The 72,089-nt window shown below is 36.2% G+C and overlaps 1 protein-coding gene across 3 annotated transcripts; it reads right to left on the bottom strand.

Moving 5' to 3' along the window:
- Positions 1-24,321: 24,321 nt before the first annotated feature.
- On the bottom strand, positions 24,322-43,025 carry TYRP1 (tyrosinase related protein 1). Of its 3 annotated transcripts, none has more exons than XM_039253679.1 (7): positions 42,613-43,025; positions 41,195-41,517; positions 38,005-38,209; positions 33,733-33,900; positions 31,258-31,437; positions 26,156-26,302; positions 24,322-24,791 (listed from the first exon to the last, which is right to left on the bottom strand). In XM_039253679.1, exons 1-7 carry the CDS (start codon positions 42,992-42,994, stop codon positions 24,586-24,588), a joined length of 1,611 nt encoding a protein of 536 aa, XP_039109610.1. In that variant the 5' UTR covers positions 42,995-43,025; the 3' UTR covers positions 24,322-24,585. The 3 variants fall into 3 exon arrangements, with proteins under 3 accessions (XP_039109610.1, XP_039109608.1, XP_039109609.1); XM_039253677.1 differs by having other exon boundaries at positions 24,558-24,791; positions 31,204-31,437; positions 42,613-42,994; XM_039253678.1 differs by having other exon boundaries at positions 24,558-24,791; positions 31,207-31,437; positions 42,613-42,994.
- Positions 43,026-72,089: the final 29,064 nt, after the last annotated feature.

The raw sequence follows: 72,089 nt of genomic DNA, 5'->3' as shown, positions 1-72,089 counted from the left end.
GATCCAGTTTCCAGCTGTGCAGCTGACCTTGAGCTGGAAGCACCCGCTTTCCCTGAGTCCCAGGCGATGCCAGGAAAAATGGCTCCTCTGCTCACCAGCTCCACCTGGAGAGGAAGTGGTGCTCCTGAAGTGGCTCTGCCCCTCTTCTAGCTCTGCTGGATCCCCAGTGTGGAGGAGACAGGCTTGAAACTGTTCAGAGGGACTAGGCCTGAGTGTTTGTTTCGTTCCCTATCAATGGGGTGAGCAGACTAAGATCTGGAAATGAGGCGTGGATTGGGACATAGAGGATGACCCACCTTGGCTATGACCATGAACAGGGATATCAGACCCAAAAGAGTGAGTTGCAATGCTTGGTTCGAGAAGGGACTGGGCGCTGCCATTTTTCTCTAAACAACCACCAAAGCGGGATCTCAGGGAGCGACCGGTGTGATGCAGTGGAGGCTAAGACCAGAACGACTACACCAAACCACCCCCATCCCAGCTAGAGAGCTGCCTTTTTTTTTTTTTTTTTTTTTTACTGGAACCTAAGGCAAGACCAACATGGATCCACTGCCGTGATTAATTCTAGATCAATTCTTTCTATTCAGATATATTTTCCCTTGTCTCATTTGTATCCCTCCCCTATGCTGGACTGGGCACTCTGGTCATTGGTTTGCTTAAACAGTCACATTTAATCCATTCACTAGATGTATATTCTACACCTCCACCACTACCTTTCTCTCTCTCTCTCTCTGGTGTAATCAGACTATATAGTTTCTCTGAGTAACATTAACTTCATTTTTTTACCCCTCGTCTCTTACCATATGCTCCTCTTTCTCTCTCTGAATTAAGCCTCTTAGTCTCTCTGTCTGGTCATCGTCCAATTTTGCTTCCTCCCTGCCCTGTCATTTCTCTCTTTGTATATGCTCTTCCATCAGCACTGCATACACTCTGCTCTTTATTTGTAGCTAGGAATTCTGGTTTTATGCTTTTAGACTGTCCTTTGTCTTTTGGGCTTCCTTCTTTTTTCTTTTCTTCTTTTTTTTTTTCATTTATTTATTTTCTCTTTATTATTTGTTATTACTCTTTCCTCTTTTTTCTTTTTTTCACTTATTTTTTTCTTTCTTCCTTTTGGTTTGTGTGTTTGTTGGATTTGTCTGTATATTTATGTGCCTTTGTGACCTGTGTGTTTGTCTGTTTTCTTTTCCAGGGCTACCCCAAGAAACAAGCCGAAGTACACATGATGGAGAGTCCCAAATACCACTGTGACAAGGGAAATAAAATAATCAAAGTTATTGGTTATTCATACCTCAACAAGAGAGATGAAGAGGCACCATTCAAAGAACACTCCCTGAAAGAACAGGCCCCGGACCGTCAAAGAGGCTTCTTTAATATGGCAGTACTCACAGGTGAGAGTGCATAACAAGCTTTTTAAAACTAACAAGAGACAGAAAGCTAGCCAAAATGTTGAAACAGAAGAACTTTCCTCTAAAGAAATACCAGGAAGAAATGACAGCTAAAGAACTGCTCAAAACAGATATAAGCAACATAACTGAACAAGAATTCAGAACAATAGTCATAAACTTAATCACTGGGCTTGAAAAAGACGTGGAAGACATCAGAGAAACTATTGCTATAGAGACCATGGAGCTTAAAAATAGTGATGAATTAAAAAATGCTATATATGAGATGCATAATAAAATGGAGGCTTCCAGTGAAGGGATTGGAGAGGCAGAGAGGAGAATAAGTGATTTAGAAGACACAATTATAGAAAAACAGGAAGCCAAGGAAAAGAGAGATAAACTGATCCAGGAACATGAAAGGAGAGATCCAGATCTGAGCAATACAGTCAAAGGGAACAATATCTGTATCATAGCAATTCCAGAAGAAGAAGACAGAAGGAAAGGCGCTGAAGGAGTCCTTGAACAAGTTATACCAGACAACTTCCCCAATCTGGGAAAGGAAGCAGACATTGAAATCCAAGAGGCACAGAGAACTCCCTCCAGACGAAACTTGAATCGATCTTCTGCACGACATATACAGTGAAACTGGAAAAATATAAGGACAAAGAGAGAATTCTGAAAGTAGCTAGGGATAAAAGGGCCCTAACATACAAAGGGAAACCTATCAGAGTGGTGACAGACCTATCTACTGAACCTTGGCAGGTCAGAAAGCAATGGCAGGAAATCTTCAATGTAATGAACAGAAAAAATATGCAGCCAAGATCCTCTATCCAGCAAGCAAAAGAAAGCTGGAGTAGCCATACTTATATCAGACAAACTGGACTTTAAAGTAAAGGCAGTAACAAGGGATGTAGAAGGGCATTCTATAATAATTACAGGGTCTATCCATCAGGAAGAGCTAACAATTATAAATGTCTACGCACCGAATACGGAAGCACCCAAATACATTAAACAATTAATCACAAACAGAAATAATCTTATGGATAAGAATGTGCTAATAGCAGGGGACTTTAATATTCCACTTACAGCAATGGATAGATCAACCAGACTGATAATCACTAAAGAAACAATGGACTTGAATGACACATTGGACCAGATGGATTTGACAGATATATTTAGAATTCTACATCCTAAGGCCATGGAATTCACTTTCTTCTCAAGTGCACATGGCACATTCTCCAAGATAGGTCATATACTGGGACATAAAGCTGCCCTCAATAAATATAAAAGAATTGAGATCATACCATCCACACTTTCAGATCACACTGCTATGAAACTTGAAATCAACCACAGGAATAAGTCTGGAAAGCCTCCAAAAACATGGAGGTTAAAGAACACCCTACTAAAGAACGAATGGGCCATCAGACAATTGGAGAAGAAATTTAAAAATATATGGAAACAAATGAAAATACAACAATCCAAAATCTATGGGATGCGGCAAAGGCAGTCCTAAGAGGAAAGTACATTGGACTCTAGGCCTATTTCAAGAAATTAGAAAAAGCACAAGTGCAAAATCTAACAGCACACCTAAAGGAACTAGAGGGAGAGCAACAAGAGCACCCCAAGCCCAGTAGGAGAAAAGAAATAATAAAGATCAGGGTAGAAATAAACAACATACAATCCAAAAGAATAGTTGAACAGATCAATGAAACCAAGAGTTGGGTTTTTTTAATATAAACAAAATTGACAATCATCTAGCCAGGCTTCTCAAAAAGAAAATAGAGAGCACCCAAATAGACAAAATCATGAATGAAAATCGATTTATTACAACCAACCCCTCAGAAATACAAGCAATTTTCAGGGAACATTATGAAAAATTATATGCCAACAAACTGGACCACCTAGAAGAAATGGACAAATTCCTAAACACAGACTCTCTACCAAAATTCACATGGGAATAGATAGAAAATCTGAACAGACCCATAACTAGTGAAGAAATTGAATCAGTTATCAAAAATCTCCCAACAAATAAGAGCTCTGGGCCAGATGGTTTCCCTGGGGAATGCTACCAGACATTTAAAACAGAATTAATACCCATTCTTCTCAAGCTATTCCAAAAAAGAAATGGAAGAAAACTTATGGACTCATTCTACAAAGTGAGCATTGCTTTGATTCCCAAGCCAGACAGAGACCCAGCAAAAAAAAAAAAAAAAAGCAAAAAAAAAATTACAGGCAAGTATTCCTAATAAATACGGATGCAAAGATCCTCAACAAGATACTTGCAAATCTAATGCAACAGCATATAAAAAGAATTATCCACCATATCAAGTGTGATTCATTCCTGGGTTACAAGACTGGTTCAATATTTGCAAATCAATCAATGTGATACATCACATTAACAAAAGAAAAGATAAAAACCATATGATCCTGTCGATAGATAAAGAAAAAACATGTGACAAAGTACAGCATCCCTTCTTGATAAAGACCTTCAAGAAAGTGGGGATAGAAGGAACATACTTAAACATCATAGAAGCCATCTATGAGAAGCCTTCAGCTAACATCATCCTCAACGGGGAAAAACTGAGAGCCTTCCCCCCTGAGATCAGGAACACGACAGAGATGTCCACTCTAACCACTGTTGTTTAACATAGTGCTGGAAGTCCCAGCATCAACAATCAAACAACAAAAGGAAATAAAAGGCATCAGAATTGGCAAAGAAGAAGTCAAACTTTCACTTTTTGCAGATGACATGATACTCTACATAGAAAACCGTACAGAGTCCACCAGAAGCCTACTAGACCTGATCCATGAATTTAGCAAAGTTGCAGGGTACAAAATCAATGTACAGAAATCGGTTGCATTTTTATACACCAACAATGAAGCAACAGAAAGAGAAATCAAGAAACTGATCCCATTCCCAATTGCACAAAAAAACCCAGAAAATACCTAGGAACAAACCTAACCAAAGATATAGGAGATATGTATGATGAAAACTATAGAAAACTTATGAAGGAAATTGAAGAAGACACAAAGAAATGGAAAATCATTTCATGCTCATGGATCAGAAGAATAAGTATTGTTAAAATGTCATTATTACCCAAAGCAATCTACACATTCAGTGTAGTTCCAATCAAAATTGCACCAGTATTCTTCTCAAAGCTAGAACAAACTATCCTAAAATTTGTATGGAACCACAAAAGACCCCAAAAAGCCAAAGTCATATTGAAGAAGAAAACCAAAACGGGAGGCATCACCATCCCAGACGTTAGCCTCTACTACAAAGCTGTAGTCATCAAAGCAGTATCGTATTGGCACAAAAACAGACACATAGACCAATGGAGTTGAATAGAGAACTCAGAATTGGACCCACAAATGTATGGCCAATTAATCTTTGACAAAGCAGGAAAGAGTATCCAATGGAAAAAAGACAGCCTCTTTAACAGATGGTGCTGGGAGAACTGGACAGCAAAATGCAAAGAATGAAACTAGATCATTCTATCACACCATACACAAAAAGAAACTCAAAATGGATAAAGGACCTGAACGTGAGACAGAAAACCACCAAAACCCTAGAGAAGAAAGCAGGAAACAATCTCCTTCACCTCAACCACAGCAATTTCTTACTTGACACATCCCCAGAGGCAAGGGAATCAAGAGCAAAAATGAACTTTTGGGGCCTAATCAAGATAAAAAGTTTCTGCACAGCAAAGGAAACAATCAATAAAACTAATCGGCAACTGACTGAATGGGAAAAGATAGTTGCAAAAGACATATCAGATAAAGGGTTAATATCCAAAATCTATAAGGAACTCACTAAATTCCACACCCAAGAAACAAATAATCCAGTGAAGAAGTGGGTAGGAGACATCAACAGACACTTCTCCAAAGAGGACATCCAGATGGCCAACAGACACATGAAACGATGCTCAGCATCCCTCATCATCAGGGAAATATAAATCAAAACCACACTGAGATACCACCTCAAGTCAGTCAGAGTGGATAAAATGAACAAATCAGGAGACTATAGATGCTGACAAGGATGTGGTGAAATGGCCACCCTCCTACACTGTTGGTGGGAATGCAAACTGGTGCAGCCCCTCTGGAAAACAGTGTGGAGGTTCTTCAAAAAATTAACAATAGAACTCCCCTAATGACCCAGCAATAGCACTGCTAGTAATTTACCCAAGGGAGTCAAAAGTGCTGATGCATAGGGGCACATGTATCCCAATGTTCACAGCAGCACTCTCAACAATAGCCAAAACATGGAAAGAGCCTAAGTGTCCATCAACTGACCAATGGATCAAGAAGATGTTGTTTATGTATACAATGGAATACTACATGACAATGAGAAGGAATGAAATCTGTCCATGTGTAGCAACATGGATGGAACTTGAGGGTGTTATGCTGAGCGAAATAAGGCAGGCAGAGGACAGATACCATATGTTTGCACATATAGGTGGATCAGGAGGAACCTAATGGAGGACCATGGGGGAAGAAGAGGGGGAAAATAATTGGGGAGAGGGAGGGAGGCAAACCATGAGAGACTCTTGATTGCTGAGAACAAACTGAGGGCTGATGGGGGTGGGGGAGAGCGGAAGAGGGTGATGGGCATGGAGGAGGGCACTTGTGGGGATGAGCACTGGGTGTTATCTGGAAACCACTTGACAATAAACTATTTTAGAAAAAAAATCTGATAAAACCCCCACCTATTTGCTTCTTAAAAGCATTTCCAGCTGATTTCTTATTCTTCACACATTTGCTTCCATTTGAAATACGTATTTTCCCTACTATCTTTTGAAAAGTTTATTTCTTCTTCAAGACACAACTAAAATACTGCCTTTAGCATATATAGCCTTTCCAGACCATGCTGATCAGATGTGGTTCCCTGCTCTTTTGAAAACTATATATAGAGAATTTCCATGCTGATTTTTTTCTTTTGCGTTTTTTTTTGTATATATGTATTTATTTGAACTTCTATATATTTTTTAAATCTGTAGGCAATACAAATTAAATATTGGGAGATTTCCTCATAAGCATCTGGATATTCTTTTGAAAAATAGTTAAGACCTGATAGTCTCACACCTGCATGATTGTAGGACCACAGTCAGCAGAGATGGGCCAGGGCAGCCCTTTGAAAGCGCAAATGATCCCTGAAGCATCAGGTTCCTTTGAATGACCTCCTGACTCCTAACATAGTGTGGTGGGACTGTAGCACTTGCAAGGTTATAGTGTTACTTACTTGCATATCCTAAAAACAGCATGGCTGTTTTTCATATGTAGATATCCTAAGTTGTAAATTTCTTAGAGCTCAAATGCATGCCTTTCCCATATTTGTTAACTCATAGTGCTGCATGCCCAGTGGGCTTATAATTTATTACTTGCTCAATGAACCAGTGAACAAATAAATGAAACCTTTGCCACATCTTACAGAATTTTAACTGAAAAAGTTGCAGTTACTTTGATTAGTCAACTGGAGAAAGCCACATTTGTAGACAAATAAGAACATTGTGTCATGGATCATGATTCCTGAACATCCCTCGTATCGTTGAATTTCAACGAAGTGGTTGCTTTTTATAGGTGATATATGGGATCTTATCTACTATTGAGCTTACAAATATTTGCTTACAAAGGTTTGGATGAATTCACTTGTGTTCCTTTGCTGGAAGAAATGTGTTTACCACCTGGAAAACAAGACAGTGACAGAAATGCTGAAAACTCCAGCATAGCACCATCGCTTTTGGAAAATGCCGTTAGTTCTATCAAACTGTGTCACAACGGTGAACTTGGGGGAAAGAATCTTAATACCATACCAGTCAATTTCCACTTCTATATTTAATTTTGTGAAGGAAGGCAGTGTAGTATCATTTTAGGTTCTCTTACAACATCTCTTATAATTGTAGTTGCTTTAAGTTGGGGAAGATAAGGATGGAGAGCAAGTGACATAATGTTTGGTTGTGGGGAAAAGTTCATAAAGTAACTCCTGGTTATGATATTCTGTGAATACTCATAGCCCCCAGAAAGATAGCCTAGAATTTGTAACATATGCTTCAAGATTCTTACATATATGAAATTAAGCTTATTAACATGTGTGGAAGGACAAGGGAGAAAGATCTAGATGTATGGGTAAGAGCTATAAAGTTGAGGTTGCCATTTTAACAAAGGGTTCCTTATTTAGAGAGTTCCTTTTCTTTGAACTGTTCATAGTCTGACAGCTTTCTGGCACTATGAGATGGGACAGGCAGTGACTGCATCTAACACTGGACTGTGGCATTGATAAAGTCAGTCTTGTCTTGATCTCATAGTCTGAATTTTGGATATATATAATTTAGAGATAGAGATTTTCATCTGAATACAACTCTGCTACTTGGTGTTTCATGACCTCTCTGAGCTTTATTTTATCTGTAAGATGTCAATAAATATCTTAAAAATATGAACATCATAACGTGGTTGGGAGTATTTAAAATCATGTAATTAGTGTGCCTCAAACAGCTCCTCAACTGTCTTCCAGGTTTTAGAAACTTTTTGCTTCCTTTACCTTCATGTTTTCAAAGTCTGCTTAGTAGGGGAAGGGATCTGATAAGATCACTCATCTTTAAATGCAAATATTTGATAAGGCCTGAAGAGTCATCTGCCCTTAGATATGTTTACCAGAGGTCAAAGGTTTTAAGTCAAAAGAATGAGTCTTAACTGTGGAATTTTAGGAATTAACTACTGATTGAGGGAGATAGTCATTGCTCAGATGTTCACTTCCCCATGCTTTCTTGTTCCAATCATGGAAATGGTAGGCAGTCTTCATCGTTCAACTAGCCATTACCCAAGCGGGCACTGGTGATGAATAAGGGATATGAAAAATATTATTTAAAAATATAAAACATTAGGGCACCTGGGTGGCTCAGTTAGTTGAGTGTCTGGCTATGGCTTAGGTCATGATTTCAAGTTTTGGTTTGTGAGTTTGAGCCCCACATTGTAATCACCACTGTCAGCTTGTCAACGTAGAGAGTGCTTTGGATCCTCTGTCCCCCTCTCTCTGCCCTTCCCTCATTTGTGCTCTCTCAAAAATAAATTTAAAAAACATAAAAAATTTAAATAAAATAAAAAATTAAAATAATGTTAGCTATTGATATTAAATATTAAATATTTTAAAGTATTAAAATATTTCTAATGTTTCTATTTTAAAGACACCAGGTTTCTTCTTTTTCTTCTATGGTTGCCTGATATTTAAGAAATAAGTGCCTAATCTCTGTTGAAGAAGGAAGAAACTCCCAAATAAAATATTATTGGTAACAATGACATTATCAAACATTTTTCACTCAGCTAGGGGAAGCACCAGCATGAAAACAAGGCAGCATCTGTAGGACGGAATTTGCCAGGTAAATACACTAGGCAAAGGACTTGGTTTCCTTAAAGGGAAAGAACACCTTGCAGGTAGGAGAGATTACAAAATATACATTAAGTTTTATTTTAAAGTCCATTGAAAGATCCTAAACATTATTTTTAAAATCTGGAATCATTAGTGGGATCAGCATTCTTTTCTTCTCATTAAACATTTTTAAAGTTTATTTATTTATAGTTTGAGAGAGAGTGAGACAGTGTGAGTGGGGGAGAGGCAGAGAGATGGAGAGAGGGAGAGAGGGAATCCCAAGCTGACTCTGCACAGACAGTACAGAGCCAATGTGAAGTTGGAACTCAGGAACTTTGAGATCATGACATGACCAAAACCAAGAGTCGGAGGCTTAACCCACTGAGCCACCTAAGCACCCCGGGGATCCGCATTCTGAACTGAAAGGTGAAGTTTGGACCATGATTTGGGACTAATGAATAGAGCTTTGGGCAAGTAGAGCTTTTGCTACATCCTATACTTCTACCCCTCCTGTTCCACTATTACCATTAGACTTGTAGCTGATTTTTAATTCAACCCCCCTAACAAGCAAATGAAGTAGAGATTTCCTTCAGGTCCATTTTATAGCCAAGAAAAATGAAGCGTAAATGACTTGTTACACATCAAAGTGGTTCAAATAGATTCCAGTCTAGCAGTCTGCCGAAATGAAAAAGCACTTTGATTCTTTAAACTTGTTAAGTTAATTAAACAAGGAGGCTTGATGTAGCTCAGTAGAGCCAAGTGGTCTCTATACCCACATTGATCTAAGCCTGTAAATGCCTCAAGGCTGTGAAATCAAAACACTAAAGACAACCAATCATTAACAGCCAACTAGGCTTTAAGCTGTAACCAATCAAATAATTTCCTTTCTTTGCTTCCTCACTTTCTTCACTTAAGCCTTTTCCCTGGTTTTGCAGGCAGTGTTCCTCGCCACTTCTTAATTTGGCACTCCCTGATTGCAAATACATTTTCGGCCAACCTCTTAAATTTTTTAACATCCATCAGTTTATCTATTAACAAATATCAAGGCCACATGAAATTTATAAATCTCCTGATCCATCTAACTTCCTCAAGTAATAATCATCGCATCCTCAATTTCTTCACTGTGACAATATTCTCAATGTCTTAAAGGTTGTGCAACGTTTAATTTTTTACATCAGAATTTAAAGTTAAGTGTTACTGCCCAGTTTTTATACTTGAGACTGTGAGTTAGAGTTAGAGTTGTACCCAGCAAAGGCTCTTTGCTCATCAGCCCCGTGCAGCCTTTCCATTCTGCGCCTCTATTTAGGAATACCTTGAATTATCGCAAGAGTGGCAATTCACTGTCATCTCTACTCTGAAAATCTTTGGGTGCTGAGGCTATAAAAGAAAAATATACCAGGTCGTTTCTGTTTAAGTCGATTGGCTACAATAACTGGCCAGTAATTTAATATTTTTTTTAAAACTCTGCTTTTGTAAAGATCAAAAAGGAGATACCAAAACTGACCGTCCATATTTCCCATTGATGTAAGTGGGTAGCAGTGAGGAGAGTTCCACTCTACACATGCAGATACTCCTGCGGGGGGAAGGGAGGGGGTCTATACAAATACACTGAGCACCACCCTTGCATTTCAGGTTTTTGTGATTTTGGTCTCTGCTGAAAATAGAATAGTGCCACCTGGTGGAAGTTAGGAGATGTGAGAGCAGCTCCTTTAAGTTCACTGCTCAATTTTGTTTCAGTTTAGTATGTATCTACTTACTTCTACCCTGCAGTAGGGAATCTGCAGAGTATCTGGTCATAAAATAAGTAAGACATAGTTTCTGTTCTCAAAGGTTTGCAAGGCTGCTAGCATGGAAACTGCCAAGAATAAGCCTTGGGCAAAGTGCAGTGAAAGGTAAAACTAGTCAGGTACAGATAAGGTGGAGCACAGAGAAGAGCATGAATGATATAGCCAGAAGGAAGAAAAAACTTTTTTTTTTTTTTTTTTTTTCAGAAAAGCAAGTAGGTTGCAGTCCTAGAACTTAATCTATGGGAAGAGGGTGAGACAGCCTGCAAAACTATTCCAGATTGGTTGCAGAGGCGCCGAAGGCACGTTAAGGAGATTGCATTTTTACTGACTATTTTCGGTGGGGCAGGGACAGAGTTAAGATTTAGCAGAATAGTTTGGTAGTAAGAAGAGGATCGATTTGAGAGGGGGAAGGAAAGTGTAGTTGATTAAACTGCAGGTCCTATCAATGAGGGAGAGGCAGGGCAGAAGGAGGTGTCATATCGGACTCACATTCACAAAGAACCTCAAATATAGATTTTCAATAATCATCTCCAAGCATTCAGGCTCAGGTAAACACAGAGAGGTTTGAAAGAATACATTATGAAGCAATTTTAAACTTGTGTTCCAACATTATATATATTTCTTATAGTCTCAATTTTTAGTTAAGTCCTATAATTTTCTCACAAATAGTACAGTATTACTTGTATTAAGAGCATTACTCAACCTATGTATTTAATGTACACTTTATGTTTTATAACTGATTTGGCTTTTTAACATTCTGAAAGTCTTACAAAATGAAAATATCTAAGGCCTTCTCTTATGTTCTGGAAAAATTTAGCTAGGCAGTGGTAAAAGGATTAAAGAAAGGGAAATGAAAAGTATTTTGGAGGACAAATGAACAGATATGGTGTGGACTAATTATAAAGATGATCGGTAGCCAGCTAGTAGATGAAGGAGAAAGGAGGAATCCATAATGGCTCCCAAGGTTCTAAGTGACTTGTGGATGGTGGCACGTTTACCTGAGGCAAAGGCTGAAGGAGGATGAAGCATTTTTATGTAGGAAAATGAAATAGTTCTATTTTGGAAACAAGCATTTGAAGTTCTTGAGAGCAAGTTGAATGAATTTGTCTAGCCTGCAGTTACATATGTGAAACTGAAGCTCATGGCAGGGGCTAAGGTTAATTATAGAGATTTGGGCATTAGCCACATTGAGAGGGAAATGAAAAGTCGGAGCAAGGTTAAGACCTCTAGGAGAGTTTGTTGTCTGCAAAGAGCAATGGAGTGAGGGTGCCCCTTGGGACATTTTTTAAGTCTGAAATATATTTTTACAAGGGCAAGTGGCTTACCTTTCTTGTGAAAATTGTGATATATAAAGCCATCTTGATTGCATGGAGGATTAAAGAAAAGGGGGCAAAAAAACCTAGGATTAAGATGAAGAATGCAAAATTTTCTGCTATGTGATTAAACCAAAATGTGTATTATTGAAGTATGAGAAAAGAAACATAGCAGAAAATGAGGATTCCAGGTAGAGTGGAGGGAAAAATCATTGGAGAGCAAGAAGTTTCGTGGAAGATTTATGAGGATATAGCAGAAATCCTCAGTCAGTTTTCCAGTCTTGATTCAGTGTCTTCTATCATTGTCGCAAGAGACGCTAAGGATAAAATTTTCATGGCAGTTTAATAAAGAAAAATGTAGAATTTGGAACTGGCTAAATTTTTCTCTATTGGTAGTAAGTAAGCCAATTTCTCAAAATGGTCACACAAAGAAAGTATTTACAGTCAGCTGGAAAATGGCCCCCAAAGATACTCAGGTCGTAATCCCTGGAAATTGTGAATATTACTCCATATGACAAAATGGGTTTTGCAGACTTGATTAAATTAAGGGTGTTAAGATGGAGAGATTATCCTAAGTTATCTAGGTGGTCCTTAAATGCCATCACAAGTATCCTAAGTGGAAGATTTGACCAAGAGAAGAAAAGGCCATATAACCAGGGAGAACCTTGGTGGTTTTGGAGATGGAAGCAGGGGCCATAAACCAAGGAATGCAAGGACTGATACTCTCTAGTAGCTGGAAAAGGTCAGGAAAAGGATTCTCCCTTAAAGCCTCTTGAAGAAGCACAATTCTGCCTACACCTTGATCTCAACCCAGAGAAGCTGATTTTGGACATCTGGCCCCCAGAACTGTAGGAAAATAAATTTGCATTGTTGTAAAGCATCAAGTTTATGGTAATTTGTTACAGTGGCAAGCAGGAAACTAAAACGGTATTTTAAACTTATAAAAGAGCTTCTCTAGAGATCTCCCAAAATATTCTTTTTTAAAAATGTTTAATGTTTTATTTATTTCTGAGAGAGAGAGGGAGACAGAGAGAGAGGAGACAGCGTGAGCAGGGGAGGGACAGAGAGAGATGGCGACACAGAGTCTGAAACAGGCTCCAGACTCTGAGCCAGCTGTCAGCACAGAGCCCGATGCGGGGCTCGAACCAGAACCACAAACCGTGAGATCATGACCTGAGGACCTGAGCCGAAGTCGGCCGCTTAACCGACTGAGCCACCCAGGCGCCCCAAAATATTCTCAAATAAGAAAAAAAAAATACTTTACTTAAGAAAGATAGAAATAATTTTTAAAATGTTCTAGGGGCACCTGGGTGCCTCAGTCGGTTAAGCGTCCGACTTTCGCTTAGGTCATGATCTCGCGGTTCGTGGGTTCGGGCCCAGCGTCGGGCTCTGTGCTGACTGCCAGCTCAGAGCCTGGAGCCTGTTTCAGTCTGTGACTCCCTCTTTCTCTGATCCTCCTTTGCTCACTCTGTCTCTGTCTCTCTCTGAAATAAATAAAACATTAAAAAATTTTTTTTAAATGTTTTGACAATGTACAAAAAAAAAAAACCCTCAAAAAAGTGGGCCTAGTTCCAATTTAATTCTCTGCAGAACTTGGATAAATGAACTTTAACTTTCAAGTATAAGAATAGCTTGATCAATAGAGTTGACCAAACGGCTATGGAAGCAAATTGAATACCCTAAGATTTGGTGTCCAGGATAGGGTAATAAGTTTTCAGCCATTCAAATGGACAAATTAATAAATATATATTCATTTATTTAGTAGACAGTGTCACTTCCATCATGGAGTTTCATTTATTTTCTCCATCCCTCTCTCCCTTTTTTCCTTCCCTTTTTTCTTCCTCTTTTCCTCCTCCTCCTCCCCCTCTTCCCTTCTCTTTTTCCTTTTTTTTTTTTAAATTTCTGTCACTGGGGACCTGGTTGGCTCAGTCACTTAAACGTCTAACTTCGGCTCAGGTCATGATCATGTGATTTGTGAGTTCAAGCTCCACGTCGGGCTCTGTGCTGACATCTCAGAGCCTGGGGCCTCCTTCAGATTCTGTGTCTCCCTCTCTCTCTGTCCCTCCCCCACTCGTGCTCTGTCTCTTTGTCTAATGAATAACTAATTTTTTTTAAAATTTCTGTCACATTTGATCAGAGAGGAACACTTTACATTTCACTGTAAATGAACGGAGTTGTCTTTGATGTCGTTAGAACCATATTTCTGAATTTTCTAGCAATTATAGTTTGGTAAAGCATGCCATCTAGCTTTCTCTATAATTGTCTCCCTCCTCAGATAATAAGATGATGTTAGCGATATAAGACACAAAGTGCCCTGGCTGTTTGGAAGAGATAGCGGTTGTGCTGGCTCTGTGCTGTGAGCTCTGGAAGGGACTGCAGAGATCCTATCATATTATTATTTCCAGACTGCCTTGTGTGTCATTATCTGCCAGATCCAGATCTTCAGGTTTTTCTTGCAGAGGGTGGGGGGAAGTGGCTACAAATCATACCACTGCAACTGGACACATACATACATTCATGAAGACTCCCTGTGTCATATAGTATAAGAATTGGACTGAGGACTAAATGCATGTTAGTATTCATGGTTTAGCTTTTCCAGTAATCTGAAGGCTTGATGTTTTTTCGAAAAAAAGTTTGAAGAAAAATTAAGAGGTAAGCTATGGTGAATTTCTGAAATGCATTAGATCTGTAAGTATAGAGATGTCACCATTACATCTCTGGCTTGATCCTTGGGACACATATAGATGACAGATACAGACTACTGAGAAACTAAATTTGGAGAGAAGAGAAAAAAAATAATCTGACTGAATTAATGGGTGTTTTCAGAGAGAGCATGTTTTGATACATATCAAATACATACTCATCTGAATCATTATATGTTGTTGTATTACTTTTTTTAGTGTAAAATATTTTATTTATTTATTTTTTATTTTTTATGTTAATTCCAGCATAGTTACCACACCATGCTATGTTAGTTTCCAGTGTACAATTTAGTGATTCAACAGTTCCATATATTAGTTGGTGCTCATGAAGATAAGGGTACTCTTGATCCCCTTCACGTTGTATTATGTTTTAAATTCTATGTTAGTCTAATTAAACAAATCTGCGCTATTGGTGATAAACATGTAATTTAAGGCTCTATGCCGATGGGGTTGTTGAATTGAGTCCAAATACTATAATAGATATCAATAATGATCTCAGATAAAGTTTAGTGCATTTTTAAATTATATGCCTAGAAAGGGGAAGATAATTTATGATACCTAAGAATGAATGATAGGGTCTTACAAAGCCAAAAAAGGTATGGAAAATGATGTGTGTTTGCAAAAATGTATCATTGCCACATTTTGTTCCTTCTAGTACAAAATCCATTCTGTCATCTGCAGATGAACATTCACGGTTGCAAATTTAGCTCAGTTTTCAAAAGAAAAATCTTTCAAATGTATAAATAGTATAGACTGGCATAAACATTTATTTTACTGTGCTCTTCTTTTTTCATTAGCACTGAAGTTTGTAAGTTCTGGGACTATACTGACACCTAGAGGAAGTCAGTCTTAAGCAACACTTATTTGCAGTGGTTTTCAGTCTCTTGTAGGTCAATTTCCCACCTTTGGGCTTGTGTTTAATGGTTCATTTTTTTTCCTTCGTTTCTAAGAAAACTTAGAATTTAGTTTCTGTAGAAGCATCTCATATCGTAAAGTATTGCATAAGACAGAGAAAAGAAAGGGGGAAAAATGAAGAAACCTAATCTATTAATGGAATAAAAAATTATACCAAAATTAAACTGTCTTTGGGGTGTCTGGGTGGCTCAGTCGGTTAAGAGTCTGACTTTGGCTCAGGTCATGATCTCACTGCTCATGGGTTCGAGCCCCGCATCGGGCTCTGTGCTGACAGCTAAGCTCAGAGCCTGGAGCCTGCTTCAGATTCTGTCTCCCTCTCTCTCTGATCCTCCCCTGCTCACGCTGTCTCTCTCTCTCTTTCTCTCTCTCTCTCATGCTTGTCTCTCTCTCTCTCTCAAAAATAAAAAAAAAAAACTGTATTCTTATTACTTAGTAATGTGCTATTGCAGATTCCATAGTGCTTTGAGAAGTTAGTAACTTGAAGATAATTTTAAAAATTTGAATCAAGTTAGTTTTATATTTTAAGTATTTTGCAGTGTATTTAGAAGCATAAAGTTTGTATTAGAACAAAATCATAGTATTATACATGTATGCCTAACCGTTTAAGATTCATCATTCTGTGTCTACACGTGCTTTAAGAATTTATTTATGTATTTTAAAACCCAATCGGGGAGTCAGTTAAGGAAATGCATTTCCCCTTAGTTTGTAGCTTTAGATATGCATAGTCTGATTCTGTCTTAAATAGATGTTCTTTTAGAGTTTAAACAGAAACATCACAGCCACTGAACAGGGTGTATTAAATGTACTGAGAAGAGTTTCAGTTTTTCCATGGCAAAGGGACATAAATACAACAAGAGTATGGGAAAGATCTATTTTGAGGTTGCCTCACAAAGCTGTGAAGGCACAAAAGAGGCAGACGGTGCCGCCACGAATGAGGCTTCTGAAAGGAAATGTTGCCAAACCCAGGAGCTCCCATTGCTATTTGCATAAGTGCTAGCAAAGTTCCTCAGCCGATCTGGTCCTGCACCCCAGACGCAGGAAAGCAGATGAGGCAGCAGATGACCGTTTACATTGCCAGGGTGTGTGAACCTGCGAACATCCCCCACATTACTCGCTAAGTAATGAGGAGGGGCCTCAGATATGTTCCACAATTCAGATGGGCCTGCCAGTTGGCCCCTGGGCTTCATTCTGTGTGATCCATACACAGCAGAGACACTCAGGAGGCGATGCAAATGAATCAACAGACAGCACAGAGGTCCCAGCAGCAGCAGGCAAGGTACCGCCTATGCAACAGGGCGTGATGACAGATAATTAGCTGTGACATGCCCCTCGATGGCAGTGGGATGAGAGCGTTCATTTGGAAACCAGTGTACAGCACGGCATTGTGAATCACGAGATTTAAGTTTCGGGTGTGAATTCTTTTTTGTCCAGACCTTTTTGTTTTTTACCAAGGTTGTTGGGAAAAGTTAAGTTTTCATGATTCTGGGGATGAAAGTTAAAATTTATTAAGCACATACTACATTCCAGGAATCAGGAGATGTACCTGCCATGCACTGCACTTTTAATGTTTTAAAAAATCCCTGTTTTGTAAGAACTGTCCTTATTTTACAGACAAGACAGCTGAGTCTTCAAGAAGCAATTGAACTTGTTCAACAACACATTGCTTAATAAAGAGACATGAAACCAGCCCAGGGCTGTTGGGCTGCAGTTTGTTGGTTCTCTCCTGTTGCCTATCACAAACAGATGTTGACTGCTTCTTCCTCTTTTTCCTCCTCCTCCTCCTCTGCTTCTTCCCCTTCCCCTCCTTCTCCTTCTTCTTTTCTCATTCTCCCCCTCCCCTTCCTCCTCCCCTCCCCCTCCCTCTCCCTCTCCTCCTCCTCCTCCTCCTCCTCCTCTTTCTTCTTCTTCTTCTTCTTCTTCTTCTTCTTCTTCTTCTTCTTCTTCTTCTTCTTCTTCTTCTTCAACTTCAGAATTCCACAGAAAGTCCTCATCTTTCTCCTTTACCCTCCTCTTTGGGTTTTCTTGGGGTTATCCAACTTAGGTGATATGTTTTTCTTATATTTTTATGTCATATTTTTTTATTTCTTCTTGAAAGAGTTGAAGTGGTTATGTTTTGTGTTTTTTTTTTTTTTTTTAATTCACTCTAGAGGACTCTATGGGAACAATTGGACCAACTTAATGGGGACTATGTAATAGAAAATTGTATTGTATCATGTAATTTTCCTGAATTTGACAGCTATGTTCTGGTTATTTAAGAGAGTGACATTATTCTTAAGAGATACATGTAAAGACAGGACAAAGGGTCATGATATCTGTTACTTTCAATTTGTTCAGAGAAAAAAATATGTGTATATATATACATAGGTATATATGGAAATAGAGTGAGAAGGAAAACATGCAGAATATTGGCAATCAGTAAATTTACATGGAGTGTATGTGGAGTTTATTGTATTTTTGTAACTGTTCCATAAATGGAAATTTTTCAAAATAAGTTAAAAATGAGTTGGAATTTTTTTTAGCCTTCTGTTAGGTTAGTTTTTTTTTTTTAAGTTTTAGGTGTACATTTACAAAATTAATATTTTCATCATTTGTAGTCTCGGTGGCTGAATGGAGCCGATTCCCATAGCTGACTAGCTCTTTCACCCTTGTCACAAATTATCAGTGTCTTTGGTGCTGGCATAATCATCAATTGTATGTGAAACCATTTGGGTGATATGCCACTCACTCTTCATTTTGTGGCCTGGAAGGGCCTAATGATAAGTGATCATGATGAAGGAGAATAATGTATGCAGGAGAATTCTAGTCAATAAGAAGACACATTTTGGTCATTATTATTTGGTTGAGAATTTCAGCCAAGTGCAAATTACTAATCTTACAAGCCATTTTTCCAACAAAATGAAAAATTGCATTTATTCTGCCTTCAAAGATCACATGAACATTTTTAAACCAGAAGAGGAATAGCAGATGTCTCACTGTTCATTTCAGTTGGAGGCATTTTGATGTTCATAATCAACATTTTCAAATACGTTCAAAGCTGCCATCTTGTGGTAATGTTCTATTCAATTTTTAGCAGCTATATTGATAAATGTCTGGCTAAATCTGAAGACCAAATGGAAAGCACATTGCAGAAATAAATTTTAGGACATGTCAGAAATCTGTATTTTGAAGCCTACACACCAAGACTATAGGAGAGTATTCTCATGTGTAATTTATGTAATGTAATGTAATTAATAATGGTCTTATTCATTTTGCTAACAGTTTCTATTTGAAAGCTATGACAGATTTTGTTCCTTGTCCTTTCTTAACCTCTCCCCAAAGTTACAGTTCTAAAGTTTCCTATTTCACAGAGGAAAGAAAAATTAAGAACAAACTTCTGCTTAGTGGGGATGTCAATTTTGACATCAATCATTCTTTACTGAGATTTCCAGAAGAATCACTCTGTTCTTTAATATTCCCTTTCAGTGAGTGCCTGGGTAGCTCAAATAGTCAAGCGTCCAACTCTTGATTTCATGATCCCAGGGTGGTGGGATTGAGCCCTGTGTTGGGTTCCATGCTGAGTGTTGTGACTACTTAAATTCCATTCTCTCTCTCCCACTGCCCTTCTGTCCCACTTGCATGCTCTCTCTCTCTTAAAAACAAAACAAAACAAAAAACTCCTTTCAAAAAGTCAATATTCATGAAGAACCACAAAGTTTCTCTGCTACTCCAATCCTCACTCCATGAAAACCATACTTCCTGGATATAATCATTTGTATCTTAAGTTGCTTCTTCTGATTTTGCCTCCATATTTCTAAATAGTATATTAAAAGTTCTATAATCGAATATTTGAAAAATATTAGAGGTAGAATGTTTTAACATTCCACTGTGGATAATGAGAATGTGACTTTTATCCTAGCCCTGTTTGGTTAACTCTTCCAGCAATGTTCTTGTCCTGTAATTCAGCTTAACTTCACTTATACAGCTAATCTTCCAATTCATTTGTTTAAATTAAATAGCTTGCACTGAAAGTTTTTGTTGTTGTTGTTTATGGTTTGGGTTTTGTTTTTGTTTTTGTTTTTTTTTAGGGAAACATACTGTGTGTTTCTTCCATACTGCTGTAATTATTCTTTTGATTTTTTTGCTTGTTTATTTGTTGTGACAATACTCCAAGTTGCCACCATCCCAAATGTATTCTCTCTTATCCCTTACTACTATAATTCTGACTTTATTCAGGATAGTAACCAACTAACAAACAATGAAAAAAAAAAGTGGGGCTCCTGAGTGGCTCAGTTGGTTGAGTGTCCAATTCTTGATTTCAACTCAGGTCATGATCTCAAGGTTCATGAGTTGGAGCCCTGCACTGACAACAGAACCTGGTTGGGGTTTTCTCTCCCTCTCTCTTTCCCCTCCTTTGCACATCCTCCCTCCCTCTCTCTCTCCTCTCTCTCTTTCTCAAAATAAATAAGTAGGGGCTCCTGGGTGGCTCAGTTGGTTAAGCGTCTGACTTCAGCTCAGGTCATGATCTCATGGTAAGTGGGTTCGAGCCACATGTCGGGCTCTGTGCTCATAGCTAGCTCAAAGCCTGGAGCCGGTTTCAGATTCTGTATCTCCCTCTCTCTCTGACCCTCCCCTGCTCACGTTGTCTCTCTCTCTCTCTCTCAGAATTAAATAAAATATAAAAAAGAAAATGAAAAAAGAAATAAAACATTTAAAAAATAAATAAATACACTTTTTTTTAAGACCCTTAATTTTCTATACTCCCTTTCCATGTAATAAACTTCTAATGAGATATAGGCAGAATTCTTTACCTATATATTTTGAACAAATGGAAAATTTCTTTGTGGGGTAGATATAAAGCCTGGTGATGTAGCATCCATTTTGCAACCCCAACAGTATAAATAAAAGGATGGAGACCATTTACTAAATGTAGTGGGGAAAAGTTAGAAAGAGCTTGAGTCCTTGAAGGTACCATTGGGCTGCCTTACCTACCTTGGACTCTGTACCTTTTAAACTTATTTTGTGAAGAAATAATGTATTCCTAACAAAGTACATTGGTTTTGTCATTCTTTCCCATTAGGTACTAAACTCTAGAAAGTCAGGGACACTGTGAAACTTGTTTACCCTTGTAGCTCTAGATCGCATTTTCTTGACCTCAGCACTATTGACATTTGAGGCTGGTTAATTTTTCAATGTGGAGGAAATGTGCATTGTATGATGTTTTTCAGAACCTCTGGGTTGACCCAATAGATACCAGTAGCAATCCCAGCCCCAAAGAACTCCTGGGGGTAAATTGCCCTCCAACTGAGAACCACGACTATAGATGACAGGTTTAGTGCTCAGAGTATAGTGGTCAATGCATATTGACTGTATTAACAAAATTAGTAATTAATTGGATGTGAAGATTGAGAAAGATGGTAGAATTTAAGTGTGACTTCCAAGGTTTTGTCTTGGGCCAGGAATTGCATCATTGTACCACGTGAAAGATGAAGAAGCATGTTCCAGTTTGTCAACATTTCCCTTAAACAGTTGCCCTAAAGTTTAATACATACTCCAGATGTGACTCTAAATCACAGGTTTCTATTTCTGTATTAATGAAGCACAATATATCAGTATTTGCACGGTAGCTTTTTCCCATTTTCGGTAGCATAGCGTTTCGCCCCTTTTTTGGTCTCATTGCTTTATTGGTTTATATTGAATTTGAAATACACTAAAATCTCCTAGTTATTTTGTAAAGAATTCTGCTAATTTCTGTCTTCCTTCATCCTTTAATTTTACACTTGTCCTTTAAAAGTGCCAGGTTTGCACTTTTCCTTTTATATCAGGTTCTGTTCTTGGTTTGTTAGTTTTTTTTTTTTTTTTTGTTCTTATTTCATATTAGCTCTCTCTGACCAACATGATGTTCCCTTGGTTGGTTGGCTAATAAAATTTTTGTCTAGGCTAAGGACAAAATACATAGCATAGTTATGTACTCATGGGCTGAACTCAACACAAATGTCTTATAACTGAACCTTGAAAGAGATATTTTAACAGTCCAAATCTTTTCCCCTGCATCCAATTTTAAAGAGTACATGGAGCTGTAGGTGAGCACTGTGTTTGAAATCTGCTTCCAGAAATGAAGACAGTATGTAACTTCAGAAGAACACAAAAACAGTAGATTTACATTTTTTATTATATAGGAAGGTTCAATCAGGCATTCTCACTCTGTTTAGACTATAATGCTTAGCTTGATTGGTGGCACTGGCATGCCTATGCAACAGGACAGAATCTGTTTAAGTGGTGTGGAATGTGTGTTCCAGTAAGTGCATAATAACTTCATTGACCATGTTTTATAAGAGAACTAAAGAACTGAGAACAGTTGAAAATATCCAAGATTGCAAATGACTATTATTTGAACTGAATAATATGATATATTTCAGGAAGAGTAATGGTCACCTGATCAAGATATCTACCTATCTGTATCTAGCTAGCTGGCTAGCTATCCTAAACAGAAGTCCTTGAGTGCAAGAAATAAAGCAACATATTTAGGGAGAAATAATCAAAGGCACCTTTATATTATAATGGGTGTAGCTTTCTCTTACAATTAGTTTTTTTTTTTTAAAGAATGTTTATGCTTTGGGACAGGCCCCCCTCCTCTGTCCCATGAACTATTCAATATTAACTAGTCTCTTAGCTTCTACTTTAACCATTCCAAATTATTCTATATAGACATTATTTACAAATATCATCATTATCTTTGTAAAACATACTTTATTTGTGACTCTTCCCTGCTTCCTCTTACCTATAGAATAAATTCCAGATTTCTTAGAATTACATATAGGACACTCTGATTTTACCAATTTTATCTTTCTACCCCTCTCCATGAAAACTATGCTCTAACCACACTGACCTACTTTATGTTTCTGAATGTTCAATGTCATTTAAACTTCTGCTACTTTGCTTCTGCTGTCATTTCTGTATGGAGTGCCCTTCTCTACTCTTGTATTTGGTAAATCCATTAGCATTCTTTGAAAACCAAGTCAAATATGACCTTCTCCATTTTTTATTCCTTACTTTCCCTTCCCCAAATTCACAGTACCTTGAACTATGTCTGAAATCTAGGGTGTGTTTAATAAATGTTTCTGAGGGGCACCTTGGTGGCACATCCTGCTCTTGATTTCAGCTCAGGTCATGATTCCAGCATCTTAGGACCAAGCACTGCATTGGGCTCCTTGCTGAGTGTGGCACCTGCTTAAGATTCTCTTTCGGTGGGTCTCTCTCTCCCTCTGTCCCTGTGTCCTGCTTGCACTCTCTCTGTCTCTCAAATAAAAAATAAATAAATAAATAAATAAATAAATAAATAAGTATGAAATGAGTGCTTAGTAAATCTTCAAAAATAGGATGTGGCAGACTTAGTTTTATTGAGTTTATATAAAAAGAAATCTTATGTTATATCATAATTTATCTGACAAGCTATGACTATATAATATTTTAATAAATCAAAATGTAGTCAAAAATCAATTCAGTATGCTATTTGAAAGTTAAAAAGATACACTTATTATATGCATTCTCTTTCACTAACACATTTTGTCTGTTTTTCTTGTGTTTTAGTATAGGGAAACCATAACCAATTGTATGTACATAACTTTAATCTTGTTTCTTGAGTTGGGAATATCAGACTACCCACTTTCTATAGTGTATAATTACTATCGTTAATATTTCTTTTCATCAATTTTACCAAAAATGTTTGTTTACAGTGACCAGCCTTTAAAGTTCTTCACTGAGAATATTTCAGTAGCCCAAGATCAAAAACAGTAAAAATATTTTAGGTTAGAAGATAGGAAGAAGAAAAATTAATGACAGCTTTACACAATGGCATAGAAAAGGGAGACTGACAAAATAATATTTTTAATATTTTATTTTGAAAACATAGAAAAGACTGATAAGTGATGAGAGAATGCTATTTGAAACATGATGAATTGAATGGTTTTGTAGAGCATGATATTGCATATTCTCCATCTTCGTGCCTTGCTTGTGGGTCTCTAAGATATTGGAAGAGGAATGGGGAGGTGAAATGTATGAATGGGCTGCTCACTTTTCAGTGAATTGAGAGGTAGAACAAATGGCAAATGGAGTATCAGCTGTCTTATAAACCAAGTGAAGTTTTAACTCTATAAAGTGTGACAACGATTATGATTTTTTTTTTTTTGTGACTTTGAACCTTAGACTAAACCTTAAACTAAACTAACCTTTGGTGCCCACAGGGGAAAATTCTCGTTTGAAAAACTTAATTGGGATCCCATTTATAGCTCCACATAATAGACTTTAATTAATAAATGTGGCTTCCTATATATCTGTTGTTCAATGTCAATGAATGGAAATGTGTTTGCATTTTCACATTGTAGAAATGCCTATTCATGTATTTTAATCAGAGATTTACTATTATGATTTTTCTTTATACATAAACAAAGCACAACAGCTTATTTACATTGCCATATAGTTAACCTTTAAAACATGCCAAAAATCTTCACACTCTCTGCTTAAATATCATGGAGTTGGTGCAAACTACCATTTTATTTTCTTTTATTAGTTTTTTAAATCTCTACATTCAACACCCATTTTCAGAAATATTACCAATTCTTAAATGTTTGTAGTTTTCTCCAGGATAAATGGGCTGTTTCTCAGCTTTTTTTTTTATCATGTGTTCAAGAAGCCACTTTCTCAGATTCGGGCTGTTTCTCACCTTTTTTTAAATCATGTGTTCAGGAAGCCACTTTCTCCGATTCAGGGTTAGGGTTAGTATATGTGCCTGGTATTTTGCAGTTCAGAGACCTCTCCAGAAGTTTAGGGTTAGGGGTATATGCTTGCAACCTACCATTTTATTTTATTCTATTTTATTTTATTTTGTTTATTTTTTAATGTTTCATTTTTATTTAAATTCTAGTTCATTAACATACAACCTACCATTTTAAATAGAGTTGAAAAATAGAACCTATTAATAAGGTTGTGACTCTTCCATGCTCTAGCAAATAATATCTAAAGCTCTAATTCCAATGTGGGCATGCATAAGGAAGCAAGTAACTAGGGAAAGCAAATACAGTACTCTTATCTATTCTTTTTCAACCAGGTGCTCTTGTGATGCTAATGTGTAAGAGACTTGGTTGTTTGTCATTAGACCATAGACTGATTAGGATTCTCCATTTTTTCATATTCATCAGCATAGTGTTGATACTGATCAGTGAGAAGAGGCTGATTTGCTTCATCCATGTTGTTTCTGGCACGAATCACACAAGAAGCACCCGCAAAAATGACGGCAACCAGTGATAAAGCAGCAACTACTGCTATAGTTACAAGCTCAGAAATACTAAAATTCCGACCTGTGAAAAACAAAATGAGAACAAAAAGTACACAGTAAAATAGTTGCCACCAATAATCAGCCACCCTAAACTTAGCCACTGTGGCAGGCATTTTACTAAAATCTTCACATATCATTTAAAATTTTTTTTAATGTTTTATTTATTTCTGAGAGAGAGAGATCGAGAGAGCGTGAGCTGGGGAGGGTCAGAGAGAGAAGGAGGTACAGAATCTGAAACAGGCTTCAGGCTCTGAGCTAGCTGTCAGCACAGAGCCTGACGCGGGGCTTGAACCCACGAACTGTGAGATCATGACCTGAGCCAGTCGGATGCTTAACCGACTGAGCCACTCAGGTGCCCCTATATTTATCGTTTTTAAGTTTATTTATTTATTTTGATACAGAGAGAGACAGTGAGAGAGTGCAAGTGGGGGAGTGGCAGAGAGAGGGAGAGCAAGAGAATCCCAAGCAGGCTATGTGCTGTCAGCACAGAGCCTAAAGTGCTCAATCTCAGTTCCTGAGATCACGACCTGAGCTGAAATCAAGAGTTAAACACTTAACCAACTAAGCCATCTAGGTGCTACCATATATATATATTTTTTTTTTTCTTTTTAATTAGCCTCATTGCTGATGATAGCGCTTGTCATCATGAAGGCACTTACCAATTCCTCATACTAAGTGGACCCTATTGGGATAGCTATTATTATTTCTATTTTAACGGTGAGAAAATGAGGCCTTAGAGTTTGAGCCACTTGCCCAAGGCCACTTGGTCAGTAAGCACTAGAGTTGTTTCAGAAGCTCAGTTCTTTCAAAATCCAAGTGCTGTGCTCTTCCACTATACCCTGCTGCTTTTGTTGGGAAGGGAATGAAAAGGAAATAAGTAAGTTTTGAATTTCAAAATCTCAGAAAAAGCAGTGCAGAGTATCTCACTCTATTTTCTCTTTTTTTTTAGAGTAAAGGTATGAAGCCATCATTATGTAGTAGAAAAATTGGGGCATATTACATGAACTTAAGCTCAAAACTCATTATCTCTGCCTACTAGATATATGACCTTTGACAATTACCTTTTCTAAGTGAATCATAGCTAGCTTTATCTTCCTTAATGTAAAATGAGGATTACAACACTTACCTCAGAGGGTTATAGGGATTAAATGAGATAGTGTGCTATAGAATCAGCTTAATTCCAGATCAGGGTGGTCTCTCAACAAATGTCAAATTCAATCTCTTTATCCCGAAATAAAAATTCAAATAAAACCTTCTAAATCTAATTGGAAAATATAAGCTCAGAATACTGTGATTAGCTTAAAAGGCACTGGGTTTAGGAGCCCAGGTCTTTCAAAATACAAGTGCTGTGGATTTCCACAGTAAAGATACATTTTCAATACTCACTTGGCCATTGGACTTCATAAGTATATCCCAGATTGTCTGGAGCAGTAACAAACATTTCTATGTTGGTAACTGGAGGCCAGAATGGCACCATATTATATTGTCTATTATGTCCAATTGGGGCATTTTCCAATGGAAATGTGGATACATCTAAAATATGCCAAAGACATCTTTTTTTAATAGACATAATAAAATTAGTATTAATAGATTGTTATGTTCTGAAGGTGACCTTAAATATTCTAGGATAATATCAAAATGTTCTTTTTATTTTACACTGGATAAGGACATAAAAATAATTTCACTATATATGGAAGAACAGGGAAAATTGCATAAAACAGAGTTCAAGAATTTGAATAGAGCACTAACATAACATAGATGAAGAAAGTTTAAAAGCAGGGAAGTTTTAGTATTTTATCATGTGTTGATCATTAATTGTTTTATTTTTAAATTACAGAAACTTATTTGAAAAAATCATTAAACTTCTTTTGAAAGCTAAAATGATGGACTTATAGTTTGCTGAAGCTTCATCTATAATTTAAATTTGAGAGATGCCATATCTGATGGAGGTTTGTCCTTGAATATGAAAATATCTGTTTAGTATTCTTCATTTTTTTCTATTTACTTCCAGAGATGATAAATATTAATTTATATCCTGGATTTTACTCTGTTAGATAAACCACTTAAAATTTTAAATCAAGTTCCTGGGATATTATTTCTTTCCTGCCACTTCTCCTCTTTCAACATAAATACAAGTTACAGGCATTTATATTATTAGTGAGTTTCTGTCATCAACGATAAAAAGAGTGATATGTTCTTTGTGGCAGAAAATTGTTCTTTTAAAAACTTTTTTTTAATGTTTATTCATTTTTGAGAGAGACAGAGCACAAGTGGGGGGGATCAGAGAGAGAGGGTCTGAAACAGGCTCCAGGCTCTGAGCTGTCAGTACAGAGCCTGATGTAGGGCTCGAACCTACAAGGTCATGACATGAGCCAAAGTTGGCACTCAAGCAACTGAGCCACCCATGCACCCTAAGATTGTTCTTTTCTATTATTGTTGTTCTACATTTATGTTGGTATAATTAAATGATGTGGGATATCACAAAACTAGATTTGGAAGCAGGCTTGGGCAGGGCATGAGTGGAAAAATATTTAGAAGAGCCGAAATATGTGAGAAAGTTATCAGAGTATTAAATTTTCTGTTTGCAAGAAAGACATTACCTGGACAGTCGCTGTGGTCCTGGAAAGCACAGAAAAGTATTGTAGCATCTACTTTGAAAAACAATTGATCATAGAACTGACATGTAGTGTTCATATTTTTGCGAGTTTAGATGTCTTAGGTATTAATGCTAATTAAATATTTATTGATTCAAATCTGTTGAGCTCTTACTAATGTAAGACATGCGTCTAGGCATGGAGTCTGTAGCACTGCATAAGACAGAACGCCTGGCCACAAGGAACTCACATTTTGGTGTATTATTGGTATTATTGTTAATTATTTATTAAAGTTAATAATTTAGATACATTTTTTAACTTTCTATTACACCTTTCTCCTAAATCCTGACTTGATCAGCCTCAACCCCGTTCAGCTCCAGTGCTGCATTAAAGTTATATTGATTAAAATGAATGGAGGAATAATTGTGAAAATAGCAAACAATAGCAGTAGAATCGTCATGAAACTTCCCTGTGCAAGACTCTTTGGTAGCTTCCCATCTCAGAGTTATGTCCAACATCCTTCTGGATCTGCCCCCGTTACCTCTCTGACCTCATTATTTCCCACCGTTTTCTCCCCACTCTCTGCTCTGTTCCAGCCACAGTGAGTTCCTTTGTTCCTCCCAGGATGATCTTCCTCCATGTATTTACATAGTACTTACTATCCCCTTTCTTGATTTTCTTAGCCTGCAAAGACTTTCCCCCCATCTAACACACTTTATATTTATTTACATATTTTTACTGCCATTTCTACTAAAAATTAGGAGAGTTCCAGAAGGGAAACTACTTTTGTGCACTACTGTATTTCTGGTACCTAGAATACTACATAGGAAATAGGAAGCACTTAAATAATATTTTCTTCTAGCTTTACTGAAGCACAATTGAGAAAAAAATTGTATATATTTACGGTGTATGATATGATGATTTACAAATGGCCAACAGGTATATTAAAAGGTATTCAATATCACTAATTAGAAAATGCCAATTAGAACCATCATGAGAGATTACCTCACACATGTAAGGATGGCTGTGATCAAAAAGAAAAGAGATAAGTGTTGGCAAAAGTGTGGAGAAAAGAGAGCTGTTGTGTACTGATGGTGGGAATTGGCACAGCCACTATGGAAACAGTATGGATGTTCCTCAAAGAATTAAAAATAGAACTACCATATGATCCAGCAATCCCACTTCTGGGTTTATATCTAAAAGGCATGAAATCAGTATCTCGAAGAGATATCTGCACTCATGTCATTGCAGCATTATTCACAATAGCCAAGGTATGGAAGCAGATACTATTTGAGAAAGGGTTTGCGTGTATGCATAATGAGTTCATTTCTCTTCAGGGCAGGATAAGTAGTGTCTGGTCTGTGAAATGTACAAACTACTTCTTCTGAAAAGCTCACTATATTTAGTGCTATATATAAAACTTAATTCACATGATTTGCATTTAGGGAAAAAAGATAATTAAATGTGCACATGGATAAAAAATGTTAGTGAATAAAACTTAACATATTAAATAAAGTTTGCATACTCTATATTATACTACCTCATGTCTCATGAAAGTTCTCTGTAACAGACATTACATGTGGATGACTGTCATTGCCTTCAGCTGTAAACTGTAATTCTTATTCCATTCTGACCCTAATCATTTTATAATCCTATGATTTTTGAAGATACTTCCTTATCTATAAAACCTTTCAATACATTTTGAAAAATAATTCCATCCTACACTCATAGATATATCTGCAACAAAGACTTCTGCTATATGCATCCTTCTAGAAATTTTTTCAATCTTTTTATTTTCATCCTATTGTAGTTGTTCTAAGATATCATTTTTCCAAGGGATGATTGCAGGTATGTGGAATATTTAAGCAGATGGTTAATTGTTAATGTTCAGTGTTCATGCAATTTCTAAGTGTTCATATTGACTTGTCTTATAATTTTATGGTCACATTTTGTCAGAAATCTGCTTTAGACTCCCTATTTTTCATTTAAGGTATTTTCCCTCCACTACTATCCATGTAATTGAGAGACCTTATGCCACTGATATAGTACAAACAAAGGAAACAGGCAGAAAATAACAAAGATATTTATCTGGTTCATCAATGACCATTAACAAATTGTTACAGATGTCGAATAATGATCTTTTCAATCAAGATATGCAAGGCAGAAGAATACTTGTTTTTATAGTTGAAAGAAAGCTCCCAATTACCCAAGATTCTACACCTCCTTTTACTTCTTAAGTAAGTCCTAAGTAAGAACAAGTTACTAACAGCCCTGGCATTGTGAATGACTGAATAACTAAAGCTTATACATTGTTGTCTAGTTCTGAGAAGTGCATGTTTAACAAGTTTTTGTTCATCCTTATTATTAACTCCAATTTACTTGCTATTGTCATAAAAATAATATAGCTAAACATAAGCAAAATGATAATTATGATTTTTGAAAGGAAATGGATGTTGTTTTATATTAAATATATGAATTTCTAGGAAATATTTGTTAAAGGTGAATGCCTGAGATACTGGTAAAGAATTAAGAGTGAGCAATATGATTGTAAAGATAAGGTAATCATTATGAAAATCTAGAATCATGCTGCACTCAGACTGCATCTCAAGGGTTGTTAATATCTCGTTTCTCCTTAAAGAAACAGACATTGTAAATTGTAGATAATTCATTATGACTGTAGGTATGTATGTGAATATATATGAAATAAGGTGGCACTACAATTAGTGAATTCATGGGATATGGATGAGTGAATATTTACATGGGAGTTATTTGTTTCTTTAATGATTTTCTGATGGAACATATGACTTTGATCAACATATCAGCTAATGGTCCTAATCAGGTTGGATTAGAGACTTCTCCTGTACACACACACACACACAGACACACACAAAGAAATAAGAGACTGGCTGAATTGGATAGATAAGTCAATGGATAGTACCCAACATTATGTTTACATGTGTGATGAAGTAAAGGCCCAGAACCCGAAATTTACAACACTTTTGAAATATAAAAATGTATGATGCTTTAACCAATAGAAGTGCTTCATTGTCTACAAAGAAACTTGAGGGGCACCTGGGTGGCTCAGTGGGTTAGTGCCCAACTTCCACTCATGATCTCACAGTTGGTGGTTTTGAGCCCCATGTCGGGCTCTGTGCTGGCAGCTAGCTCAGAGCCTGGAGCCTGTCTTCAGATCCTGTGTCTCCCTCTCTCTCTGACCTTCCTCTGCTCATGCTGTCTCTATATCTCTCTCAAAAATAAATAAAACGTTAAAAATTTAAAAAAAAAGAAAAGTAAGTTGAGCCTCTCACCCAAGTAGAAGTGAAAAGAAAATGGCCTTCTAAATATTTTTAAAAATCCATTAAAATGAAGTTGAAAAAGATTTTCTATGCTGTGCCATATACAAAAACCAACATTAACTTTTCAAGTTGAAGAGAATTTCCATTTGTAAGAGGCCAGCAGTAATAAAAATCAAAACTGTAGATTATGAGCATAATTTTTTTTTCTGTCTTTTAGGTATGAAAGAAGAGCTCGGTGAGTTTTTTTATTCACAATGAGAATGTTCCAAAAGGGGGAAAAATTTAAATGTTCATTGGAAGTTACAGGGAAGAAAAAAATGGGAAACATGATAGTCATCTTTCCATACTAAAAACGAGAAGGGATTACGTGCTTAGTGAGTGAATGCTAGTAAATATCATCTATGAACTATTTTTATAACTTTTTATCTGCATTTTCAAAGTCGTTTGGGACATGTGGAAACAGCTAAATATCATAGCTATTTTATCCTTATTTTGAAGTGTAGTTTATGTGTGTCAAGTGTGTAATCTATAGTGAAAACTATACCACCTGAATAGTCTACTTGCTGAGCCTGCAAAAAAGCATAGGAAAATGTCTCACCAGCATTATATCTCCTCAGCCATTCATCAAAGACTGCGTCAGTGAAAGTATGCAGGAGGACAAAAATAGGATCATTTGGAGATAAATGGGTTTGTCCCCCTGTTCCATTCAGGAATAGATGAGCCAAATTGTGAAGGCTTCGAATAGCAGGGTCATACTTCCCTGTGGGATCACTGTAACCTAGATATAAAAAGAGGGGTGAGAAGAGTAAAAATCATTACTAATATCTTGCTTTTCAAATCAACAGCAGTGGTTAGATCGGGAAACAATTTTTCCACAGTTTGTCAGCCAATTTTTACTTTAATATAATAGCATTGCTTCTCTGAACCTATGGTGGGTGACATTTCTTGCTATACCCAGAGCTAGGTTAGCTTTAAGCTAGTGGCATGACATTCTAAATGTAGCCTCTAGGTTAAAAATAATGACCTGCAAAGATGCCATTCAAAATATATAGAGCACTCTGTTTTGACAAGGCAAACATTGGTTTAGTTGAAATAAAGAGTGGAAATCTCCAACTTCTACTAAAACCTAACACAATTGGGAGGGCATCAGTCTGATTATCCTGGACCTTAAATTCCCAGATATTACTTCAGTTTTCTACCTCATTCCCTTTTACTGTCACCATGTTTATTTTTGGAAAGTTATCTTATTTTTGTGGAAAAGTCACAATTTCCCAGAGTGTTTTTATCATGTCTGTGCTAGTTTTAAACATCTGGAAAGTGTATTGTCAAAACATTTATATAACTTTTAATAATTATCTATGTATCCTCTCTCTCTCTATTTCTCATAGTCTCTATGATGTATAAGATATTCCCATGTAATATTCATATTTCCCATATTATCTATTATATATACTTTCTATATTATATATATTCCATATATATATTGGGCAGAAGGTGAGGATAGATCACAAACAAAAATGGAGTGTCTGTGATGTGGAATGGAGTTATAAGTGTACCTAGTTGGCTTTAAGAATCAGAGAGAAGCAGGAAAGGTTATTTACTATAAAATAAAGTCAGAATTTAAATATTACATGGTGATCAAAAATAATGAAATCTTGCCATTTGCAACAACATGAATGGAGCCAGAGTGTATTATGCTAAATGAAATAAGTCAGTCAAAGAAAGACAAATATCATATGGCTTCACTCACAAGTGAAATTTAAGAAAAAGAACAGATGAACATATACGAAGGGAAGGAAAAATAAATATAAACAGAGATGGAGGCAAACCATAAGAGACTCTTAAGTTCAGAGTACAAACTGAGGGTTGATGGAGGGGGGTGGGGTGGGGGGCTGGGATAAATGGGTGATGAGCATTAAGAAGGGCACTTGTTGGGGTGAGCACTGGGTGTTATATGGAAGTGATGAATCACTGGGTTCTACTGAAATCAATACTATACTCTATGCTAACTAACTTGAATTTAAAAAGGTAAATTTAAAAAAGGATATAGTGCTTATGACCTTAGTTTATATATACTAGTTTAGTCAAAATATAGTGATTATCTATTGAATAATCTCCAAATCAGTGCATATAATATTAGTTATTAATATTAAGGTTAAGATAGAACAGAATGGCATCCAGTTCTGATGATAAAAGGGAAGAGAAAGGAAAATAATGATTAGATTTCTATGTCAAGTATCTCAGATCATGGGGACAGAGAGATCTATTCCCATTTTTTTTCCTCAGGGGGAGGAGCCTAACATGTTTAATGCTATATTTAATGTACATTGTGACAACAAGAAGTTTATAATACGTTAAATGTGATTCTGTCATTTTAAAACTTAAAATATGTATCAGTAATGATTTAGGTATATTGAAATGTATTGTTAAAGACAATGGACTTAGAAAATTTGGATTTGAAATTGTGTTCTGTTACAAACTATCATGGGAAATTCATTTTACTTCTTTGGTCTTTAGTTGCCTCACCTTTAAAATACTTTGAATGAAATAAGGAGAACCAAATTAAATATCATTAAATGGTAGCTTGCATTTTTATAGACCTTTAAAAATGTTCATAGGATAATACAAACCTAAATGAAATATGTGGCCCAGCCAGGCTTAATTGGACTTCAACTAATTGTTTAGAAATTTTGTTATTTTTTAAGAAAAAATTAATAAGCTCTCAAAGTCTCGAATATTATTTACCTCTACCAGAATCTGATAGTTATACACATATTGATCTTCCACCTAAAGGATTTGAGTTAATACTTTTCAGGTCTTTAAGAAACTGAAGACTGATTTCCCAGGGCTTCTACTACGATAATTAAAAAGAGTTTCATGGCCTGACACCTTTGTTTAAGAAGTTCTTTTTTGAGCAGAGAATTATGACTACATCATAATAGGAAGTAACATTCATATAAATTCAAAGGATCAATATGGCTTCCAAAGATTTTTGAAAGAGATCTCTGAATGTGAACAGTTCAGTTTACTGTGACAACTAGATCAAATCAAAGCACTGACTTCTTTTACTTACCTTCCACTGTATTTCGGAAACTGTTTGTAGAATTGGAATAAAAAGGAGGGGTGTCAAATAAGCCAACTTCCAAGCACTGAGCAACATCCTGTGGTTCAGGAAGACGTTGTACCATTGGCCTAGCCACATTTCCGGCTGGATTTCTCCTAATTGGCCCCCCCTCGGTGCCTGGAAAAAGTGATGGGTTATATAAACATTTATAGAATATTTACAGATCTTATTTTTGCTCTCCCATTTTTATGTATAGCATGAACACTGAAAGATAAGATCTACTTGATAGAAGAGAAAATTTTAAAAAGGCAGATTTAAGGGCATTACAGTGAGAAGATATAAGATATTACATTCATTTCTGTGAGGAGAGTTAGATGTGTGATACATAAAATTATTGGAAGAAAAAAATGATCACAATGACAGAGTCCCTGGTATTCGTTTAATCAATGTATTCTTCTTTAATGAGAATATATTAACATCAAAAGTCCATGAAAAATTGAATTTTGCCAAACTAATCTCATAAACCTAAACCCACCACTAAATCTATGTTTCACATATGTGTGAAATTTTATATTCAAATTCTGTTTGTTTCAAGCCTTCAGAGAAATAAAGAAAAACAATCTAAAGTTTCTTTGAAAGATGGTCTATATTTTAATCAATCCATATTTTTCAGCAATTAATATGAGAAATAATTAAACTTGCTAAAAGGCACTAAGACAAACAGGCAAGCAAAGAGCTGTCATACTAGGGATAATATGATAGGTGCGTGGAGGGAGGGAGGGAGAGAGAGAAGAAAGACTGGGTGGGGGGGGGAGGGAGAAAGAGAGTGGAAGGGAGAGGGGAAGAGAGAGAAAGACAGAGACTGGGAAAGTATATCAATCCTTTCCAGTTGTGTGGTTTCAGAAAGGTGTCATTAAAGAAAAAAAGATTTGCAGGGGCACCTGGGTGGCTTAGTTGGCTAAGTGTATAACTCTTGATTTCAGCTCAACTCATGATCTCAGAGTTTGTGGGCTTGAACCTGCATTGGGCCCTCTGCTGACAGTTCAGAGCCTGGAGTCTGCTTCAGATTCTGTGCCTCCCTCTCTTTCTGCCTCTCCCCTACTTGTGCTCTGTTTCTCTGTCTCTCAAAAATACATAAATGTCAAAAGAAGGGGAAAAAAAGAAATTAAAAAAAAAAAGAGATTTGCAAAGAGCCCTGAAGCTCTGAGGAGAACTTTTAGGGAAAAGAGGGGGAAATGTTACAAGTCAAATGTTTTCCACAGAGGTAACAACAAGCAATGATAAACTTTCTCACATCTATGAGATAAGCTCCTTCAGAACAAGAACTCTATCTGTTCTCACTCACCAGTACATCCCTTATCCTTGGTACAGGGCCTGGCAAATAGAAGATACTAAATAGTTATCTGGTGTATGTTGATATACAGAAAGATTGTTTGAGCTGTAAAGAGGGCCTGCTTGGGGTATAGCTTGCCTGGAGTACAGGGCAATGCAAGAGGGTAAATCACTGTGGGAACAATGAAAAGCTAGACCAGATCCATACTGTGGAGAAATAAAGAGTAATATGAGAAAACGTGTTATTCAATAGGAAATGAAGACAAGTCTTGTGTACGTGAGAGGGGAGGAGATAAGGTAGGAACATTTTGCACTGGTTGTTCCAGTAGTCTCCAGAGAAGCATGTGTGTCCTAAGAGGCTATGCAGAACAATCCACTGGGGTGGGAGAGGAGATATTAAAATCTCAATTTGTATTCATTTTACCCCATTCATAAAGCTTACTATGCTGTAATGTTTATAATTAACATAATGATCAGTACCCAATGAATTAGTATAGCAACTTTATATAATATAAAAATAAAGCATATGCCACTCTTGAGATTGGAAAGTAGATGTACATTTTTAGTGTATGCATTATTATTAAAACTTTCAGACACCACTGGGTAAACTATCAACCCAAGCTTATGTTTTAAGGATTGTTGTTCAGTAGCTATCCATATATTCCAAGAAAAAAATGATAGATTATATGGGTTTTGAAAACATTACATCCTAATTTGCCCTCATGGAGTTTCATAGTGGAGAATTCTGCTAGTGAAGAAACTAGTTTAAACCAATTTAATTTAACCCAAGACTTTTTAGATTTGTTTGCACATGGACAGCCTCCGCCAATGCACCTGATTTAACATCATGTGGATTGGAGTCCTGTGGAGTTTCCATTGCAGGAATGAATGAAGAGTTCTGAGTGTATGAAGGAGAAAATAGATTTAAGAAATACTGTGTAGAAGGAACAACATTTTTCATTCAATGAATCAAAGATGATATTTTAGTGGCTGGAAGAGTCTTAGATGTCAATAATTCATTCTTGCAATATACCAAGTTTGGCGCATTAATGGAACATTGGAGAGGCATGATGCAACAAACACATAAAAACACAGAACTGGGAAACGTAAGGAAGGTTTGCTATAAAAATGTACATGCATGGCTGTCCAGTAAAAGATGATCAATGAAACCACAGGAATGGATAATTTCATCCAAGAAGAACCGTAGAGAAAGTAAAGAATCTCTAGGAGAATTAAGTAAGATACACAAAAGCATTTGGCAGCATATCAGATACATAGTATGTGTTCAATAAACTGTTAGTTTCCTTTCATTTTTCACTGGCCTACTAAATAAAATTCTTGGTATTTATATAATAAACTAAGTATAGAAGTATTCCTCAAATTTATTTCCCTAAAATACACAATCTTCAATTTTTCATGATGCTATGTGTCTTGGTTATGAGACTTACTGACAATAACAACAGTGGTGAAAATAGAATCTTCTCTTCTCTGCTATAATTTTATTTACCCATTTAAACTGTGCTCTATTTTGGTATCCAGTCATCAGTATGATTAGAAAATGTCTGGAAAAATATCCCAGGACAGAATACAATAGCCTGCTCAGAAAGAGATTGTTTCGGTATCTAAAGACATATTGATTCTCAACTTCATTTCAAGGTGGGATCACTAATTCAGCATGATAAACAAGTAAAAAATGTATTCTAATTTTTAAATATCTACAGAAAAAATCCATATACTATCACTTCTCTTTTTCCTATATACAGATAAAAAACCTTGTAATGTTGAAAAAAATCTGCTGAATTTTTTGTTCTATTTAGAATACTCTTTTTTTTAAATTTTTTTTAATGTTTTATTTATTTCTGAGAGAGACAGACAGCATGAGCAGGGGAGGGTCAGAGAGAGAGGGAGACACAGAATCTGAAGACAGGCTCCAGACTCTGAGCCAGCTGTCAGCACAGAGGCCGACGCGGGGCTCGACCCCACGAACTGTGAGATCATGACCTGAGCCGAAGTCAGAAGCTCAACCGACTGAGCCACCCAGGTGCCCCTAGAATACTCTTTTTTAAGGGTATCCTTTTTTCTAAGTTGATAAATGAATTTAATATTTTAAGCTTAAAAGAATATATGGAAATATATTTTGAAGATGCTAATAAAATAAATTACCATCAATCCAGTTTTTAAATTGAAGAACAAGTTTAAAATAACCAAACATGCCTGAAGAAGAAAAGTAAGATGGGGTAGGGAGACTCTAATAATTAAGACCTTGTGTCAGTACCACAGAGAGAGGTAATAATGTGATTTAAGGAAGAAAACAACACACTCAGGAACAGATCCACATGTAACAGCTTGACCTAAAGAAGAAGTGGCATATAAATTATTGGAGAAAGGATGCTGGGATAGCTGATTTAACATTCCTTTTTTTGTGTGTTCACTTTCACAGAGGTGCAAAGTAGGTAGCTGGCAGACATCTTGTGTACAATATCTTCCTTTACTTAAAGATATCCTCTATATCACCTTTTGCTTTTGATTCTCTGACTATAATTTACTCTCAGGTCACTTCTAACTCTTTCTGCATATTTCAGATTTCCGGGGGAAACAATTTTCTATGAAATTCCAACCCAAGACACATGACTATGCAGGAGTGCTGTGCATGCTAAGAGGATTAATGTTAGACAACCATACATTTCCAAAATAAGACAGTGAGCAATGCAATGGCCAGATTGCTCAAGAAAAGCAGTGTAAAAATGTATACACATTTTCTGTTTGCCCCTGGAACATTATAGATTGCCTTGAGTAGCCTAGGTGTTTAATGAATGTCTGTACATTGATTCTCTATAATAAAAGTAGACTTTATTCTGAAATCCTTAGTAGAATGAGGGCTTTCAGGCAGCACATTTAATCTCTTTAGCTAATAGGGAATTCTGGATCCTGGATGGATTTGGAACTTACTATTACAAAGTGTTCCCAGGGTGTCATAATCCTCCAAGGATTCACAGACCACTCGCCATTGAGAAAAGACAGAGTTCAGACTTATAAGAGTGGAGTTAAAGTTGCTTCTCGATCCCATCAGGTCATCGGTGCAGATGTCACAGACGTTCTTCCCAGTTGCAAAATTCCAGTAAGGAAGGGAGAATGAAGGATCCTGCAACATTTCCTAGATCAAAGAAACTCTGTTAGCATTGTTTGCTTTTGTTTTAAATTCTACCTCTTTGCTTAGTTTTCTCCCTGGCCATCTGTTTCTATTAACTCCCTTTGGGTAATTAGAACCAGTTAGTGTATCACTGGTGTCTGAGGAGCCAGAAGAACTAAATATCTTACTTAATAGAGCTTCTAGTATACTATGAGGAGTCATTGGGGCACTATAGAGAATGAAACTCAACTCATTATACAGAGGTTTCTACAAATGATTTTTTTTGGGGGGGGGTGAAGAAGTCTTCCCTTTCCTTTTTTAAGGCAGGTAATTGCAGTTCTATTGGTGATACCAAAAAATATCAATAATAGCTTTCACTTCTTGACATTTTACCTCCTTCTGTTTTCATATCTCTAATTCAAGCATCATGGAGTCTTGGTCTGAAACCAGACTCAGCCTTTAAATATATTATGTAGAGCAGTGTTTTTTGTTTAGTTTCTGTTTTTTTTAATTTTTGTTTTGTTTTAATTTAACATGAATGATTTCAGGCATTTAGATTCTGGTTTTTAAAATTTTGTTGTGTGTTAGCAAGGGTAGTGAGAAAAGCCCATAGATTAGAGCTAGATAGACCTTGGTTGTGAATTCCAGGTTTACCAATACCAGCTATATGGATTCAACTTTTCACAGGCTACACAGACAAGCTCTTTCAAATCACCTTATCTGCTTGCACACTGTAGGAGTTTCACTTAAAGACCCCTGCTTCAGGATCTAAACTGTTAAGACTTGAGTTTCTGTTCTCGAAACTAATACCAATGGGAAATGGGAAATTAAGTAAAGTAGTTCTTGTATTTCTTTGTGCATATGGTTCTTTAGACCAGGGATGTAGTTTCCTTTCAGAGCTGATCTCAACAATTTTAAAAGTACTGGACTCAGGGGATGCCTGGGTGGCTCAGTTGTTTAAGTGTCTGACTCTTGATCTTGGCTCAGGCCATGGTCTCATGATTCCTAGGATTAAGCCCCACTTCAGCTCTGCACCGACAATGTTGTGGTGATGTCTCTCTTTCTCTCTCTGTTGTCTCTCTCAAAACAAAACAAACAAAAACCTTAAAATAAAAAGTAATGGAGTAAGATCACATACTTATTTTTATTGAGTTCCTTAAAACATATATTTATTGTATGTGTTCTCATTCCTTTAGACCTTTCAGGAGTAATATTTAGGGAGTGGGATTTAAGTGTAGAGATTACCATCATTTTATCTCACCTCCCAAGCATTTAGTACATTTCTGCTTTTTCACTTTAAACCCTTTCTAGGAAGCATTTCCTGCTCCTCAGGGTATTTTAAAGGACCAAAAGCTTTCCAAGGCATCCTCAGTTATTGATCTCCAGGGGTTTAGAGTCCTTGTTTAGAAGCCATTGTTCTGGTTCACAAAAATTAGTGACAGTTTCCAAGGGATCATTAAGAGTCAGTTTGTGGTTCAGAATTGACATTTGGGAGTTGGAGAATATTCATGTGGCATTTGAAATGTGCATTACATTTAGACTGTAATTTGTTGGATCCCTTGTGCTGTTAGGTTTTAAAAATGTAAGGCATAGAGGTTGAAGTTTACACAGGCAAAATCGAAGCTTTTAGATACTTTCCACCTGCCCTTTCATTTTGGTGTGCCCAAGGGAAAATGATTCGGAGGCATGGAGATCTGGAGTTGATTACAAATGACAGATATATCTACTTGTAATCTACTAAATGTCTTACTTGTAATCAGAGCTATAAAATATGAAGTTCAGTATCTGAATAATTAATTTAATCACTCTCAAACTGCATATGGATGGACTACTTTTATACCAATGCTTTATTCTGTATTTTAGTGCATTAATTCTCTGTCTTCTAACCATTTATTTTCTTGTGATAATGCTGGACACGAGCATACTGCAAATCAATAAATGAATCTAAACACCTTTTCTGCTCTCTGATATTTTTTGAATTAATGTTTAGATTTTAATTTGAGAGAAGGAATCCGTTTAGCTAGAAAACAAGTTCATTTTGTGGATTTCCTAGGTAAGATCTAATAATTTAAAATTTCATTTTATTTTTTATGTTTATTTATTTATTTTGAGAGAGAGAGCAGGGCAGGGACAGAGAGAGAGAGAGAGAGAGAATCCCAAGCAGTCTCTGTGTTGACAGCACAGAGCCCAATGTGGGGCTTGAACTCATGAACCCTGAGATCATGACATGAGCCAAAACCAAGAGTCAGTCACTTAACCAACTGAGCCATCCAGGCACCCCTAAAACTTCATTTTAAAATTACAATAAAGAAGTATCTATGTTAACAGATACTTTAAGGTGGTTTGAGCTTCTCTGCTTAAAAGATAAGCAGGAAATAAGGATTGAGGTTTACTTATTGGCAAATAAAGTTGATGCCTTTTAAGTAAAAATGAGACCTGAGTGATGTGATATTTTTAGTAGGTTTCTGTGGTAGAGGCATGGAAACAAAATGTAATTCAATGAACATATGACAATATAAAGGATTTTTTCCCCATAATTTATACTTTGTACCATAAACTCTGAATCATTTGCTGGCATAATGAGGTACATATTTGGGACTTGGTAGACTGAGAATCATATGCACACTTGTTTTATCCATACCAGGAGTAGGAGGTATTGGTTTAGATTTGAGAAGGAAGACCCATCAATTGAGATTCTTTTGTTGTGAAGATCATTTTTTTCAATTATGCTGCAGAATATGTCCAACACTTTACATCACACCTACAGATGTCTCACCTGGCTCCCTCATCACTGATCTTACTTTCTTTTCCCTTCACAAAAGGTTAAGACTAATTAATGAGTAAGTAATTAGTATAGGGAGAAACTTAGAATGTCAGAGGCAGATTAATAACATGAAATTGCTTTGTCATCACATGTTTAGATCACGTAGAACATAGTTGACTAAAATGACTTACACATGAGCCACCTTGTCTACTGGAGACATGTGAAGTTCAACGTGTGACACATACCTGCATGTCTCTCTCCAACTGCAGGAGATGATACCTGTGCCATGTGAGAAAAGCCGGTCCCTCATGAGAGAAATCCACTTCACCAAAGCTTTCCTGTCCTGACCCAAGGAAAGTCTTTTTGACCGAATAATAGTGTGTCCAAACGAAGTAGTTATAAATGGAAATGTTCTCAAATTGTGGCGTGTTGCCATCTGGCCCCAATATTTCTTCTGATCTCCTGGTGGCGATGACAAACTGAGGATGCATGGTGCGTTTTGCCAGATCCAGGGCCTGGACAAAGTGGTTCTTTTCTTCTGTACTTAAGTCCAGAAGATTTCTCCTGACTTCAAGAATACAAAATCCAAACATGAAAACATGTGCCACATGAGCATAATTGTAACACTGTGTCCCATTTATCTACTAATGATAATTTGCATATATGCTTAAATAAGTTTATACTTTTTTAATATTCCCCTCACCAAAATCCCTTTTTTAGGTCTGCTCTTACCCACTCCCCCACCAACTTACTCCAGGATTTGCGTTAGTTTTCTTTATTGTGACTGTGGACTCTATGATTCTGTGATCTTGTATTTATTTCTGCTCAACATTGGTATATTTTTCTGGAACTTTCTATCTTTTTAAAATCATAAGACGTAAAAACATGACAGTGGTTAATACCAGAGGCTTATTCTGTGACTCTGTACACATCTTTCTAAGTCTCACTTTCTCATCTGTAAGGTGTATATAAAAACAATATCTGCTTTATAGAGTTGTAAAGATTAAAGAAAACACACATAAAAAGCAATTATATCAGAGAGTGGCTCATAAAAAAGACTCAGTTAACATTTGTTAGACCCTTGGTCCAATGTTTGGCACATAGAAAACAACGAAGTATTGCCAGAATTACTATTTAAAACTTTATTATTTATTGCTGTTTAATAGAGTACAGGCCAGACTCCTCATCTGAAATGGCTGAATTTGATCATCACAATGGGAAATTTCTTTGTGGGTTAGCAAGGGTAGTGGAAGTAGATCATGGTTTAGATTTAAACTGACCTCCCTGGTGAATTCCAGGTTTTTCAAGTACCAGCTATAAGGATTTGACCTTTCTGAGCCTCACTTATGAACATGAGCATAACTACCTTGAGAAGTTACTGAAGGGTCTGGTCATAAACACCTACCATGTTTCCTTGCATGGAGCGGTTGCTCAATGAATGTTTTGGAAGGAGATCTTATCAGTCAGAGGATCTGAGCCTTAACCTCAACTCTTTAAACTAAATACACTTATGAGCCTCTCTAAGCCTCAGTTTTCTCAACTGTGAAAAGTGGAGATTGAGTTGCATGATTTTCAAGTAGGTTTCCAGCTCAAATGATTTAGGTTCCTATTAAGTACACTGAGTCTCATGAAGAACTGTGTATACACTCATATCTGCACTTACCTATGAGAACTCTCTCGTCACAGGCAGCTCCTTTCCATCCAGGACGGCAAGTCCCACAGTTATGTCCTGAGAAATTGCCATTGCAGTGGCATGTCCTATTGAAGAACCTTGTGGGCCAAGCCTCCCGATCATCTCTGCCATCATGGGGGTAATGGTGGCTGTGCGGTCGTGAATCTGCAGTCACTGCCTCACACCTTCCTCGCCCTGATGAGGAGCCACAGGGGTCAGTCCCAGGCCCAAACAGTGGGGACAGGTCTGGGCAACACATACCATTTCTCAGAGCCTCAACAGTGGCACACTGTCTTGGGAACTGAGCCCAGGTCTGTTGAAAAAAGAGCAGGTACAAGATGTATCCCAGAGAGAGGAATTTATCAGGTTTCATTCTGCTTGAAGCAGGAGTGAAGAACAGATCTCTGGTTTGCAGCCCTTTGTGTAGAGACTGAAGCACATAAAAATCAGGCTGAAAAGAAGAAATCAAAATGGCATTATGCAAGTCTCCTTCTTATGCTGCTATAAACAGGCATGAGTCCTTCCCAACCGCCCACAAAATGCTTTTCATATCCACGGAATGACATTTCTAGCAAATAGTAAAAACAGTAATTTACCTTGAAAAACTTGACATGTATAATACCTACATAATTAAATCCTGGCCCTAGCATTTAGTTTTCTTTATTTTAAATTTCTATTTATTAAAAAAAAACTTATCATAGATATCTCTTATCAAAAGCATTCATTAGCAGGTCATGACCATTAATTACATTTATCCATGAAGCTGAAAGACAAATTGGAAGCAGATTTCCTGCAAGTTAATTTCCGTTACTTCAAGTCTCCCATCCTAATGGAGTTTTGGCAGGAGTCCACCTGCTCCCCATAGAGCCTCCCTCCAGTACCTTAAACTCCTGAGTGGGTTCTCTGATGAACACCTCTCAGAGCTGAGTGTTTTATATTTGCTTGTCCCCTGATGTCAGAGCTGTTAATTGCATATGAGTTTCTGCTTGATAACTAATCCCAAATCTGCTCACCCAAACTGGGAGGGGCTGGTCCTCTTCCCCACCCTTTACTAATCCCCTTTCACTTCAGTGAGTTTTTCTGCCCTTTAAGTACTTTGTTAGCACATGATTCCTTTCCCACTGATTTCCTTGTGATTCTTAAAGTTTTAAGAAAAGGTCAGAGGCGCTCATTTGGAATACAAGTCAGAGAAACTAGAGAGCTTTTGTTTGCGTTGTAGAGATTTAGAGTTTTTTTTCCTTTGACTTATATCTTTAGAATATGAAATGAGATTACTTACATTTCGTTACTGTTACAAGGGCTAGACTAGTACTTGTATTTGATGGTAGCTTTGAATTGTGTTTAGTCTTGAAAACAGATGTTACCATCCTTATAATTTCTATAGGGAATAACTGAAGTAGAAAACTCATCAGATACAATTACACCAAGTCATAGCATTGACTTTCATGGTGCCTGCTGGTGTTGAGAGTTGGGTACTCCAGCTTCCTTACCTCCACTGGGGTATTGTCCATCTCTATGGCCAAGCATCACAGGCTCACTACTACTTCTGTTGTTTAGAAGATGACCACTGAATGGCTTCTTCTTTTCTCATGCCAGTGGCACTAATTTTACATTTTAAAATGTTGTCTTGGTGTTAATGGCTTCATACAATCATTAATTGATATTTCAAGGTTTCAGATCCACCCAGGGCAAATTTAATTATGAAAAATAATGCATATAAAATAATATTTAGGTAGTCGTTTTGGTTGTTATGCTTTTTTTGTCTGGCCTCTTACTGGATCAAAGTAGATTATCACTTTTCTCTCTTGAATAAAGGCAGTAGTAACATAACCTTAGTGGTTTCTTAGTTTTAACAAAGGTACTAAAGTCATGGATGTTAACATCTGTGTAACCTTTCTGTATATCTAAAATTATTCCAAAATAAAATATGTATTTTAAAAAACAATTTAAAAAACAAGGTAAGCTATTCATATATATTCATATATATATATATATATATATTCGTCTGTACAGATATAAATATACCACAACGTGATATATTACACTGAAAGAAAAAAAATGAAGCTTTACCCATTACACCTCTTTGTTATATAATTTTTACAGTTACCTCAGGATACCCTGAGGACAGTGTGATAAGTAATTGAATGATAGGCACAATGTGGGGACATCTGTATCAAATCACTTAATATTAATTAAATATAAGAATAAGTGTAAAATGATGTTCTGATATTTTCTTTCTGGACCCCTCTAGGATTGTGAGAATCCCCCTTGAAGATCACTACTAAGGGTGATTTCATCCTATCACGTGGAATTCATCTATGGGCTGGTGAATCTCAAGTCAGTAGCTCTAATAACACTGTCTCCCCAGAGGTTCTGACTTATATATCTAACTGCCTACTCCCTAAGTCCACTTAGGCACCTAAGAGATTCATCAGACATTTATAAAATGTGTTCCTGTCTTTCCCATCTCAGTAAATGGAATCACTGTTCATCCCATTACTCCGGGAAAAAAAAAAAAAAAAAAACACACCGAAGTCATTGTTTTTTCTTCTTTGTTTAATGGCAACTACATTCATCAATTGGACTAAGAGTCTAACCTGAAGCCTTCATTAGCTCTTACCTGCCCTGTGACAATAACCTAATTTATCTCTTCAACTTCCATGCTTAACCACACAAGAAGTTATTCTCCACTCAAATTTTATATTATTCTCCGCTGAGGAGCCTGAAAGAACTTTTATTGCTGACACCTGATCACCACTGCTCTCAACAAGACCCTTCAATGTCTTCCAAATACACATAGAATAAAATCCAAATACACCCAGAAGCCTACATGATTGGGCTCCTATCTCTTACAACCTGCTACCATATTCCCTGTTACTCCTTTGTTCAGTGGCAAAGTTATCACCCATGTCCCCAGGTCATTGTACGACTTTCTATGTCACTTTATTCAGGTCTCTATTCCAATGTTACTTCTTCAAAAGGACCTTGACTGATGATCCCACATGTCAGTTCCTAACCCCATCATTTATTACTTCCTTTTTAAGACTTAGTCTTTAAAGTACTAAACACTGCCTGAATTTTTGTTCCGTATTAAGTTTTCACTTATTGTTTCTCTCACTCATCACAAGGCAAGTTTATCTTTCTTTTTTGATATTGACCTGAGAAATATTTAGAGAACCATGTAGTCATTTAATTTTTTTTTTTTTTAATTTTAGAAGGAGAAAGAGAGAATCAGAGCCAGATGTGGGGCTCAATCCCAGGACTCTAGGATCATCACTTGAGCTGAAATCAGGAGTCAGATGCTTAGTCGACTAAGCCACCCAGACGTCACTCAGGCATCACTAGCCATTTTTTTTTTTTTTTAGTGATGTTGGGCTAGACATCTGACTTATTTACTCCTAGTCTAAAGATTCATCAGCATTCCCATTATAAGGAATAGTGATGAAACACCACCCACCTCTAGTATTTTTATTAGTTACTATTAATGGACACCTATAATTTCCAAAATGTTATACATACACTACATATCATTATTTTAAAATATTATGGAAATATTACTTTTAATATGCAAATGAAGACACAGAAGCTAATGGAGATTAAAAATTCTTTAAAAATCATGTAATATTCAATTTCAGGTTTTGAACTCAACTTAGTTTGTTCCCAAACTAAATGTTTCTGCTTTGCAAATACTGCTCATATTCTAAAAAAAAAAAAAAGTGCTGTATTTTGAGTCATAAAATATACCAGTTTCGCCTTGGTAAACAAGTGCCTTCATTTCTCTGAGTCTCAGTTCCTCATCTGTAAGTCATATATATTAAAGATATATTGTTGGGGCAAAAAAAAAAACCTCAAATAAAAATAGCAAGCAGAATGTAGACAGTCAATCAATAGTAGCGTAATAAGTAAATGAATAAAAGATAGAAATCTTAAAATAGATAAAAATACTGAAATTAATACCGTGTTCATAACTAACTTAGTAGACTGGAATACATTTTGTGCAATGTCTTCATTTTTATCAAGTATCCAATCAATGCCATGAGTAGTCCTGTGGAATAAGAATTTTAAGCACTGAAGAAAGGGGAAAAGCTGAAATGGCAGTGTCTATTAATTACAAAAACCTGGAAGTAGATGAGAAGTAGTATATTACAGTATATACACTGGCATCATTTCTTAGTTTTCTTGTATGTTCTAATGAGGGAGGCTGGTGCAAAGTGTAAAAAGAAAAATGTACTATGTCTCTCCTCTTGTACTATGTCACTCCTCGTGGACTGGTTAAAATGCTCTAATCTGGCAAAGTTATTCATAGCATAGGTAAGAAATGAATGTTAAAATACATGTGCAATACTGCTTGGCCCACAACAGAAATTATTGCTAAGACTTCTTTAGTGGAAATTAAGTTTTATACATAATTTTTTTTAGAACTGGGCTGTTCAGAAATACAGACGTTGGCAGCGTAGTTAAGACTTGTCAGGAATCACTGTTGGTGTGTGTGTGAGATACATTCAAAACTGATGGGAAAATCACATCTCAGGGAAAAGGAACCTATCCCTACTTCCTATTTTATCCTTTCTAGTCCTTTCAATGTCATTTATAAAAGGAGTTATCAGAAATCTAAATGATAAGAACCAAGAATTAAGGTTAAATTAAGGAGAAAAAATGTTTCAGGAGCATCTTAATTTCCCAGAAGAGTTATTAATGAATATTAATATCTTTAGTGATCATTTGTGGCAAATGATACTGAATATATTAATTGTCCAATCGGTTTACATGTTATTAAATTATGTGCTTACTTGTACTAAGCTTAGATTAATGGCTAGAATTCCAAAGGCATTAAGGCAACTCAAAAGTCGTCTGTTGGGCCAGTCATGTGCTTTTACCTCATGGAGAAGCTTAAATTCACTGAGAGCAAAGGGAAAGAATGTTAGGCCTGTGTTTCTGTGTCACTAAGCAGAGTTTCAGTGAAACATAATGTTTCTGTTTTAGGGCAGAATATTTGAAGTTGAGGTCTCAGGTAAAATAGTCATTGACAAGACTTGCCATTAATTTCTTATTTGAGTTTTCAGATCTTTACACAGTATTGCAAATACTGGTATAGGACAGTCAAAAATAATTTGATTTCTGTCTAGTTAAATTCTAAGTTAATTTTAAAGCAATTGGGGGCACCTGGGTGGCTCAGTCAAGTGTCTGACTTCACCTCAGGTCATCATCTCACAGTGAGTTTGAGCCCCACATCCAGCTCTGTGCTGACAGCTCAGAGGCTGAAGCCTGCTTTGGATTCTGGGTCTCCCTCTCTTTCTGCCTTTCACCTGTTCTCTCTTTCTCATTCTCTCTCTCTAAAATAAACAGTAAAAAAAAAAAAAGTTTTAAAGCAGTTAAAGAATTTCTTTTTACTGATGATTATATTCTTCTTGTTTCAGCCAGTGATATTACAAGATTTCCCTACAGAAAAATTTCTAAATACTTGTGTGTTAGGCATCAAAGTCAAAACAAGTAGATGTACTTATTAAGTAGTGCATTTGTTTAGTAGTTGTAAAGCTTATTTCCAGAGATTATGTCTGCACTACAATACTGGTAAAATATACAGTTTCTGTGACTTTGACATTTCTAAACCTATTTCTTTTGTGGTCATCATAGTCATCTTCCTCTTATTTAACATCTACTGTGTGCAAAGGGCTGAATCAGAGCCGAGGCTTTGAAAATGATGGGCAGTCTAGCGATTATACTCCAAGTGACTATAAATTACCTAACTGTGCATGTATGTAATATTGTCTAAGTATACTTGTATATGTGAAGAGTGCAAGAGCAAGCGAGTGAGAGCATACATTGGCTCATTTACTACTTAGCCACATTTTGAAATTATGTAGGAAAGAGCAAAATATCAAGCTTATATTATCTATATCAATACTATTGACACTGTTTCTGCTTTAACTTCTATTGTATTATTCATAATATAAGGTAAAGGGATAGTGATTAATTTTACTAGTGAAAGAAATGTTTAAGAAGGCACGTAGTGAAAAAGATGTCAATGTGTACATAATGGACATCGAACCATTTTCTTCTCGCTCACTACTTCAAAAATCTAATGTACATGTTATAATTTTAATATATATAGTATACTATTTACAACAGTTTCACATATAGATGTCTATTACATAACATCTACATATAATATAATATGTAGTATATAAATATATGTACATATATAATTTGTGGAAGTGCCTGCTCTGGAAATGAGTCTCTATGTGGAATTTGATGCACGTGTAAATTGGACATTGAGGCTTTTTCCAAGATTTATCTTACATGAGAGAGCAGCGTAACATCTGTGGTACACAAACCTGACACCATGGATTAGAGTGAGGCTGGAGGTGACATTTCCTTTCTCTTCTTTCAATATGATTACTTGTGCAATATATTTTTTCTCTTTCTTTTAAAAATTTTTAATGTTTATTTATTTTTGATAGAGAGACAGAGAAACAGAGGTGAGCAGTGGAGAGGCAGAGAGAGAGGGAGACACAGAATCTGAAGCAGGCCCTAGGCTCTGCGCTGTCAGCACAGAGTCTGACATGGGGCTCGAACCCACGAACTATGAGATCATGACCCAAGTCAATGTCTGAGCCACCCAGGCACCTGTGCAATATATTTCTTCTAACTCTGGTTATAGTTACAGACAAAGTTCAGACACTTAGTAGCTTATCATAATTTCCTCCTCATGTGAAGTGTGAAATGGATGGTCCTAATCACAGTGTTTCTCCTTTAAGTGAGAGAATTTCCATTCCTTCCATGTATGAGTCTTTCATCTTCAACACAATGGCTTCAAAGATCACCATGCATAGTTACATAAATACAGCGAAAAGGGAAAGAATGTGGATTATTATATGGGAGGGTTGTTTTTTTTTTTTTTAATGGGCCAGACCGGAAAGGAGCCTTCATTACTTCCTGCAAAATTCCTTTGGCTAGAAATTAGTCATTAGTCATTAGTCTGTGGCCCACTACTACAAGAAAGGTTGGAGAATATAGTCAAACTATATGCCAATGAAAAATAGGAAATACCCATTTTTAGTAAACTCTATTCCACTGACCAACCATTAAGCATTTTTAAGACTCCAAAAGTAGCCAGCATAAAAATTATATACTTATTAAGTCTGCAGATGGAAGATTCATATTTTTGAAATATAGATTTCATTAGTGATTCTTTGTTTTACTTGATCCTTTTTTCTTTGGCCTATGCTCACGCTATTCATTAGAAGTTGTCTGCAGAATTTCTAAATAGATGGATATACCACACGGGTAAAATTTTTCACATACCAGCCAATGTCTCAATCATAAAAGAAAAGTACAGACTGGCCCACTTCATCAATAAGCTTACATCTAGCTGAGAGAATTATGATCCTGAAAATACATTTGCTGAAATACCTGATTGCTACATTAAAAAAAAATGGAAATTTGGCAAACAGTAAGGTCATTATGGATTGATGCATGATTTTCGTTCTTGTTTGAGGCAGGGTCTTGAAGAGAACAGTATTGATGCTTGGGGATTACAGTGCTTCTATGGCACCGAGATAATATTGTGCTTATATCACTGTTACTTAAATGGAATAGATATCATGTGCTTGTAATATCATTACAGGTTTGGTAGCACACTACATTAATGGTGCTGTGATGACTGTCTCCACTGAGCAAGAAGCCCAGGAGGAGGTGAGGAACTCAGTGGCCCATTAGACAAATAAATGCTGACTAAAATATATGAAATGCAAATGCTGGCCTAGTCTGTAAACTTGGGGAGAATTATATGGGCTACAGAAACCAGGGACATTTTCAACTGTGAGAAATCAATTATCACTTCTTAGTTACCCTCTATCAAACTAGGAATCCCAAAGATGGATGAGACTTCTCAGTGGTGGCAAAATTGCTTTCCCACTTCAGGATACTTCTGGTCCCCACTCACAAATAATGCAGTGACAAGCATTAAAAGATATACAAAAGGCTGTGGCTGTTCTCTTGGGAACATTGACCAGACTGCTGCATTGATTTTTAGAAGTATCTTCACTAAAATGCAATAAAATGAGGGCTAGCAGAAATTAAATTCTGTTAACCAAAGGAGATGTCCAATGTTTTGAATTCAATTCCTCTTCCCAATTGCCCATTTGAAGGACAATTGGTATTAATTTATTTGTACGAGGCTTTTGTAGAAACATTCCTTACTGCTAAAGGACATCAGATAGTTTTGAGGCCAGAAAAAACTATCAGCTTTTAGAAGTGTCAGAAAAACATTCAAACGGAGAGAGAGCAGCTCAGAATTTACTGATAAAGTGAAATAAGTATATTCATGAGTAGGTAACAAAGAGGGGTTTGCAGGGGGGAATTGAGCAGGTAACAAAGAGGAATTTGGAGAGGAGAGTCCACTGCCTTTAGGGTCGGGTTGTTGACTACCTGTTGGCCAAAAGACAACCCTCCTTTGAAAAAACTGTCTTTGAATTCCTATAAGAGGTTAAATTTTAAAAAAAGTCATTTCCTTAAAAATTAAACTTCAACTTTGAAATATGCAGATGCAGGCATGAGGCTGTGGAAAGGTTTATCATAATCAGTGTCAAATTTACTAAGGAAATAGAATGAAATCCATATACAGTAATGAAGTGAGGAAGAACAAACTAGCTTATCTGCATTTCAAATAATTTTTTTATTGAATTAACATTATAATTTTCCTATTTATAGAATGGAAAATGAAACATTTAAAAAGTTAAAATTAGGAGATTCAGAGAGATAAAAGAAAAGCATTGTCAACATTGAGGGATTTGTGTAATTATTATTATTATGAGATATGTGTAATATTATTTCTTATAAGTCATTTTGATATGTTTTGAAAGGTTATCACTCCTCCTTTTTCCCCTTTCTACACACCACACACACAAACACACACACACACACTTTCCTTACCCTGAAACTTATATGGTGGTCTGAGGGGACCTTAATAATGTAAATCAAATTCAGATAAAAGTGAGGTTTCTGTTGTTTTGTTCTTTACTATAAAAAGTTTGAAAGAGACAGCTAATATTTGGTTAATACTCACATTAAATATATTCCTTCAATTTTTAGATAATTTTGATGATGAAGTTTTGGAGTGGTGGGGGTTCAAAGCCGACGGCCAAGAAAGAATTCTTGAAGCATCTTTGGTGCAAAAAGGTGGTTTTATTAAAGCAAGGGGACAGGACGAAGGGGCAGAAAGAGCTTCACTGGAGTTCTGAAGAGTGACTGGTTATATACTATGGAGTTGAGGAAGGTAAAGTCAAAAGGGAGGCCTCCAGAAGGACTTTAATATGCTAAAGAGGATGCCTGAGATACCTGAAGCCCTAAGTTTGTTTTTCCTTTAGTAAGGCATTAACATTGGGAAAGTAAGGAGTTCCTGGACAAATATTATATTCTATATCTGCCTCAAATATCTGTCAATGGGCTGCAGGTTATACATAAGTTTAATTTTACCTGCCATTTCCTTCTTTTCTTTGTTCCCCATATCACTATGGAGGGAAAGGTGATGTTAAGCCTCCAGGAAACTGAGTCTATAGGTTTCTAGAGGTTAGACTAATTGATATGATTGTCTTTTTCTCATAATTTACTAAGATATTTGTAAACTGATAAAGACTCCATCAGGCCAGGAGTGCATGAGGAATATCATACATATCCCACCTTGGGGTACGGGTGTGCTAGCTTGTACTTTGCCCTCTGCTTGCCTTATGTTATGTCAGACGACGGTGGAGGCTCCCTTGCCCTTTCTACTTCTCCAGAACGAAATTTACCATCTTTTACCTCTATAATCCCTCTGATAATCCACCACAAAGGTCGGACCTCAGAAGTTATACCACAAGGAGAGGGAATGAAAATGTTGGCTGTGCTGAAGTGCCGAGGACAGAATAGAGGGCTGCAGGGGAAGGGTGTTTAAGGTTCTGTAAGGTGACCTTGGAGGACTGAGTCAAGGGGTGAGGGTCCTCCATGTATAGTGATGGTGCTGAGACACACGTTGTACCCTGGAGAAGGCACTCTCAGTTCCTGCCACCCCATGGACTCTGTATGGTTGAGAAATATCACTTAACTTTGCATTAAGCAGGTTAAAATGACTTGTGTCTAAAACGGAGTGAATTTTATCAGTTGAAGCTGTTGTGTGGGAGTCCTCTACCACCCTGTCCTTACCAATTAGAGTCACAGCAGAGTTATGATTGCTATCACCAACATAAAATAATTTCTACACTTGATTGTTCTTCTGGAATGTTCATTGCAAAGGGGTGGGTTGGCAATAGTAGTCCTCAGGCGGAAATGCACACAATAGATAAAAGTAGAAGAAAAAAACCAACTGTGTTGATTTTCTTAAATGGGCTCCGTAGAGAAAGTGAGGCAGATTGTAGTACACTACTCATTGTAAATATTATGCCCATTTATTCACATGTGTTGTTTCCAGTATCTAGAAATTCTTGAGATTTACAAAAGGTTTTGTTAATGTCAACAATGACTTCTAAACTTTAAAAAAAATTTTAAATCCCTAAGTTGATTCTAAGAAGAGTGATTATACATTCTGTATAAGAAAAGGCCTTTTAGGGGCGCCTGGGTGGCTTAGTCGGTTAAGCGTCCGACTTTCGCTTAGGTCATGATCTCGCGGTTTGTGGTTTCGAGCCCCGCGTCGGGCTCTCTGCTGACTGCCAGCTCAGAGCCTGGAGCCTGTTCTAGTCTGTGACTCCCTCTCTCTCTGACCCTCCCCTGCTCACGCTGTCTCTCTCTCTCTCTCTCCTAGAAATAAATAAAACATTTAAAAAAAAAAAAAGAAAGAAAAGGCCTTTTGTTTTATCTGGAAATAACCTATTAGTACTGCTTATTTCATATTCTAGATCTTCCAAGGACTCACTAATTTCCAGTTTGCAATTTTTATATTTGCCTTTTGTTATTCCATAATTTAACTCTTTTTTTAAACATTTATTTATTTTGAGAGAAAGAGAGAGAGAGAGAGCAGGAGCAGGGGAGGGGCAGAGAGAGGAGAGAGAAGATCCCAAGCAGGCTTCACACTCACAGCAGGGCTTGATCTCACCAACTGGGAGATGACCTAAACTGAAATCAAGAGATGATCACTTAACTGACTGAACCACCTAGGCACCCCCATAATTTAACTCTTGGTCTGGGCCGTTGGTAGTAAAGATGTGTCTAGCTTAACCCTTCATTATTAACCCTTTTGTTTCTGTGGACATCAGTAGGTGTAAGGATCTCACACTCAAAGAGTCCTTACAATACCGGGGGCAAGTTTGCAACCCATTTTACACTCAGTGCTCACACCAACTCTATAAGATACATATTCTTACCCGTAGAAGTTCATAAAACTAAAATGATTTGCTTCAGTTTGGATACCAGTAAATAAGCAATCTAGGATTGAATGTGTTTTCTTAGTCCCATTTCCAGCAATATTTCCATAACATTACAGCTGATTGTATTTGTGTTATTATATAGTTTGAAATAAACAGGACAATTGTGGCAGGATATGAAGATGAAGGAGGCACAGAGGGAATTATCAAAAGCAGTCTAAGGACTGAGAAACTGGTTGATAAAAGACATGTTTTTCATTTATGAGCTTATAAGACTATAAAAGCTCATAAGACTGTATCCATTTAATGTCAAACTCCTTGCCTACTGGTGGGATAGTGATCCAAGTGCTATTTGAGTCTCCTGTCAGTGGTCATTATTAAATGTTTTCCTGTATTTTGAAATGAGCTCTACCAGTGAATTATTATCTGATGCAGAATTAGAAGTAGGTCAGTAAAAATAGAGCTCTGCATTCTTTCTGAAGTGCTCCATGATTCTCCTCTAACTTTCGTGAAAGGTTTAAATGAACAAAATCAGAACTTGATAAGAAGGAAAATTAAGCCCAGATACTAATCAGTAGGAAAGATCAAATGGAAGCAAACAAAAGTTTTCTTTTGAATAGATGAAGCATAGTAGTCTAGTTACAAATAATTTATATTCTTTATTCATGGATGAACATATTAAATATTCTGGTCATTATTTTAATCCCTGAATTAAAAAAAAAGAGTCCTTAAAACATTAGATGCTGCTGTCATTGCAGTTTACTATTATTTTTGAAACATAATGTGGTAAATTAAATACATACACCTGGCTAATAGTTTAACAAATTTAGCCTAAAATTGGCCAAAGCTATTAAGCTCTTTTTTTCCCCAGCTGGAAATTTGCCACATTTGGGCTCCTAGGTGGCTCAGTTAGTCAGTTATGCATCAGGGATTCTTGATTTTGGCTCAGGTCATGATGTCACGGTTGTGAGCCACCAAGTTTGGGATTCTCTCTCTCTCTCTCTCTGCTCCTGCCCCACGTTCTCTCTCTCTCTCAAAATAAATAAACATTAAAAAATTAAAAAAGGAAAAATATATTTTCCACCTAAAAACTATTCTTTCAAAATAAAAGTGGAACACACCCACATAGCAACCTGAACAAAAAGCAAAAGGAAAGGCATTAAGTACCCACACCCACCACTGCACCTCTATCTCATCTTGAGGAGGGTTAACTTCTAACAAATTAAAAAGAAAACTTTAATGAACTGATTATATATTGTGACTTTTCTAAAGCATTTTTAGCCTTTAAAGTGGTCTATTATTTTTTCAAGTATTTGTTGATTTTTCATTCTTTTTAATGTTTTTAATTAAAAGCATTAAGGTTTATTTATTTTTGATAGCGAGAGTGTGTGGAGGAGGGGTGGAGAGGGGCAGAAGATCCAAAGTAGACTCAGCACTGACAGCACAGAGCCTGATGTGGGCCTCAAACTCAGGAGATGTGAGATCATGAACTGAGCCAAAGTTGGATCCTCAACAAACTGAGCCACGTAGGCGCCCATATTTTTCATTTTTAAAATAATTATGACTTCTCAATTTGTACCTTATTTTCTAGAATTGTTTTTATTTGTGATAGAATGCAAACATTAGGAGTGATATCCACAGAGTGGAGTAAATTTTAGGAATTATAAGAAACAGATTTTAGTTCAATAAGTTCAACAAGGAAGAAAATCTTTAATAATGAGCCGTGAGCTGGCTTGTCACTGGAGGCATTCAAACAGAGGCTAGATGAAGCACCAGTGACATCTTGGAAAAGACTGTCACATTAAGAAGAAACTTAGATCACTCAGTGTTCATCTAACTTACAGATTCTATTATTGCTTTTAATAGTGTTACCGGTGAGCGACTCTACATTTCGTGAATAGAGGTCTTGGTCCCAGGATTCCCCACATGAAGATTTACACTCGAATACAGACACCTGCCAGAAGGAAAGAAGCAAGTGCAAAGCCACTTATTAAAGCCAAAGTACTCTCCACGTGGGAGAGGGAGCAGGTTCTGCGGGGTGGACATGGCCCTAGGTTGTTTGGGGATTGGATATTATTGTGTCTCTCAGGGGCTGGGAGGAGCTGGGACAGCCAGTGGGGTGGTCTCTAATGCAAGCTGCTTCCAATCCTCTGGGGAAACTCCTCCCACAGTTTGGGATGGGAGTTTTTGACCCTACAAATTTTGTACAGGACCCCTCCCGACAGCCTCTCTCCATCAGGTGGTGTTCCCCTAAAGGGAATGAGTTATAATAAGTCTAGGGGTTACCCTGGGGCAGAGGTGGAAGGGAGCATGTTCTGCACCTGTGGCTCTTGATCTGTCACGCCTAAGGTCTTGGAAGCCACAAGGTCAAGATGATGAACTCCCAGACTTTCAATGTGTAATTTATTTATCACGGTCCTTGTCTCTAGCTCCTGTCTCTATCATTCTTCCTCAGGAACTTTGAACTCTGCCTCAGGACATTCCTTTCACTGTTCTTGTCTAGCTTCTAACAATACCAGGATAAATACTGTGGTGAAGTCTTGGAGTGCTCACCCACACTTGTTACCCTTTTTCCCAGGCATGGGGGTTATATTAAGGTGTTCTCTTATGGCTAAGTGTGATGAGTTTTGTCTGTGGGTGGTGTACGGAAATGAAGCGTATCACATCTAGGCTGAGGCATTTAATTACTGGCACAATTTCTACCTCTTTCTTGCTTGTGCCTGACACGTATGAAGGAGGCTCTAGGCTGAAATGGTAGGGCTATAAGATCCGGGCAGTGTGGACTACAGAGGCTGTATGGAATCCAACATGGTACCTCAGGCATAAGCATAAACTCTTTTCATGTGAAGACACTGAGATTTTGACACTGTTTGCACAATGGACACTTCACCTTTTCTTGGTTAATTATATACCTTTACATTGGAAGGTGTACTTAAGTTTCCCTCTGACCTGGTGCCCATGTCAACAAAGACAACAGAGTCCCAAGAAAACATCTCAAAAACCATGTAAGATAGATTTGTTCATTCTAATTTTCCAGATAAGTAAGGATCAGAGAGGTCATAAATATCTATCAAAAGGTAGTCAGGAGAGAAATCGGAATTTGAACATAGGATGACTTTGCTGGGTGAAACATAAGACTCGTAGATTAATTTGAATTTCAAATAAACAATATTTTTTACTGTAAATATGTTGCATGGGGCATACTTATGCTAAAAACTGTTGTTTATTGATATGAAAATTTACCCAGAAATCCTACAACTTTATTTGCTAATTGTGACAACTCTAACATAGAGTCGTCAAGGCACATACTGTGTCTATGATGACATATTATAAAGAGTAGAATGATTTTTTTTTAAATCAAAAGGCAAAGAGGGTATTGTTTTTACTCTTCCAGATTATTTTTCAACAAAGAATGTATATAATTTGTGGGGCACCTGGGTGGCTCAGTCAGCTAAACATCTGACTTCTGCTCAGGTCAAGATCCATGATCTCCTGGTTCCTAAGTTCAGGCCCCACTTGTGTCAGGCTCTGTGCTGACAGCTCAGAGCCTGGAGCCTGTTTCAGATGCTGTGTCTCCCTCTCTCTCTGCCCTTTCCCCACTCACACTCTTTCTCTCTCAAAAATAAAAAAAAAAATCATAAAAAAAGAATGTGTATAATTTGATATGAATAAAACTGATATACTCATTTCTCCTCAATGGAAGCGCAAAGCAGCAGGTACCAGCACTTGCCCTACACCAGCACGTGCTAACAGCAGTGGACAGGCCTCCTTTCCCTGCTCCCATTCACCTCCTTTGAAGACTTGCGCCAATTCATCACATTCATTATTGTGGATGCTCATTGTGTCAGATTGTGAAAACATGTAACATCAGCCTTCCATGTGTCCCACTAAAGCCTTTAGGAGGAAGCCAAGTTTCCTTTTTTGTTCTGTGAGGTGGAACAAGATTTAAGCTATTGGTAAGTTCCTTAGGCTGATCAATTCCCCAGCTTTCCAGGTGTTAAAAGAAACATAAGAATTAGGTCATGGTATTATGTCTTTGTCTCCGAATACAAAAGTACTTAAACTCAGCCAGCAAAGTTTGTGATGTGTCCGTACTTGTTGCTGGAGTTTTCATATGACTTTCCAGTCAGACTGTGCTTTCAGGCAGAAATAGTTTTCATTCCTTTCTTCTCTTTTCATTGTAACTCATATGATCCTGGAATAAACCCAGTGTTTGGAGACTGAGATCCAGTCTCTGAGTAGTTAAGTATGTCAGAGTCTGGCCAAATAATCATGTCTTTGTTGCAGGAAAGTACTAAAAGCAGCTTTCTCTATCTCCTATTCTCAGTTCAGGTAACATTTAAGAACTGTCTATGGGCTTGGCACTGGGTAATGGAATGGCACACAAAGAAATGAGGTGTGCCCACTCTTCCCAAAGAGCTCAAATCGTTACAAAATGGGACAAAATATTAATTGATAAGTGGATGTAAATGACCAAAGAAATAGAAATATGGAGTATGGAGCGATTAATTTTGGTTAATGATCTAGAATCATTATTTTATTCAACAAATTATTGATCATCTATGGTCCAGGCACTGTGAAAAGAAAGGGAATAATGATCTCAAGAAGCTTGTGTTCTAGTGAAAGAACCTGTGCAAATACACACACACACACACACACACACACACACGCACGCACTCAAGTACAAAATAAGTCCCAAAACCTGACAGTTAAACAAAGAGATGCATGAATTTAAAACATTGCAAGTTAAAGGGTGCCTGGGTGTCTCAGTTGGTTAAGCCTCCTACTTCAGCTCAGGTCATGATCACCTGGTTGGTGACTTGGAGCCCTGCATAGTCAGGCTTTGTGCTAACAGATCAGAGTCTAGAGCCTGTTTCCAATTTTGTGTGTGTGTTTCTCTCTCTGCTCCTCCCCTGCCCTCTCTCTCTCAAAAATAAGTGTTTAAAAAATTAAAAACAAAATGTTTAAAAAATTCAATACAAAACAAAACTATTGCATGTTGTGATATGCATAATTTCCTTCATAACATTCTCTGTACTGAAATTATTTTTCTCGTGTGTTTCTTTGTTTCATTTTTCTACTTTCCATGTCCACCAGAATGGACATTTCAAGAGAAGCTTCCTTTCCTGTCATTTTCACTGCTGCGTTTCCATTACCTACAACAGAACAGGTTCTGAACCGTACTGGACATTTATAATAAATTAGTTTTGAGGAAATAAGTGAGGGAGTGAATGAATTCTGAATTTGCATGCAATAGAAGGGAAAAGAGAGATATGATTAGTTACAGACTTTTTATTGTCTAATAAAGAAAAGTTCCTCCAAAGAAGGATCAAAGTTTTTCTGTTAATAGTAATGAAGACATTTCTCTGATGGGCTTTATATAAGGACAAAAATATTGTATGTTACAAGGTTCTTAACAATATGCTGGAAGCGTTCTTTAAAAACTGTTTTTTGTTTTTTTTTTTTTTTTGTTTTGTTTTGTTTTTTTGTTATCCAACCAGGGCTTGAGCTAATCAGATACAGGCAATGAAGCAGGATTCCCCCCCGCCCCTCACCCCTTACTCTACAGATGTTTAAAGTTCATCTGTAGAAGTAGTCTCTTAGTAACTTCTGCTCCATGGTCATGTACAGCACCACAGAGGATTAGACCAGTTTGAACTGGGATGACATTGTGGCTGTCACTTGCCCTCATCTAACCCTGTATTCTTTCTTTTCCATGATTATTCCCTGATTATACATACATACGTACATACATACATAGTTTTTTAATTATTCAATTTCTAAGACTATGCTTATTTCTTTTGATATATATCCCACATTCACCATCAGGTCAATGTATTTAAATTTTGGTACCCAGAATTGTATCCATGGTTTCATGTGTGTTTACCCTGCCATAGTTTCATTTGGGACTTCTGTCATTATTTTTTTATATCCTATTCTTATTGATTGATTGATTGATTGATTGTTGAAATTGTTAGATTTCTTCTAGTTAAAAATGCTTTTATTTATTTTTTAAGATTATTTAATTATTTTGAGAGAGAGAGAATGAGCAGGGGAGAGGCAGAGAGAAAGGGAGAGAGAATCCCAAGCAGGCTCTGCACTGTAAACACAGAGCCAGACATGAGCTTGAAATCATGAACTGAGAAAGCCTGACCTGAGCCAAAATCAAGAGTCGGATGCTTAATCTTCTGAGCCATTCAGTTGCCCCTATAACTTATTCTTTAATTAAAATTAATCCTAAGATTATGTTGTTTTTGTAGCAGCCTTATCCTCTAAACTTGAATTGTTTACATATGTAGCTGATAAAAGAAATAACTTCCCTCAAATTTTTTTACCTTAAAATTCTGCTTTTGGTGTTTTATACTGTTATCGAATTTTATACTTGTCGAATTTGGCCAGTTCTTATGGCCTGATAAGATCCCTTCTAAATTATTATTTTCTAGATTTATATCCAGTATATCACTGGTACATTTGGTTCACATATCTCCGTTCTCTTTTTTCAAAAATTTGACACAATTTTAATAGTTAAAGAATTATTCATCCATGTGGACTTTGCTTGGCTGTAATGACTCACTGATTAATCATTCAGCTGCTGAAAAGCTACTTAACATTAATTCAGCACTCATTATTTTAGGTTTTGCAAGATGGAATAAGACTACCAAAAGGGCTTAGTCAAAATCAGCCACAGTATGCCTATAACATTCTAGTAGTCTCACAATAAAGATGTGGAGAGTAAAATACAGAGGTGTTAAATGCTTATGAAAATTGTGTACACAAGAAATTTTATGATGGTTGAATAAAATTTAACTAAAAATTAATGATACAGATGATATATCTGTAGCTTCTTTTTTCAAAAGGGTAAGTTATAGGATACAAAGCCCTTACAGATAGTAGTACTTGGTTAAGAACATCTCCCATGTGAAGGAAGACTAGTAATTATTATAATAATAATAGTCATTGAACATCCAGCATATGGTAGGTAATATGAAAGTATTTGCAAACCTAGTTTAAATTTTTCCTACAATATTATGAGCTTGACTCTATTAATGTCATTATTTTCCACATGAAGATACTCAAGAGTTAGATGATTTAAATAAATTAGCTATGAATAAATGCAAGTAAATTAAAAAAGAAAAAATACCTGAATTTGCCTTCAGGTCATTATTATGGCCTGCAATACCAATATCTTTTATCATCTACAATTTATGGTAATTAGATGGGACTCAGATCTCAGAATCATGGAATCCATGGACTCTGTTTAACATGAAGAAACTGAGGTTCCAAAAACATGAAAGGAATTAATTGCATTGACCAAGTCAAATCGGGGAAATTCCAAAGTAAGAAAGTTGAAACTTCTACTTTTTTAAAATTGAGGGAAATGCCAAGGGAATATATGCAAAAGGAAATAACTGAGTGAATTGCTTAAATGAAGTTCTCATGGATGTTTTGATAACTTGGCATTGTTCATTGAGCCCAATGACGTCAGTTATGTACGCATGCATATGTGCATGTAACCCATGACCTGCAGGAAAAAGAATGCAATATTGTGTTTCCCTCACAAGATTGAAAGTCCTTTGCCAGTTTAAATTATGAATATGTTACTTTCTCACAATTCCAACAGCATCATATTTTCTCTTTTCTAATTAAGTTTGTCATGGCTCAGTCAGGCACCCAGTCACAGCCTTATTCATGTGTAGTTATCTGAGATTTAAAGGCATTAATAAGAAAGTAGCACCTTGAAATAAGTGCAAATAGTTGGAGAAAAAGATTATTGAATTTAAAGACATTTTTCCAACTACCTAAGAAACACCTCACCTTCATATTGGTTCATTAATTATACATTCACAGCAATTAACTTCTGGGGAATAATTAATGTGAAGGAACAACTGAAAGAGGCACAAATCACATTAGTTATTTGAAAGGAATATGGTAAAACTATTACTTTTTAAGAAAAGTAGACCCATTCCATATAACTCCAGACTGGAAGTGTTACACTATTGCGCACAGGGCCTTAAATAAATAAATGAGTAAGTAAATGAAACAAAAGCCAAATATTATGCTGGTATGGAAAGGCAGATATAAAATCTGTGCTGTGTGTTTACTAGGTCTTATTTGGTGTGTTTGGTTCTGCATTAATGAGATACCTTTTCAAAAAAGAAAGAGAGAAACTTTCTGACTCAATGCAAACAAAAATGTAATATAATTACATAACTGTATTTGTGGTTGCTGGTTACCTGAGACTAAACTCTGCACCATACAAAATAATATTGCACATATTTTTAAGTAATAGCAATTCTTTAGGCTTGGAAGATTTTGTTGGAGTCCAAATGTGCTCCTCATTTGATGAGAGATTTAGGCACCCTGATAAACTTAACCTTCATGATTATTAAAAACCTGTAATAAAAGTTAGGATAATCCTAGTCCCAGTTGTGTTCTGTCCTAGAAACAAATTGTGTAGATTTTCACTAATCCACCAAATATTCAGACATCTTTCTACTTTTGATACAATTTCTCATCTATAAATAGTAAGATGCACTTAATTTCAATGATTTAAGACCAATGAAAATCATTAGATTATACTAGACATAGAGAAACATTGAATTCCTTCAAATTTATTGCATGAAGCTCTAAAATCTCTTAATCTCCAAATCTTATAAAGATAGTATATAAAAACAAAATTATAGACTGATCTTATGTAGGAATGTAGGTACAAAAATTCAAAATAAAATACCAGTAAATAAACTCCAGTAGCTTGTGAAAAGATAATAAATTTTAATCAAGAATTTACTTAGAAATACAAACGGAAAGTTAATTGTAAGAAAATTAACACTAGATTCTATAATAAGTAAAAGTAACAAACATCATGGAGCTTTTAGTAAATGTTTAAAAGACATTTAAGAAAATGTAATTCTTGTTACTGATAAAAATAAAACTGTGATGTCTGAATAATTTAAGTTGCATATTTAAGTCAACAGCTAATATTGAAGTGAAAAGGGGAAAGAAGACTTTAGTAATTTTTATTAAAATCAAGATAAGTCCAGCATTGTTCCTATCACTATAATTATGAACATTGTTTTAGGAGTTCTACCTAATGCAGTGAAACATGAAATAGAAAAATTTTGTATACCTACTGGAAATAAAGAGATACATTTATGATGCCAGTACTCTGTTGGGGGGAACCAAAGCGGAGAAAATCAAGTTAGATATTTCTCTTACACATTGTATCAGTAAGAAAAGTAGATTAAATAGATTAAAGTAGTTAATGTAAAAACATAAATCTCTATAAAAAAGAGGTAAATAATTGACATAAACAAGAACGTACTTTTCTAACACACAGCTTTTTTATGAGAAGGAAAATATAAAAATTACAAACTAAACTACAAAGTTCACTCTTAAGTCCATTAAAGATATCATCATCTGACTAACAGGCAAATGTTTTGCACAGGAAGTTTATGTAATAGAAACATATATGATCAATGAATTTAAGAAAATTTAAGCAATCTTATAATCAATAAAAGTGATTGACAATTTCAGATTTTTTAAGCTATTAAAATTGGCAAAGACTTTAATTTTTTTTACATTTTAAAAAAATCTTTATTTTTGAGAGGCAGAGTGAGACACAGCATGAACGGGGGAGGGGCAGAGAAAGAAGGAGACACAGAATCCAAAGCAGGCTCCAGACTCTGAGCAAGCGGTCAACACAGAGCCTGACACAGGGCTTGAACCTACAAACTGGGAGATCATGATTTGAGCCGAAGTCAGACACTTGACCGACTGAGCCACCCAGGTGCCCCTGGCAAAGACTTTTTAAAATATCCTTTATGGCCTTGAGTGTGTAATACTGTCCACATTTATACACAACAGGTGGTCATGTGGATACTTATGAAATTCTTCTTTAAAGAAATGTTGAACTATGTATCAAAAATATAAATTGCATATACTTATTTATGACATGACATTTCGATGATTCTATCATTAGGTAATGATCAAGTATATGATGACATATTTAAATAAGGCTTCCATTTCACTTTCTTATTTTATTGATAAATAATAAATAGGTGTTCAAAAATAGTGAATTAAAGAATTAATTATGGTGAAACCGTATGTGCCACTGGAAGATCCCTGATATAAGATTCTCATCTACCTTGTTCTCTGCTGTATCACCTACATCTAGAATGGTGTCATGAGCACAGTATGCCCTGAATAACCATTTGTTGAGTGAATGGATTAGAATAATGTAAAAGTAGTTAATATTTGTGCTTGTGCAGCTTATGGGGAGAATAACTATGGCCGTGGTGTTCATTCATTGACTGAATGAACCAGCTTTGATTCTGATGATTGTTATTTCAAAATCAACTTGTTTAGGCCAGATTACTTTACAAATAAATATCTTATAATGAATTTGGTATTGTGTCAACTCCAATAAATGCTATGTCAACTTAATTTTGTGAGATCTTGAATTCTCCTTGAAATTTGAAAGTGAAATATTTTAAGATTAATAAATAGGTTTCTTTATGAGGAATGGCTTTATTCCTTTGATTAACAGGAATCTCCTTGGGTCTCTCACATTGCTTGCTGTAACAATATTTTTCTGTTGTAGTAGGTATAATCAAATCTGTCAATCACTCTGACTTTTGTGTATCCAACTATCTGCTTTCTAACTATTTCACAGCCTAAGATCTTAATTGCAAAAGGAGCTACATGTTATGTCTTTTTGTCCTACATTTTCATACTGTCTGTAGCATACAATGGAGTATTTTTTTTGTAGTTTTCATTATCACAAAGCAGTCAGTGTTTTTCTAACCTATCAACAAGTTCTATCAGTAACTGTTACATCCTTAATATAATATTAATTATTCCATCAATAATTTATATAATTCCGTGAAAGAGGAATTTCTGATGTATGTGAAAGATTAGCAAACAATACAGGTGTTAATATGAATTAAACAGTGTGGAATAGACCACAAGATGCATTGGAGATAAGAGGAGTTGGTGATCAAGGAGGCTGGGTTCATCAGGGCTGTTGTCAGAACGGAGGTAAATAGAAGTATAAATTGAGGTCTACTTTCTGGGCTTCAAGCATTATTACAGCCTAGGATATTGATCAGTTAAAGAAATCAAGTGTCTCATTCACTTGCAAAAATGAAATATTAATTAGAGTTCACAAATAACCTTTTAGTGGGTAGATACTAAAATGTTCATTACGTCACTAGTGTTGAATTTTAATCAGTACTTCAGAAATGATATGTGAATTTTCTGATGAAATGTTAATGGCTCATTACTTTCTTGCAGTGTCCTCTGGTATCATAGTTGATACTGGAGCTCTAGCACCCATGGCAAAAATTAGAGAGTAAACTACTCTCTTGTAGTAAATTACTTCTTTCAAGGAACCATGAACAGACATTGCTGTGTATACTAGGTCTGGTACATTTCCTTAGGATCTCACAGTGCCTCACATTTCAAACATCTTTTTAAACTGATGGAGATTCTTTAGAACTGCATATTTAATTTTTGATTGATAATTTATGTTAATATAGGAAATTATTTTCTTTAACAGCATCGTATTCTTCAATCAGGAGACTGAAAGTCTTTTCAATGCAAATACTCCAGATACCATTAGTGACTTATAAGTAAACCTACTACAAATGATGAAACTTTGAAGTCTAGTAGTGTTACATACATTTTAAACGTTTGAAATATGTAACGCTGTGTGTATAAAATATGAATGAACTATTTTCTTTGGACTGCTAGGGATAGGGCTTATGGTAGATTTTTTTTTTTGGTCTCCTGTTATTTTATAATGGGTCAGAGGTTATTTAGTCCTCATATGCATATTTCTGAAAGGGCAGCATGCATTGAAAAAATGTCACTGCATTAATGTGTGCCATTCTTGGCTTCTTTGGCCATGCCCACTTGTCACAATTATTGCCAAAGTAATGGCATTGTGTGTCCTGTGATTCTCTGCCCATGCAATTTAGACCAACCCATTTCCATGTTCTTAAGGTAATTATGTCCCTCCAAATGTCAGCTGAATGACTTTGACATTCAAGATTTGTAACAGCTCTTGAACACCATATTATCTGTGCTATTTGTAATTCATATTCATGCAAATCCCCAGCCCCAAACACATTACACCATCCCATCTGCTAAGAAGGTTCCCACTCCTTTGCCTTTGAATTGTAGCTGGCTAGAGAGACTATATACCTTTTGAAAATGCTTTTAAGGCATTTATTGTTTCCATAGATTCTACTACAGGTAAGATACACGACCATTGCAAATGAGAAAACTCAATATATTTATGTAATCTGAAAATCTTTTTTTAAAAATGTAGCATTTAGGGAAGCCTGGGTGGCTTAGTCGTTAGGCGTCCGACTTTTGCTTAGGTCATGATCTCGCGGTTCGTGGGTTCGAGCCCCGCGTCGGGCTCTGTGCTGACTGCCAGCTTAGAGCCTGGAGCCTGTTTCAGAGTCTGTGACTCCCTCTCTCTCTGATCCTCCCCTGCTCACACTGTCTCTCTCTCTCCTAGAAATAAATAAAAAAACATTTTAAAAAATGTAGCAATTAGTTATCTTGTGGAAATTCTTTGGGAAAGTAGCAATAACTTTCCAAGATTATATTTGGGCTTAGTTTATCTTTGGTTTATTAGTAAAGTAAATAGATGTGTGCTTGCACAAAATCTCAATAGAAGGAAAATAAATGGAGATATCAAAACAGGGCGATTGCTGCTGCATTCTTATAGAACATATTAAAGTAGGTGTCTTTGGTAGACACACACACACACACCAACTTTCTCAATGTAAACTGGAGCGTTAGTGAAATTATGTGGATAATTTAGACAAGCTATTGTGGTTGTCATAAGATCTCTGTGCCACATTTTTTAAATTCCACTTATTTTTTGTTTTTAAAGACCAGTCATTGTATAATATTAAAAAGTGACCCAACAACACAGTGTCGTATTCAGAGATGGCTAAACCCTTGAGAATAGCTCTTTTTCATAAACCCCTCAGCTCTATTAGTCATTTGAATTTATGTTTGATTAGCTGACCTCTCCAGTCATTCCCAAGGAAAATAATTATTTCCCATCATAAAATGAATATATTCCTGATGCTACAGACTGGAGAAATATACTGCAGAGAGTTGCTCATGTGAGCAGCAGGTTAATCACAAATCAATGCTAGTAATTTTGTGTCTGTCCTGTGAATTACAATTTAAGGCTCATATTGGAATCATGCCATTTACTTCTGATTGGGAAATACAAGAGCCTCTCTTATTCCTTGGTTTCAGCTACTTTTAATGTTAATTGTCTTATCTATTTTAGATATAACCTTCTGTTACCCTAGATCCATGCAAAGAAGACAAAGTTTATGCCTAGAAGTAATTATAATAGAAAACAGCTAGAACCTTAGTAATGGTTTGAGAACATCAGTCTCTTACAAATTCATTTGAAAGGATTGAATTGTCTAATCCAATTTGACTTCCATCACCCCTAAACTATTTGGAAATATTTTCTAGTATATATTTGAACTATTGTTGTTCAATCATATTTATTTTTAAAAAATGGTGAAAAATCAACTGTTATACCCCATATATTATTGTATTGCAATGATTTAAATCTATCATCCCAGCTCACCTCTAATGAAAAGCTCATCATTATTCAATCTTTTGCTATTTGACCACTAACACAGTAATTCTTTTTTTTTTTTTTTTTTTTTTTTACAAATAGTTTATTGTCAAATTAGTTTCTACATAACACTCAGTGCTCATCCTCACAATAGTGTGGGGCACACCTCTCTGTGCCCATTCCTCCTCCTCCCCCCACATCCATCAGTCCTCAGTTTTTGTCAGCATTCAAGAGTCTCTCATGGTTTGCCTCTCTCCCTTTCCCCCACCATTTCCGCCCTTCTTCTCCCCCTTGTTCCTCCGTCAAGTTCCTCCTAATCCTCCTATACGTGCAAACATATGGTATTTGTCCTTCTCTGCCTGACTTATTTCGCTCAGCATAACACCCTCAAGGTCCATCCATGTTGCTACACATGGCCAGATTTCATTTTTTCTCATTGCCATGTAGTATTCCATGTTATAGATAATCCACATCTTCTTGATCCATTCATCTGTTGATGGACACTTAGGCTCTTTCCATGTTTTAGCTATTGTGGAGAGTGCTGCTATGAACAATGGGGTACATGTGCTCCTATGCCTCAGCATTTCTGTATCCCTTGGGTAAATTCCTAGCAGCTAACACAGTAATTCTGTTATACTTTTGAATTATACTTTACAAGGAATTCATATTATTAAAAGGGAATATAAATACATATCGCAGTGCATTTCTCAGAATTCCGCTATGGAATGAAAGAAGCAGTGTGTTGTAAATCCTGCATGTAAAGCATACAATTAGCTTGTGTTGTAAGGAAAATATTCTTTAAAATGTGCCATTTCCTGCACTGCACTAGGTTATATATTCTTAATCAGTGTTATAACATTTATTCCTTACAATCACCTTTTATGTTTATTGCTGTATATACACTACATTGTCAGACAACAAGCTAGATACTAAGGATACAATAATAGGATATTAAGAACTGGTCTCTATTCTCATGTAGTGAATAGTCAAGAATTGAAAACATAGGTACTCACCTATGTAGAACATTTCCAGCAGACCTTGAAGGCTCCTGCATGCCTCCATCCAGTTAATATGCCTATCCAGATAAAGACTATTCTGAACTCATTCACTCAGCAAATGTCTTTGAAATTCACCCATGTTGTTTTGTGTAGCAGTTGTATTCTTTGTTATTTCTATATTTAACACATAATTATATACAAACACATTCCACAATTTATTAGTCAACTTAAATGAGCATTTGTATTCTTTCCAGTTTGGGGACATTACAAATACAGTAGTATGAATGAACATTTTGTGTGTTATATTTGATACACAACACTATACATTTCTCTTGGGTATATACTACAAAATGCAATGGATTAGTTACAGATTATGTGCACATACAGGGTTAATAATTATTGCTAAACTGTTTTCTTAGAATGTACAAATTTGTTTTCTTTTTATTTTTTTTTTTGAGTACAGCTGACACACAATGTTACATTTGTTTCAGGTGTACAGCATAGTGATTCGACTAGTTTATACATTATACTGTGTTCACCACAAGTGTAGCTACAATCTGTTCTGATACAACAGTATGACAATACCATTAACTATGTTCCTTATGTTATGCCTTTTATTCTGGTGACGTATTCATGCCAAAACTAGAAGCCTGTGTCTCTCACTCCTCTTCACCCATTTTGGCTATATCCCACCTTCCTCCTCTCTGGAGACCATCAGTTTGTTCTCTGTTTTACAGACCTGATTGTGCTTTTTGTTTCTTCTTTTTTTTCATTTTAGATTCTGCTTATGAGAGAAATCATATTTGTCTTTCTCAGTCTGGTTTATTTCATTTATAATAATATACTCTAGGTCCATTCATGTTGTCTCAAATGGCATGTTTTTTAATGGCCATGTAATATTTCATTGTTTATATCTTCCTAACTTGAGAATGTATAAATTTAGACTGATATAAGCATTATATGGAACTTACCTATATACACCTTCCATTTATTTAGGTCTTTAATTTTTCTATATTTGTGATTATTAGTTTAATAGCATTATATATCTTTCATTATTTTTTGATAAATATTTTATATGTAATTATGGGATTTTAAATGACATTTTAGAATTCCTTTTTCATGTTTTGTCTTCAGTATATAGAAATTCAATTTCTTTTTAATATATTGACATTGAGTTCAACCCCCCTATGAAATTTGCTTATTCATTCTAAATGGGTTTTTTTGTATTTTTTTTTTTTGTGGGCTCTTCATATTTTCTGTGTATGCAATCAAGTAATCCATGTTGAAAGTCAAGTTTAGCCTAAGTGTCCATCAACAGATGAATGGATCAAGAAGATGTGGTTTATCTATACCATGGAATACTACATGGCAATGAGAAACAATGAAATCTGGCCATGTGTAGCAACATGGATGGACCTTGAGGGTGTTATGCTGAGCGAAATAAGTCAGGCAGAGAAGGACAAATACCATATGTTTGCACGTATAGGAGGATTAGGAGGAACTTGACGGAGGAACAAGGGGGAGAAGAAGGGCGGAAATGGTGGGGGAAAGGGAGAGAGGCAAACCATGAGAGACTCTTGAATGCTGACAAAAACTGAGGACTGATGGATGTGGGGGGGAGGGGGGATGGGCATGGAGGAGGACACTTGTGGGGATGAGCACTGAGTGTTATGTGGAAACTAATTTGACAATAAACTATTAAAAAAAAAAAAGAAAGTCAAGTTTAGGTCTTTTTTCAAATTCCTTACCTTTTATTTACTTCTCCAGCCTTATAAGCTCCTGTACACAGTGTTGACTACAAGCAATGATGCTAGGCATCTTTGTCTTGTCCTTGAATGCAGGTGGAAACACTCAATATTTCACTAATAATTAAAATGTTACTTTTAATTTTTTAATAGATATCCTTAACCATATTAGGTGAATTATTTTTAAATACTTATTTACTGAGATTTTTAAGATCATAAAAGGAAATTGAATTTGTTTAAATATTTTAAGATTATTATACAGTTTTTCACATTTATTCTGTTAATGTGAATTACATTGATTTATTTTCTAATGCTAAATCAAGTTTGCTTTTATGAGTAAACTAATAAATATTTACTTATTATATATCAGTGGATTTTTTCTGCTAATATTTGTTTAACATATTTCCCTAAATGTTCACAAGACAGCATTACCTATTATCTTCTTTTATTTTAATATCCTTATCAGGTGTTTGTGTCAGTATTATAGAGTCCTCATAAAATGGACTTCAGAGTGACCCCTCTCTTTCTGGTGTCTTAAAGAAGTTGCTAGGCTATATTAAAATTCACTGGTGAAGCAACTTGATGCTTAGATTTTTCTTCTGGAAGATTTTTTACTACAAATTGAGCTTTGTCAAAACCTGTATATTATTCAGAGTTTCTATTTTCTTTGTCATTTTTGAAGGTTGTATTTTTCATTTTTTCCAATTAATCTAAGTCCAAATATTTTCACTTCTTTGTAGTCACAAGACATACTCTGTATGATTTCAGTCCTATAAAATTTGTTTAGGCTGGATTTATGACCTTGGATACATTTTGATTTCCAGTCAATTCCCATATGCACTTGGAAAGAATTTGTAATCTGCACTTTGTTGTGGAATGTCTGATAAATGTCAATTAAGTTAGCAAATATTATTCAAATCTTCTATATCCTTTCTGACTTTTTTAAACCACTTTTCAAACTATGCAAGAAACTGTACAGTTGTTTTATAAAAATGTTTATTTATTTTTGAGAGAGAGGGGGAGAAGGGGTAAGAGAGAGATAGGGAGACACAGAATCCGAAACAGGCTCCAGACTCCACACTGACAGCATATTGCCTGAGACTGGGCTTGAACTCATGAACCACAAGATCGTGACCTGAGCTGGTCTGTGCTTAACTGACTGAGTCACCCAGGCACCCCTACAATAATTTAATTCCTTTTTTTCCTTTTCACATATTTCGGTCTTATTGTCTTATATTGAATTCTATGCCTACTATAGACTTCATTTTTACATTTCAGTGCCTATAATATGAAATCCGAGGTTTCATTTCTTCCAGCATTTTGCATATGTAATTCCATTATGCTCAGCTTCTAGTTTCTGTGAATAAGTCACTTGTAAGTTTATTGCTCATCTTTGTGTTGAGAAATATGTTGTAGATTTGATTATTTTACCTTTTCTCCATGAAACTATTTGGAAGCTTCTTTTTATTTTGGAATTCTTGAAATTTCACTGTCTTTATTTTGGCTTCATATTATATATCCTGCTTGGCAATTTTTTTTAATTGTTAAAACTTATTTTGTATTTTTAAAAAAAAGTTTTAATAGGCTCCACATGATCAAGAGTCATACTCTCTACCAACTGAGACAGTGAACAAGGCTTGCCCTCTGCTTGGCAATTTTTAATATCTAGGCTTTTTCCATCTTCTAAGATGTTAATTTTCTACTTTGCTTAATTTTGGGAGTTTCTGAGTTAATATCTTTTTTAGATATTCCTTCCTCTTCTTTATTT

Source organism: Hyaena hyaena, unplaced genomic scaffold, assembly GCF_003009895.1.
Source record: "Hyaena hyaena isolate Hyena2069 unplaced genomic scaffold, ASM300989v1 scaffold_458, whole genome shotgun sequence".
NCBI lineage: Eukaryota > Metazoa > Chordata > Mammalia > Carnivora > Hyaenidae > Hyaena > Hyaena hyaena.
The sequence above is the reverse complement of the archived record's forward strand: the minus strand, read 5'-3'. Positions and strand labels throughout refer to the sequence as shown.

Bases quoted from the DNA above. Each gene is read 5' to 3' on its own strand.
- TYRP1 (XM_039253677.1), bottom strand. From the start codon at position 42,994: ATGAAACCTGATAAATTCCTCTCTCTGGGATACATCTTGTACCTGCTC. The intron at 38,210-41,194 runs GTATGTGTCACA...TCTTTGATCTAG, and splicing joins AGTTGGAGAGAGACATGCAG to GAAATGTTGCAGGATCCTTC. The intron at 31,438-33,732 runs GTAAGTAAAAGA...TTTTATATCTAG, and splicing joins TTTCCGAAATACAGTGGAAG to GTTACAGTGATCCCACAGGG.